The sequence below is a fragment of the Papaver somniferum genome, chromosome 11 (assembly GCF_003573695.1).
Source record: "Papaver somniferum cultivar HN1 chromosome 11, ASM357369v1, whole genome shotgun sequence".
In the NCBI taxonomy this organism is placed as follows: Eukaryota; Viridiplantae; Streptophyta; class Magnoliopsida; order Ranunculales; family Papaveraceae; genus Papaver; species Papaver somniferum.
In genome coordinates, this window is record NC_039368.1 from 78063786 (window position 1) to 78133422 (window position 69637).

The 69637-nt window shown below is 36.2% G+C and overlaps 7 protein-coding genes across 10 annotated transcripts; 4 read left to right on the forward strand and 3 right to left on the reverse strand.

Moving 5' to 3' along the window:
• Positions 1-16208: 16208 nt before the first annotated feature.
• Positions 16209-23669, forward strand: LOC113320958 (B3 domain-containing transcription factor VRN1-like). 2 transcript variants are annotated; one of them, XM_026568859.1, is made up of 7 exons: positions 16209-17909; positions 18861-19690; positions 20096-21163; positions 21460-21880; positions 21988-22127; positions 22281-22970; positions 23254-23669. In XM_026568859.1, the coding sequence occupies exons 3-7, from the start codon at positions 21092-21094 to the stop codon at positions 23515-23517; spliced, it is 1587 nt and encodes a 528-aa protein (XP_026424644.1). In that variant the 5' UTR covers positions 16209-17909; positions 18861-19690; positions 20096-21091; the 3' UTR covers positions 23518-23669. The 2 variants fall into 2 exon arrangements, with proteins under 2 accessions (XP_026424644.1, XP_026424645.1); XM_026568860.1 differs by having other exon boundaries at positions 20096-20127.
• Positions 23670-23810: 141 nt separating this feature from the next.
• On the reverse strand, positions 23811-27926 carry LOC113320959 (probable pectate lyase 8). Its single transcript, XM_026568861.1, has 7 exons — positions 27735-27926; positions 27457-27522; positions 26845-26913; positions 24749-25394; positions 24565-24668; positions 24340-24478; positions 23811-24240 (listed from the first exon to the last, which is right to left on the reverse strand). The coding sequence occupies exons 1-7, from the start codon at positions 27839-27841 to the stop codon at positions 24019-24021; spliced, it is 1353 nt and encodes a 450-aa protein (XP_026424646.1). The 5' UTR covers positions 27842-27926; the 3' UTR covers positions 23811-24018.
• Positions 27927-29796: 1870 nt separating this feature from the next.
• Positions 29797-31800, forward strand: LOC113320248 (B3 domain-containing transcription factor VRN1-like). Its single transcript, XM_026568174.1, has 4 exons — positions 29797-29938; positions 30223-30640; positions 30753-30896; positions 31048-31800. Exons 2-4 carry the CDS (start codon positions 30593-30595, stop codon positions 31207-31209), a joined length of 354 nt encoding a protein of 117 aa, XP_026423959.1. The 5' UTR covers positions 29797-29938; positions 30223-30592; the 3' UTR covers positions 31210-31800.
• Positions 31801-33735: 1935 nt separating this feature from the next.
• On the reverse strand, positions 33736-37387 carry LOC113325377 (probable pectate lyase 8). The gene is made up of 5 exons (XM_026573569.1): positions 37199-37387; positions 36921-36986; positions 36308-36376; positions 34212-34857; positions 33736-34131 (listed from the first exon to the last, which is right to left on the reverse strand). The coding sequence occupies exons 1-5, from the start codon at positions 37300-37302 to the stop codon at positions 34024-34026; spliced, it is 993 nt and encodes a 330-aa protein (XP_026429354.1). The 5' UTR covers positions 37303-37387; the 3' UTR covers positions 33736-34023.
• Positions 37388-39695: 2308 nt separating this feature from the next.
• LOC113320983 (B3 domain-containing transcription factor VRN1-like) lies at positions 39696-40783 on the forward strand. Of its 2 annotated transcripts, XM_026568873.1 has the most exons (3): positions 39903-40089; positions 40202-40345; positions 40497-40783. In XM_026568873.1, exons 1-3 carry the CDS (start codon positions 40042-40044, stop codon positions 40656-40658), a joined length of 354 nt encoding a protein of 117 aa, XP_026424658.1. In that variant the 5' UTR covers positions 39903-40041; the 3' UTR covers positions 40659-40783. The 2 variants fall into 2 exon arrangements, with proteins under 2 accessions (XP_026424657.1, XP_026424658.1); XM_026568872.1 differs by lacking the exon at positions 40497-40783 and having other exon boundaries at positions 39696-40089; positions 40202-40472.
• A 2392-nt stretch (positions 40784-43175) lies between these two features.
• LOC113323849 (probable pectate lyase 8) lies at positions 43176-46830 on the reverse strand. 2 transcript variants are annotated; one of them, XM_026572192.1, is made up of 6 exons: positions 46639-46830; positions 46362-46427; positions 45749-45817; positions 43853-44298; positions 43653-43767; positions 43176-43572 (listed from the first exon to the last, which is right to left on the reverse strand). In XM_026572192.1, the coding sequence occupies exons 1-6, from the start codon at positions 46743-46745 to the stop codon at positions 43569-43571; spliced, it is 807 nt and encodes a 268-aa protein (XP_026427977.1). In that variant the 5' UTR covers positions 46746-46830; the 3' UTR covers positions 43176-43568. The 2 variants fall into 2 exon arrangements, with proteins under 2 accessions (XP_026427977.1, XP_026427975.1); XM_026572190.1 differs by having other exon boundaries at positions 43179-43572; positions 43653-44298.
• A 1873-nt stretch (positions 46831-48703) lies between these two features.
• LOC113320505 (putative B3 domain-containing protein Os03g0621600) lies at positions 48704-50699 on the forward strand. Its single transcript, XM_026568413.1, has 4 exons — positions 48704-48839; positions 49124-49541; positions 49652-49795; positions 49947-50699. Exons 1-3 carry the CDS (start codon positions 48768-48770, stop codon positions 49741-49743), a joined length of 582 nt encoding a protein of 193 aa, XP_026424198.1. The 5' UTR covers positions 48704-48767; the 3' UTR covers positions 49744-49795; positions 49947-50699.
• Positions 50700-69637: the final 18938 nt, after the last annotated feature.

Consider the following 69637-nt stretch of genomic DNA (forward strand, 5'->3'; position numbering starts at 1 on the left):
GAGTCACCAACATTCCTTCAATGCACCACCATTACTCAACCTGCAGTTCCATTCTATTGACTCTTCTCTACCAGCACAATTCATGACAACCCTGCCTCATAATCACTACAAAATTGCAGCTGCGACATGCCTGCAAAGCCATCTCCTCACCTCAGTTGTACCTGCTATATCCTGGCAAAAATTCACTCCATTTCTGCAACCACACATTCACTAACAGTATCACCTTGTAGCAGCTCAACAAACCATGATAACTCATTATAGTGGAAACACTTTGCACATATCATAACCTGTAAAAGCCTAGGCATACATCTAGGCGAATCCAAGTCTTCCCTGAACTGCATTTCAGCTTACCACCAGTTTCATTCTCCGTCTCCAACATCACCTGCACATGGTACATCTCTCAACTTCAGTATCAACTTCTTGTTCACCACAACAGCTGCTCAACTCAATCACGCGCACCTTCAGCTCAGCTGGTCCATCGCAGTAGCATCATAAAGTACAGCTCTAATATCCATTGGAAACAACCACCACAACCACTCCAGTGCCTGCAATCGACTGTCATCATACCAAAAAACATTTATCCTCCAAGCTACATCTAACACCATGACATTCCCTGGAAACTACACACACAAACTGCAGCTGCAACATGCCTTCATCTCTTGTAAGCAGCGTACAATCTCAGCTTCCATCTCAACTGCTTCTACCAGCTCAACTCTGCTGTAATGCAACTTCATAATCCCAGTATCAGGTCTAACCCCATGAACACCATCACCATCTCAGACCCATCTGTATCGATCCATGGCAGCATCATCTTCCTTAAAATTCGAGCTTCATTTCCAGCACAAACCCCACTCCATCTCAGATAATTATCACCAACTGCAACAACTGTTAAAACTAACATTTCTTCCATTTTTTCACTACCTCATATTCATGACCACCAACAACAACCAATTACACCCCTACAGTTCATTATCAACAGCTGCAGTTCATGCCTGCAACTCCACTGAAACCAGCACCACCACCAATTTCTCTTATTCAAGCTACTCAAACACCACCAGCTGAGCACCACTATTAGTCTTGTCACCACCAGATTCTACTTCATTGTAGCCTTGTTCTTCATCTCTTTCTTCCCCTGACCTAACTCACCACCAGGACCAAAAATATCAACCATCTGAATCATTTCAAACCCTAATTCGTAAATCAACAGAAAACCCCTCTCTGAGATCTTAAATTTCACACCTAGACATTCACAAATTCGAGATCTATTTCAAAGTTTCAAACCCATCTTTCTTCCAGTGATTAAACCCTAACTCTGTGTTTCTCCATGTTCTTATCTTCCGACGAAATCACTTAGCAGAAAACCTCCACGATAGCTCTCAATCAATCATATCTTCGATCTGATTCTCTCAGCAGTAACAACTTCTTTTCAATCTCCCTGAGTTTATTATCACCACCAACAACAACATATCTCTCGGTTTCAGACTGAATAATGAGAAGAATTACAACTTCTCTGAATTCTAAATTTGTGTAGGATGTGGAATTGATATTGACATCCGGTACATTAGGATAAGGGACAACCAGTTCATCTATGGACTGTCAGTTTCGCAGAACTGACTGCCTACACTCTTCCTTGCTCAGTTGTCAGTTGCGGAGAACTGACTGTTCGTTCTTCGCCTACTTTGCGCAACCTTAGTCCGCTCCAAGTATAGCTCGCCAGTGAATTGACTTTGTTTCCTTTACGCTCCAAATGTACATTTTCTCCTTCTTTTGCTCCAAACGACTCCAAAATACCTAATAACTCAAATTCAAAATAAGATACATAATTTACAAGAAAAATAGCAAAGAAAGCATAAATACTAGATACAAAATTAGGTGTTTTAGACACCTATCATATTCATGTAGACTTTTATGTGTGATACAAATTTGTTTATTAAAGTCTTCGACTTTGGGTCATAGTAACTCTTAGTTTTGGGTGATATCAGCTAATGGAATCAAGTTCGTAGTATCCTACTGGGATCAAAGACGTAGGGAGCGCAACTGTACCTTGGATCAGTGTGAGATTGATTGGGGTTCAACTAAAGTCCATACGAAAGTTATTTTGTAGTAGGCTAGTGTCTGTAGCGGCTTAATACAGTGTGTGTTCAATCTGGACTAGGTCCCGGAGTTTTTCTGCATTTGCGGTTTCCTCGTTAACAAAACTTCTGGTGTTTGTGTTCTTTCTTTTCTGCATTATATTTTCTTATATAATTGAAATATCACAGGTTGTGCGTTGAATCGATCAATTGGGAAATCCAACCTTTGGTTGTTGATTGTAATTGATTGATTCTTGAACATTGGTCTTTGTTACCGTTTAAGTGATTTCTCTTGTATTCAATTATACTCACAGATTTCTATTTGCTTGAGTAAGTATTGAATCGAGAAATTGAGATATAACTCCTTGATATACTTTTTATTAAGATTGAGTCAGACTGTCTAGTTGACTCTCTTAAAAGTATATCGGAGTAAGTCCATATAGATTGCTAAGAGAAATATTGGGCGTGGTTGTTAGACCCCCCGCTTTTTCAAGATGCATAACCATGTTGTTGATTTCCATACTCGTTCACAGGATGATAGAAATATTCTTTGACTATTTGGTACATCAGTGCGAGAAGATTTTCCAGAACCATGGTCCCCACTACTATGTCTTGAAGTCGACGACGTCTCTTGGAAAAAAAATTCTTCATACAATAAAATATAAAGAACAAATTATGGGAATGATTCGTTAGGATGAAGTTGATATTCCAACTATTTTGTAAAGTCGAGTGATACTCGATTCGTAATATCAAATATGTGTTTTTTTTTGTAGAATCGATCTGCACTGGTTCTTCTATAAATACCAAGATAAATTCATTTCTAATCGTGGAGAAAAAACATATATTATAGAGATTGCATAAATATATAACAAGACACATGATATACTAACATTCATACCCCTAATGGCGATTAATTGGGATTTTTTAAACTTTATTCATATAAACATTTCCAATGTATCTCTTCTATGGTACACCATGCTCGTCGGAAAATGTTATAAAAGGAATTTGTTGCACTAAGAAGTAAGGATGTAATTCATCATGAAGGTTTTGTGTATATGTGGATTGCCTTCATTCGTGTAGGAAACGAACAACAACATAAGATCCTACAAACTACACACATCTTTATTCCCTTAATGTTCGCAACTTGACTAGTACCTTCTAGCAGAGTTTCGATTTCAAAAATATGAGTACTCCATCATATCGTATTTTAAGCTACTATGTTCATTGTTGGTTTATGTGTTTAATTGAATGATGTCTTGTTATGTGAGATGGATCAATCGGTACTACTGTTTCACTAGAAACTTATCTGAAACATCGTTATCCGAACTTCTCACAAAACTATATCTTGATTTATGGTTTATTAAGGTCAGCCTTAGTTAAGAATAAAGCATGGTGGCTAAGTATCAAAATTCCCCAAATAACCTTGAATATTGAAGACTGGAGAACAATATAGCCATTTACGAGGACTTCAGCAACAAAGGTATGTGAAGATTGACTATCCAATTAACTCATATTATCTACCATTCTATCTACAGAGACGGTCTGTATGACTTTAGTATTGTGATGAGTATTGTAAAGAACAAATATCGTGTTCAATCTAAGTATTTAATTAATCTCGAAAAGAAATTAAGCAATGAAGAACTAATCGCATAAAAGAGTGAGAGTAATTTATTATTCAACATATTGCAATACGTAATTAAGTTCATTGTAGTCGTCAAGTTAGTTTTTATGTTGACGAACTGCAATTCACTCAGTGCACAAACTTACAACTTATAAATGATAAGACGTGATAAATTATTCTCTAATTAACTCGCGTACATGAACTGATTCGGTCATCTCGCGAATTGCTTGATTTGGGACTTCTCTGGACACTTTTAAATTCTCTAGTTCACAAACTAATTTAGTCAGCGTACTGTATGATTTTAAGAGAACTCTGTATACTTTTTATAACTTAAGTACACGAACTTATTTGGACAGTTGGTGAACTTATGGACATAAAAGATTTCAAAACTCCGAGACGAAAATTTGTTCACAAATTGTTTTAGAAAGTTTACCAATTGAATTAATCTTTGAGAGTTATTGAATTCCATGAATGCTTGATGGTTTACGAACAACCTAACCATTATTTTTGGGCTAACCACTTGGTGCACAAATCTTATTCCGACAAATATGAGGTTGCACATTCTTCTTTGTAATTCAAGGAAAACTCCTCAAGCTTGCACAATCAATTTTCATAAGTTAAGCATCGTAAACATGAAAACTAGTCCACGAAATTGGCTTTTATTCCAAGCTACCTATCCTTGTTCATGATTATAAATAGAGGACTCTATGCAAATAAGAATCTCAATCCTTTTCTATCATTATAAATAGATGCGTCTAGGCTCGTCCTCTAAAGATCTATGTTTCTTCGTGAAGCTTATTAGGTTACGAATTTTAAAGTCTTCATTAAGGGATTCGTGAATTCCCATCAGACTATATTTTACATGATAGTTCTTGATATTCGGATCAATTTATGAACTATAGACGAAGAACAAGATACATAAAAGAACAAAGTACTCTTCGTATTATACTTTGTGATTCCAAAACATAGATATCTAAGCTCTTCTTTGATTTGTTTAGATTTTTTTTATCATGTGAAGTCAATTAGGCATCTCTATAACCCTTTGAAGAGAGTAAGTTATCCAAATTGTTGAGGTTTGCTTGATATCTTCTTTATCTTGGAGATACCTCATAAGCAAACAGATTTTCATTACCTTGATTATATATCTTTCAAAGGAAGTCAATATGCTATCTGTTATATGCAGATTAGTTGAAAACCTTCACTTGCATTGAAGAAACTCCTAGGGATGTAAATGACGTCATCTAAGGGAACCAAATGCGTATTTGTAAGATCCTAGAGACATATAGAGCATGACTAAAGATGAATTGCTCGGAGGATAGACTCGATATCAACTACATTCCAGTTCGCTGTATGATAGTAGGATAGTGTCTGTATTGGTTTAATGTAATGTGGTATTCAAGTTCTGAACTAGGTGTCATTTTTTTTTGCACATTGGAGTTTTCCCCGTTAACAAATTTCGGTTGTCATGTGTTGTTTATTTTCCGCATTATATTGTTTATCTTTATAATAAAAATATCATATGCAGTGCGTTAAACAACCTAGGCAGTTTTTAAGCTCAAACTATATATCACACACAAGACTTGCTCTTGTTCTTGTCGGAATACGATTTATGTACAGTTCGGGTATATAGTAGGTTGATTCTTGAATATTGATTTTTGAGATCATCCAAGTAAACTTGTTTACAAATCAGGTACAAAGATCTTTAGTGTAGATATATATTACAGATTGTAACAAGTTTTTCCATAAGAGTTTCCGATCAAAAAATTTGGTGGTGTACTTGACACCCTCTTGATGGTGTACTTGACACCCTCTCTTTTTTAATAATCATAAGAGCATGTCCCACAGTGGGTGCTAAAACTCGAGTTTTTATTTAGATCCTTATTTTATGGGGTTTTATATATATGTCAAAAATAACAATGTTTTGCTCATAAACCACCCCAATGGTGTAGGGTCTTATTTTTAGGATTCTTTTTATTGATAAAGAATCAAGGTGATTTATTTTTTCTTATGGGTTTAAAAAAATTTATTTTGATAATATTTAGAAAAAATGTTAAAAAGATGACATGGAGGTCATTCTGAAGGTCTAGATAAGACTTTCTCTAAGATCTTCATACTTATTTTGGCATCCCTCCTAGTTTATAGGACCTACTGTCTGAGATGAATTTAACTTAAATGAGGGTCTTAAATCCTATGTGTCATAAAAAAAATTAGAATTATCACCTTCTGTTGGAGATGCTCTTAAAGACGTTTAATATATACCTTATTTCAAAAATGCAATATCATCTGAACTATCTGACATTCTCAATTTTCACAATATATATGTATTTATTATCACATTTTTACAAATTGACATCACAAAAATCATCGGATAAACCACATTTTAACACACCTTAATCAGCAAATAACAAGTTAAACATGAATTTCTAACTATATATACATTTATATAACATCAATATATATGACTATATATGGCATTTAAGTCGTCAATTAAACATCAACAATTCCATAAATGCATGTCAAACCTAAAAGTTTAAACACGAAGGCACAATTGAGGGATACTCTCACAAATTGGGGATACTAAAAAAAACATTATGAAGTAATTTAAGAAACCCCTAACCAAATAATTTTTTAATGGGTAAATTACCCTTAAGTATCCCCTAAGTGTACAAACAATCGTCGGCATTGGTTCAAATGGAATTGGTAACTAACAATCGGTATTGGAATAATGAAAATCGACCATGCCGACTCCTAACATGCAAAAATACCATATAACATGTTCAATTAATATATTTAAAAACCGAAGAAATCCAAGCATTGACGCAAGAAGTGGATATTGGTATCAATATTTCTTTTGATTACTTTGCCGATAAAGCTGAATCAAATGAAGATAACGCTGGAAAGTCGAACGAAAATATGAAACCATTAATGCCAACTGAAGTTAAATTGGAAACAACGGACTCATTACCAACTGAAGTTCAATGGGAAACGACAGAGCCGTCCAGTTGAGAATGAAACATCAGATGATTCAAATAAAAGTTAGTGGGCTCGAGTACAAAGAAGAGATCAGAAATGTTGCGCGAAGGTGATGCTGTGGTAGGTGACACCATTTATAGTAAACTCACTGACTTTGATTTCTTTAATAAATTTGAAGATGATTTCGATGATAAAAATGTCAATTAATGGTTCGATCCTTTGTGTTTCTGCAACACTAGTAGTACATAAACATTATTTTATGTTCCTTGAACCTGCAATACCAATAGTTCTTTTTGTTCCACATCAGTAATTTTGAGGCTCTTATTCTGAATTAAACTCGTTGAAACGTTTTAGTTTAATTTTTTCAAGCAAGTCACAAGGAAAGCCTTGATTTCTTTTAGTCAAATTCCTAATATTATATATTGTATTTTATCAATTTCGGGGTTAAAAATTCTTAACAAATGTCAATGATCATTGCTTATTTACTGTATTTTCATTGTTTACGATATCATTAACAAAACAATACTGATTATTACAGTCGATGTCGCATTCAACCGACTAGTTTTATTTCTCTGCCTACTTCTCTGTGTATATATATATATATGTAGGGATAAATGATTTAATAATGTAATCATCATTTACATTTTTTTTCATCATTCTGTTATTTACTTGATTTTGTAGTCTTTAGCAACCAATCAGTAGATATAACTCATTAATAACCTACAGTAGATCCCATCTCAAGCAGTTCTACACTAATTTTCTTTTCTTTCCATCTCTCCATCGATCTGTTATTATTGTTTTGCAATTTTCTTGTTTTTTTTTAATGTTTTTAATTTAGAAGACACAATTGGGGAAAATCTCACAAATTGGGGGATACCTAAAGCAAAACTGTTATATGTTTTGCTTCCTTACTAATCATTTACTAGTACCTTGGAACATTACAACCTCTTCCAGATTTTCATAAATCGGAAGGAGGAACAAAAAAAGGAAACTTGATTTAGGGAGAAGCAAAATACATGTTCCCCAAAACATGCATCTTCCGAAAATTGATGCATTTTGCTACTAAACTTTAAACTTTATCAAACAATTACCATGCAATACTTGAACCCGCAACACCTAGAGAGAGAAAAAAAACGGAGATGTGATCAGTATGTCCAACAATAGTATGGGTCATTCGGGGACGACACCTGATAAAACACGTCGCCACCGCCGTTACTGTCACCACCACCACCACTAGTACCACATGGAGCAATAACATCATCTAACAATACTTCTCATCCTTGGCACTCAATTGCCGCCACCACAGGTGAATAACGATTCTCCATGGCTGCATTACATTCTTGACCATACAATTGAGTACATAGATGAACCGTTTAAAGAAGCCAAAATCGAAGCTCATATAACCATGAGTATCGCCAAATTTGTGAGAGTATCCCTCCATTGTGCCTTCAGTACTAAACTTTGATGATTTTGTGGATGAAAATTAAAATTGAAAGATATAATAGAACCACCTTTGATTAGAAAACAAACCCTTTTCATGTTGCAAAAATATTCGACCTATACCATACTCGGAAATCAAAGGGGTTATATTTTGTCTCGTATTTTTGAAGATGAAAAACGATTTAATATAGAAGATAAGTGGGGAAATATGTTGGGAAATGTGATATTTACCTAAATAATAGAGAGATAAGGAAATCATGGACTTCATAGATAACTCTCATCCGATCTCCCGTCCTGGTTCAGTGAAGAATATCTCTCAGCTTATACTACTCTTTATGAAAAATCTAGTTCTCATACCACGTTGAAAGTTCCAAACAGGTAAAGGAGGACTTGAGTGAGTTAAAAACTCCAGTAGAATCGAGGTTAAATTGACTCATACTGAAATTAAGCATGAATTATAATTCGTAGTTATGTCAAAAATTTCGAGGTCCTGTAATGAAAGAGTTTAATGTGTGGGAGGCATTAGGGCCAAGACTGAGAATTCGATTCCCATATATACTATTATTCAAAAAATAAAATACAATACTAGTATATATATATATATATATATATTTATCGTTAAACCATTTCCTAAATGTTCAAGACAAATTAAATTTTAGATTTTCCTTGTGTTCATCTCAAGAGACACTGATTATTCCATTTTTCATTTTGTTAATTTTTAGAGGGAGGGGATAGTTTAAAAAACAAAATTATGCATATTTAATTATTATTTATAATATTAACAAAACTATTCCTTGCACAACGATTTTTTTCCTTTAATAAAATTAACTATAATATATTATTATTAACTTTTTCTGTTACTATTAAAAAATGTATAATATAAGAATATATTTTTTTATTATCGTTAAACCACCTTATTAATGTTCAATACTAATTAACAACTTAGATTTACGTTATGTATATCTCTAGATATACTAGCTATTCTATTTTTTTTCTCTTTAATTTTTGGGGAAAGAATAATTCGAGAAGGAAAAATGTGCTTTCCTACGCATATATATACAAAATTAATTTAATTTAATTTTGTTGTTGTTTACATAGTTAATTATAATAATAATAAGAATTAGAAAAAGTATGCTCCACTTTGGGAGGCAGCTTCCAAAGCTATTACACAAAAGATGCCCATATCTAAGTTGATCTGTATTCAAACCAATAACACTTAATCTTCTCGCCCAGTTTCACCTACACTGGATTATATTTTGTTGACACAAATATCTCACCAAGTAAGACTTGTCGGAGACACTGTGGTAGAAAAAGTGGAAGCAGAAGCAGAAATTCTTGACAGCAAAAGCAGCTGAACTCCAAAGACTGCAGAAATTACAATCCAATAAAATCTGTTACGATCTCTGACCCCAAGAGACAAAGTGACTGAAAGCAAGTAAATGAAACATGTCCATGCATTAACATGTTGAGAGGCTGTTGCTGCATCTTTCCCCACTTGTTCAATAAGAAAAGGTAATATATGCGATGATATCCCAGAACAAAAAGCTTCAAAACAAGTAATTACGACGGATGGGTCCAAATTTCGTCCAAGTCTTACCACGTGCCCTGTAAAATCAAAGAAACAGTTAAATAGAAAACAAAATTTAAAAGAGTTGAAAGAGAGAAGGGAGAAAGCTACCTGTAAGATTGAAACATTTTTAAACTGATAATGACTTGTCGAAGCCAAATAAGTGGAAGAAGAACGAAAACTTAAGAACGAAAAAAAGCATAAAATATTTTTTCCATCGACTGTTAATGATCTGTATCAGTCGATGGAAAAAATATTCACTGTTTACAATATCTAATCACAATGAAAACTTAAGAACGAACAAAAGCATAAAAATATATATTAAAAAAATCTTGAAAGAAAAACATATGTTGCAGTGTTTGTTACAAAGGCTTTCTGGATATTTTTTAGGATCAAATAATGAATAATTCGAATTGATTCAAGACAGTTGTTAAGGCATACTTGTGGCCACAAGATACAGTAATTGAGCTAGTTCAGCATTCATCAAACTTCTTTCTCCAAACTCTTCTTCTTTGTATTGAGAATTAATTGATAAGATACAACATAAATATGTGGACACAATAGGTTTGAAGCTTCACAAAGCCGAAACTGGTAATCAATTGGTGGTTTTTTTTACATGGATTTCTTGAGTACAGAACAATGGGAAAAGATAGTTTTGGCTCAACAGGAATATTGTAGTACTATGGGTTTGGTGGTTGATAAATGGGGGGTTATAAGTATGGTGGATTTCATTCAAAATAATGTAGGAATACAAAATTGTTCCACAAGATTGCTTCTGATAGACGAAGACGAAATCACATCAATAAAATCAAAGTCGATGGTAGAATGACTCAAGAGGATAAATAAATCAAATTTGGAATTGTCAATCAATTTAAGAAGATTGTTCAAGATAAACCTCTTGCCAGACCAGTTATGGGTGATTTACATTTAAACAAGATTGATGAATATATGAAACATTTTTTTTTAGCAATAAATTTTAGAGACTTGAGGCCTATAAGTTTGGTTAACGGTGCATATAAGATTATAGCTAAGGTTCTGGCAGATGTTTAAAACAGGTTTTTCCTAAGATCATATTTCAGCAACATTTTATCAAACAAAGACAAATTATCGATGGGGTTTTGATCGCTAATAACTTAACTGATTCGAGAATAAAGTCTGGAAAACTAGTCTCCTTTTTAAAATTGATTTCGAAAAAGCGTTCGACAATGTAAGCTTATATTTTTTGAGAGAGGCTATGGTTCAAATAGGTTTCGGTCAAAAGTGGATAAAATGGATTATTATTTATGTGCAAAGAATTCGTTTCTCGATTCTTATCAAAGATAGTGCATAGGATTACTTCACAAGAAAAAAGGAATACGTCAAGGTGATCCCCTCTCTCCTTTTTGTTCCTTATAGTTGCTGAAATTCTTTCCTTATTAATGTGAAAGCTAAAGAAGAAGGTCGTATTAACGATATTGACAATAATACTTCTATCACCCATCTACAATTCACCGATGATTCTTTATTTTTTCTAGATGCCAATGTAAATCAGTTGAAACATCTGAGATTGATTTTACTAGGTTTAAGCTTTTGTCTGGTCTTAAATTCAACTTTGCAAAAAGCAAGTTGTATGGCATGACTTTTAATGGTGATATGAGTCAGTTTGCTTCTTTATTAGGTTTCCTTCGTGATTCTCTTCCCACTTCTTACTTGGGTTTACATCGGGTGATAGATCTAAAGGTACAATAAAATGGAATCAAGACACAGAGAAGATCACTCTAAGATTATCGTACTGGAATACATCTAATTTTTCTAGGCATGATAAAAGTACATTAATCAATAATGCGTTAGCTAGTTTACCTATTTACTTCATGTCCTTATTTCAGATCCATGTTTTCGTGGATAATAAGATTGACAAAATCATGAGAGATTTTCTATAAGATGGAAGAATAATAATAAGAAGATTCATTTGGTGAAGTAACCTCGGTCTAAGAAAAAAAGTAATTGCGATCTTCGGGTTAAGAGTTTAAGGCATATGAATAATGCTTTATTAGTGATTTGGTTATGGATATTTATGTTAGAGGAGGACATACTTTGGAGAAAGATCATAAATGAAAATACGATACTAGTCAAGGCATATGACTAGTGATTCTCGCCCCACTTCTTACTAGTGATTCACTAGTCAACAACCTTTCATATCTAAAAAGCCAAAAGGTACTTATGAGGTCTCAATTTGGAAAGGAGTTATGGCTAGACAACCAATTTTCAAAGAGGCTATTACTTTTAAAGTTAATAGAGGGTCCAAGGTTAGATTTTGGGAAGATCGTTCGTTGTTCGAAAGGGATGTGAAGTCTGAATTCCCTATTATCTACAACAAATCTCGTTTAACAGTAAAATATATTAATGCAATTAGTAACGGGTCTACTGTCTCCTCAAATTTGAATTTGGAAATTCCAAAAATGCTTGATGCAGTCTCGAGAGCTTAATTGGAGATTATAAAGGCTAATATTTGTGTGGTGATTTTGTTTGGTCCGATGAAGATGAAGTCATTTAGAAACACAACAAGAACAAGATGTTTTTTTTCCCAATCAAATCTTTTTATAGATATATACATCAGAATATTTCTTTCCCGATAGTCAAAATTTCAAGAATATTTGGGGGTCGAAATATCCTCATAAAAATGCTTTTTTCACATGGTGTGTGTTTCAAAATAAATTTCCAACTAAAGATTTTCTTAGGCGCAGAGGTATGCAAATTGTAGGTGGATGTGTGTTTTGTGGAGATATTGAAACTACAGATCATTTGTTTATTCATTTTGGTTTTGCTCAAGGGTTATGGAGTTATTTTAGAAATCAACTTCACTTTATTATGACATTCCTTCCTCTATGAAGATTCTGTTGGGTACTTGGCGTACCAAGGATTTGCTGAAATCGCAGAGGAAGTTATGGAAAATGATACATGCTATGATAGTTTGGTCAATTTGGTTGGAAAAAAATGCTAGAGTCTTCCCAGACAAGAAAATGGAGCTTCAAGAGGTGATTGCCAAAGCTAAATACTTGTTTCTTTAATGGGATTTATGTTTTGTTGAATTCTAGCAGATTTTTTTTGATTCTGTCATCAATAATTAGAGACTGATGTACTTTCAACCTCCCTAGGTGCAGCTGCTTTTTAGTTTGCTTTCACTTCTTTATTTTTTTCCTTCACTTCTCTTGTATTGTTTCTTTTCTTTTGTTCTCTGGTTCTTTCTTGTATTGTCCTCGGGGGTACAATTCTTTTATACTCCTTTTTTTTTGATCAGTGGAATTTCTCTTTGTTGATTGATTTTTTTTCAAGGAATAACCTTCTCTCACACCGGATATGCCCTTAAAAATATTGTTACTCATCAATTGGGGATGAGTCATTAATATAATTCTTTTTCTTCAGTTTTTCTCTTTATTCGTGTATAGAGAAAAACTTGGTCACTTGTCTTTGTTTTTACCGGTTCTCAAATAAATGTAATAGGAGGAGTGAATAATAAACCTTTATGATTCTTAAGATAATATTTTCAGCCAAACTATCACCTTTGTAAGATTATTAAACTTCTATTTAATATATATATTAGAACTACTTATTTAATATATATATTAGAACTACTTCTGCTCTGCTCTGTTAGAACTTGTGAAATATGATATGTGGGTGACTTGCTTATGTCAATTCTAGTCCATGTTATTATATATATTATGTTTATTTGTGATTATAATTGATTCAATTGGTTGTTTCGAATGAAGCACAAGTCCAAAAATCTAGAATGCTTTACTCGTTTTTAAATATATTGCTGAAAATTTGCTTTCCATTACTATTAAGACTTTCCATTATGATGGATTTTGAGTTACTGAAGGGTAAATTCAGATAATTTCTTGATGAGAGCGGTGTTGTTGTGACATGTTCATGTCGAACACACACTGGCAAAATTAAATTGCTGAACACAAACACATGGCATGTGACATAGACGGGAATACTACGTCCTTTCAAGCCTCCATGCCTAGACGAATCCTTTTTCACATATGGATAAAATATTAATAGAACTTCTTATAAATTGAAAACCTTCTTATCTCCTTATGAACTGTTGTTTCATAAAATTCTAGACGATTTTTTTAAAGGGTTTATAGTTGTGCTTATTATCCAAAAAATGTTGTGCTTTACTAAAAAGATTTACTTAGTCCAAAGTCTGCGATCACATTTTTCTAGGTTATAATTTATTTTCATAAAGGATATAAATGTTACCATCCATTAGATTAGAAAGTCCATATCTCTGGTCATGTCAAGTTTGAAAAAGCTATATTTTCTATGTAAATCATGTGGACGTGCCTTCTAGTATTTTGTATGTGATACCATATTTCATATTTCCTCCTAAGCCCAAAGGGATAATAATAATAGTAGGCGTCAAGCCCAAGTCAAAATCTAAAATTACTCTAGAATATATGCAGCTTAGCTAATACACTCCCTTAAGAAGCACCAGATCATTTAGGAGGTGCCCCCTCAAGCCTATAAATATGTAAGACCCTAGCCTCACCCATCTTGGCCCCTACTTGAAGATTTTATTAATGAAGTGCAACATCTTTATCATATGTCTCTTTATTTGTGTTTTAGCTTAGTAGTGAGTTTATGTCTACTTGGTAGTGGTTGTTAGCTTTTGAGCAACTACATCGTCAGTTTCTTCTTCTCTCGATATTGTGATATTATAATTCATTATTACATATGCTAACCAACTTCTTTCTTACATTCCATCAATTAATAGTTGATACTTATAATGAATTTTGAAAAGACGAGGGTACCCAAATGAAAAAGCGTGGATATAACAACCACATCCAATAATTCGTTCGACAATCTATATGGATTAAACTCCAATATAATTACAAGAGCACCAACTTAAAAGTGAGACTCAATCAAGAAATATATCAAAGAATTTTATCTCTTTCTCAATACAATCAACAAATCGAACAGTTAGAAATCCGTGAACCTAATTGATATGAGAAATAACTTGGACGGTACCAAAGACCAATGCCCAAGTGTCAATCAAGTTATATCCAACAAACAAGGTCGGATATATCAACTGTGATTGAACTACGCACAACCTGTAATATTTCAATTATATAAACAAATATAATACGGAAAAGAAATAACAAAGACACAAGAATTTTTGTTAACGAGGAAACCGCAAATGCAGAAAAACCACAGGACCTAGTCCAGATTTGAACACCACACTGTATTAAGCCACTACAGACTCTAGCCTACTACAAGTTAGCTTCCGACTGGAATGTTGTTGATCCCTAACCAAGTTTCGCACCGACTAAGGTACAGTCACGTTCCTTACGCCTCTAGAACCACGCAGGCATCTGCGAACTTGATTCCCTTAGCTGATCTCACTCACAACTAAGAGTTGTTACGACCCAAAATCGAAGACTTATAAACAGATATGTCTCCCACAGATATTCTATCATTTATTTTGTTTATTCCGTCTTTTGATACAAAGATCAAAGTGAACATGAATCAACTAATAATCCAGTCTTATACTCCCAAAGAGCAGCCTAAAAGTATTAGTCACCTCACAATAACCTAACTGATTAAAAAAAGAAGTTATTGTGGAATCACAAGAGTCTGAGACGAAGATTTGTCGTGATTACTTTTTATATCTTACCTATCGGAAACGAATCTCGAGTACATCTTAGAGAAGATAAACCTGAATACGATAGAACAAGTAAGATCAGAATAATACACAACTACAGAGAAAATAGTTGGATCTGGCTTCACAAATCCCTAATGAAGTCTTCAAGTCATTAACCTAATAATGGTTTTGGAAACCTAGGTTAAAGAAGAATCGACTGTAGTTTGCAATTAGGACACACAGAAGTATGGGGATTAGGTTTCCAGATGCTATTACAAAACAAATCATTTTCCCGACCAAACACGCTATTACGGAACTTGACATCTGTGTTGGTGAGTCGATTAGATTTAGATAATAAATGAGTTCATCGTTCACGCCGAGATAAAATTTGAAAAACCTAACCTGTTTCTTCAATCAGAGCAAGTCTTATGGTGGAATCCAAACTATTTCAAGTGTGGAAAAACCATGGAATGTCAAGTATAGTGGCTTCCAAGTTGGGGTCTTCCACAAAAAATCCAACACAAGGTTCCACGGTTTCGTGGAAGGGTTCGTAGAATTCATCTGAACGCCAATAAGAATAGCGTTAAACGCAATTAAGAATGGAGCTAAAAAAACGCAATTAAGAATTGTGTTTTTTTCCGTAGATTTAAAATGAGTGGTTGAAATCTAACGGCTGAAAAAAAACTCCATTCTTAATTGTCTTTTTTTAGCTCCATTAAGAATAGCGTTTCTACTATTCCACCATTACACTTGCGCTTCCATCCACAGTTCCAAGTGCTGAGGTGGCATGGAAGATGAAAGACGAATGGATTCCACCGCAAGACTTGCTCTCATCTAAAAACCCTAGCAAAACCTCACCACATTCGTCTTCAACAACAATATCCACCATGCTTTTTTCAGCCCCTTCGTCTACTCTCTTTCGCAACCCCAGAAGATGCAGCTGCAGAACGTAGACGCAGAAAACGCTGTCTTCGTAAGGAACCACCATCTAACTCATTAGGCCAACCCCAACGTCGTCCTTTAACACCTATTAAAAACCCTAACCCTAACTCACCAAACCTTAAATTGATTCGTGGAAAATGACCCTGAAGAGGCTTGATTGTACACTCGCCATTCCATTTATTTCAATTGTAGACCTACTGTCTTTACTTGTTATGCAGTTATGGCTGCTCTTTTCGACAATCCAAATATCGATTCAATACTCAAGCTGGAGTTGTTCCGAGTGTGGTAACATATAATTTACTAATTAATGCTTATTGTAATTGTAGAAAAACACTGATACTGCATTGAAACATTATCGACAACTTATTGATAATGCCCCTTTTAGTGTGTCTCCGACTACTTATAGGATTTTAGTAAAAGGATTAGTTGATAATTCAAAAATTGAGCAAGCTTTACCACAGAAAGATGATATGATTGAAAAGGGTTTAAAACCTTACCTGATCCTGCTGTTTATAATTATCTAACGTTAGGGCTTTTGAAAAATGGGGATTCAGATGGTGCTCTGAGTTTGTTTGAGGAGTTAAGGCGAACATTGGGGGGACTGTTTTAGATGGAATTGTTTATGGGAATTTGATGAAAGCTTACTTTTTGGAAGGAATGAAAAAGGAAGCAATGGGATTGTTATAATGAAGCTGTTGGCGAGATTTCTAGTATTAGAATGAATGCTGTTGCTTATAGTCCGATTTTAGATGAATAAAAATGGGAAATTTGGTGAAGCTTAGAATTTGTTTGACAAGGTGTGCGAACATAATCCTCCAATGAAGATAATTGTAAATTTAGGGACTTGTAATGTTATGGTTATTGGTTTTTGTGCATTAAAGAAATTTAAGGATGCAATTGAAGTATTCAGAAATATGGGTGAGAAAGGGATTAATCCTGATGAAGTTAATGGATGTTTTGCTAATGGATGCTTGTTTTTCGGAGAATCGGGTGGATGATGCTAATGGGTATTTTGAGAAAATGTTGGAATCTGGGTTGAGACCTAATTTGGTTGTTTTTAACAAGGTTATTGATGGATTGATTGAAGCAGGATAAATTGATGAAGCCAAGTTGTGTTTTGATCAAATGGTAGAAAGATTGAACCCTGAGGTATCCTGTTTCGAGTGTATGCCGAAGACTTTGAGCGAGACAGGGAAGCTCGAGGAGGTGCTTAAAACAATTGATGGCATGTTGAGTGATGAAAGTGTAGGTTTGAGTTCAGAGATGAAAAAATATGTATCCTACGGACCGAGGAAAGAAGGGAGAGATGATGAATTGGTTCAATTGATTGAGGAGAAAGAGCGAGAGAAGGAGGAGAAAGAACGGCAGAAGGCGGAAGCTCTTGCTAAGGAAGCTGAAGAAAAAGCAGCAGCAGCGGAGGCAGCAAATGCTAGGTCTAAGTTTTCCGTTGGGGATTTTCTGGGTTCTAGTGTTGAGTCTGTAGCAGGGAATAGTGACAAAGAGGGTACAGAAGAAGGCACAGAAGAAGTTCCTGCTGTTGTGGTTGTAGAAGAAGTTCCTGCTGCTGAGGCCGTAGAAGAAATTCCTGCTGCTGAGGTCATAGAACACTCCATCAATGGTGATAACTTGAGCAACAAAGTTAAAACAGGAGATAAAGGATCATTCGAGCAGGTAGTTGCATGAATAATCTATTTTCTGTTGATTCCTTGCAAATAATTATGAGTATATGTTGTCACTTTAGTGCTCCGTTACTTTATGGAAACTGCATCCTACATATGTCACAATTTCAGGGTTCTGTTACTTATGGAAATTGCTCCCATATATTGCACTAAAACGTATGAATTGCAGATATTCAAGTTATGCAGGTTTTAACTGTTTTGTTTCTGTAATCTGTATTAGAGTTTAACTTGCCTAATGCATAATTAGTACCTCCAATATGTTTCCGCATGTTTTAGATCCCCAGATTCTAACTGAACCCCCTTAGCAGCCTTGAAAACTTATGTGGAAAAAGTTTGCAAAATAGTTATACCACGTCTGCTAAACTCTGTTACAGTATCCATTCTTTTAAATGATAATCCTAATTGTCGTATTCTATTATAACCCAAATTATCAAAAATTTAACCCAAATTGTACTATAATAGTAGTATACTGTTATAGGATACTATTATAACCCAAATTATAACCCAGGTGTCAATAGATAGTGATAGTACTGATATCTTAGGTTGATGAAAGTGTTTTTTAGCATAATGGTATTACTTATTAGCACGTTGACCGGATATCAGCAGGTTGCCGTTGAAAACGAATAGTAAATTCTAAGCCAGGGACCACCTTGGCACGTTCTTCCACTATGCTGCCGATTCATTGGCCGCCGAGATAGTGTCGAATTAACAACATATATTATGATTATGAGAAACAGAAACATTTTAATGCATGCCGACTACTTACATCGTCAAGTGTGTAGGCCCGAGTATAATTGTTATTCTCTAATTGCATATTCGAGTTGCTAAGCGGAAATATATGGGAGGTACTAATTTGGGGATATAGATTGTGGCTGACATACCAAATCTGTTACGAATGCCTTTATATATCTTGTTTTTGTTTCTCACGTGAAAAGTCTTGCAGGTATTGCCCTGAAGGGCATCTAAAACATGCCATGGCTACAGTCGTCATTTTAAGAACCGGGTTCGCCACTGGGTTGATGGCGCCCTTAATGATCTGAACAAGTTCCCAGATATAATTAAGCATATGATCAGAGATTCCATTTTGATCGCATCCCTGCAGTACTTGAGCTGTGTTCCCAGGCTGGTGCCGACATCTTTGATCAAATTTTACTCTCTATTGGTAAAGATGGTTTTGCTTCTGATGCGTCTATTTCGCCCCTACAGCTTACTTGTTTGACAGTTCGAACTTTAAAAGGCATGGGAGGATATGAGAGAAAGGGTGCAAAAGCTGTTGTTGTTTATGCTGCTTAAGTTTGCAAGTTTTATGACGAATTTCATGTTGGATCATCTGGGCACATGGCTGCGCTTTGTGGGGTGTTCAGATATGAAACTTGGAGAGGAACCCATTTTGGAAGACAGCAGGGGTCGACGTTTTGCTTCTTCAGAAGATCATATGGCGGAGGCAAAATCAAGATCCAACCGTGTTATAAGATAAGGGGTGTTGAGCTATGCATTCACGCTGGAGCACATGCCCTGAGCAAGTATTATGTGTATAGCGAGAGCAAATGGTTCGTCTCCAGCTCTTCATTTATTCTGAGATTGGCTCTCTGATAGCACCAAAAATTCTGTCCTCCAAACAGAATCACAGATTACTTGATTAGGAACTTCTTGAAGTCAGAGGTTTCTTATGTCTATGGTCTTCAACTTCTTGGAGCTGACTTATTCAGGTGTGGATTAGAGACTGCTGACTGAGTTTATCTCAGGAGGGTTCGGTGCCAGGAGGGTTCCCTGGTATGTGTTACTATCTTAACTGTCATATCAATCACAAGCCATTAAATCATTCTTCCACTTCACTTGCTAGTTTTTGGAATAAAGTTGGTTTTCTGACTAGAAGTTCCACCAAGTTTTGGTTTCAAACTTTCATTTATTTTCTGAGATTAAACTTCGTAATTTTTATGAAATCTATCTAGTTCATGGGCCAGGAAACACTTCAACTATAGCAATAGCCATAATACACTGATATATTGTAAATGTCTTCCATTTCTTATGACGGTAGTAGAGTTTCATGCTAGCAATAGCCATGCTCATACCACAGAACCATGAACTTCAATTGAGCAACAGTAATTTTGTCGCTTATAGCACAAGAAGCATAAATTATGGTCTAAATTTTGATTTTCTGTCCTGGTTTATGTACAGGTGCAACACTGAGGCTTGCAGATTTTCCACTTGTAAGTTCAAAAAATTTGACATTGCAGTCGTTTCTCAACTCTAATCCTGTAATCCATTCAGCCAGAAACTGTCTACCAACCTTCATACCTATTAACTTCTTCACTTGAAGATATGTGTGAGTAGACATTACTTCCAGTAAATAGTTATGAAACTCGTCTGTTTCGTTAGTGATTCTAACCTTCACAGCAGAACTCTTCTTGTTGATTGCAACTTCAGAATCCCAGATCCTTCAATTTATATAAATAACTTGATTGGCGTGAATTGAAATGAAAGGGTATTCACATATGACAAGAGTGTCATCCAAAAAGGGATTATGGTTCGACTAATTTTCTGATGATGCAGTAGTCAATACTCGGATTTGATTATTCTGTTAGATATTGCTGAAAAGTATTCTTAACCTTATCAGTCATTTGGTTTTTTCACAAGCATTTGCAAGATGTATGGCATCAATATTTGTTGCTGCTCCAATAGAATCATTAATAGAGAAATAGAAAGAATTAAGTGAATATTCATCTCCACTACTAGTAAAATTTGTACTCATTTTGGTAGTATCTACACCGTTAAATTTCAACGGTTGAAGTAGAATCTAACCAAACTAAATACCCACTGAATTTTTAATGGCTTCAATAGATTGTATTGGAAAATTAGGAAAAATATCAGTCGTTTTGTACGAGGTACAGATAAGACAATACAAGGATGACCAACCATAACAGTGGCTAACAGTGCTCTGTATACTGCAAAAAGAGTACAGCCACTCTTACATTTGTCTCTGTTTTAACTTTTAACCACTTACAAAGCTCCACTTAGGTGATGTAAACAAGTAGTTGTGGTTAAAGGCACTGACATTGTTACCACTAAGAAGTCAAGTGGCACTGACATTGTTACCACTCTTGGTAGTTTCACTTTTTCTTCTTCTTCTTCTTCATTTTCTTGTGAAATTTGACTGGAGACATAAACAAGAAAATGGGTTCTCTGCAAAATTACAGTAGACCCTCTTTTTTCAAGGTGATGATGGGAGATTTCAGAAAAAAGCTTGTAAGTTGCTCACATTTCTTCTGTTCTAACATGTTCATTCTCCCACTGATTTTTGAAAATGGGTTTGATTTGTTTTTGGGTTGTTGTTAACTATATCATAACCCACTGTGGTTTAACCCAAAAAGAAGAAGAACAAGTGAAACCTTGTTCTGATCTCTCAGTATTGATTGAGGGAAAATTGGTGAGGCTTAGAGGAAGAAGAATAATGCTATCATTACTTTCTTGATTAACTAGTAGTTGCATTAATTGCTGATTAAATACCTGAATTTGTGTATGTTTATGACTCAATTATGCAGAAACTGCCAGTAAATTTCATCAAGAACTTTAAGGGGATGGTACCCTACGATTCGATCCTTCAAAGTCCATCAGGATGTTGGAATGTGGAGATTAGAGAAGAAGAAGATGGTGGTTTATCTTTCTGGGAAGGGTGGCCTGATTTTGTCCAAGCACATTGTTTAGGCCAGGGGGATTTTGTGACTATGAAGTATATTGGTAACTCGCAGTTTGCTGTTATGCTGTATGGTAAAAATGGATGTGAAAAGGTATTGCCGTCTTCTACAGGTAACAACGGTGTAAAATCGATTCCCTCAAGGAAGAGGAAAGAATATGGAGAAACAAGTAAGAGGCAATTCACTAATTCTGGTTCCGGGTTTGATCAGCATAAGTATCATGCAGGCGATACTGGAGGAGATTCGCTTAGTTCTGGCAAAAAGAAATGTAAGTTATTCTTGCGATATTTATGCATATCGTCTCTTTATGAATGTTTATAGGCTCATGCAATTAGCATAATCCTAGCTAACAGAGTTTCCTATGTGTATTTGTAGGTGCATTGTTTAAATGCGGTGCACTGAAGAGAAAATCAACCCTCATAGAGGGAAGGATAAGGGTTGATCAAGAAGAGTGTTCGGGCAAAGGAAAGCCGTGTTTTCGCTTCTTTTGGACAGAGAATAAGAAATATCGAATGGTGAGATTTCTTACATCATTTTTCTCATGTCGCAACTATCTGAATGTACCATGTTGTTCATCATGGTGTTAATGTAATTTCTTATAGATAGCGATCTATGAATTCTACTGCAATTGAGTTTAATTATATATTGATGGTTTATGTCTCTTGCAGGAGATTCCCCAAAAGGTATTAAGAAAAATAGGAAGGACATTATCTGATATCGTCGCTCTGAAAAGCGCCAATGGTAAACTTTGGAATGTGGAATTGAAGAGATCTGGAGGCAAGGTTTGGTTTTACAAAGGTTGGAAGGAATTCACAGAACATCTCTCTTTAAGGGATGGTTATGTTTTGGGAATCAGTTACAATGGGAATTCACATTTCGATGTGCGTATTACCAACTACATGGATGATTCGGTAAACCAAGGAGATTCTAATCCTAAGAAAAGGTGCCGGTTGAGCAAAAGGGAAGAAGATGATGACGTGATACGGTTGGACTCACCTCCATCCCGTCCTCATGTTGAAAGTAAGACATATGAGGAAAGAGCGCAGTTGTCAGTTCCTCCTGGTTTTAATACCCCCATGCAACTCAACAAAAATAAGGGTGCCAAGTCTTTGGTTTCAGATGAAACCAGGTGTGTAGGAAATGAAAGAACTCCATCAGGTTACCGTCTACCGGTTGTTAAAGAAGTAAAGAGTGAAGACACGTCTGATTCACCTGAGGCCTCAAGACATTTGCAGAAATTATCATGGAGAGCCGGCAAGGAAAGAGTGGCTGAAGTAACCAAGTTATTCAAGCCTCAGACTCATTCTCCTTTCTTTGCAGTTTGTATGCGAGATACCTATCTAACTTACCCATATCTGGTGAGAGATCTTGACCTAAAAAGTGTACTCTTTTACATTATTATCACTATTATTTTGTCTGGAAAAGGAATTTATATGCTAAGCTAACAATTATGCATAAGTTTCAGACAAAACATCAGGTGGATGATGTACCCAAGTTTTAGGATATCTACAATGCACATCATAGATAGAGTTCCCGGTTTGTTATAGTAGTAAGAACAAATTTACAATACAAGACGGGGTAACTAATTTGCCATCTGTTTATGTGGTCTACCTGTAATGAAATTTTTTCCTACTTGTGCAGCATATTCCCTACAACTTCGCCAATAAACATCTAAGGAAGACCATAAAGAATGTCGTGGTTCGAAATTCAGAGGACAGAGTCTGGACGCTTGGATACTGGATGGGAGATTCTTCAGCACAGCTATGTTCCGGTTGGACTTCTCTTAGACGAGATTTACGTCTGACAGAAGGCGACGTTTGTGTTTTTGAGCTGCTTAAGGGAAAAGATACAGAAATGAGAGTTTCTGTATTCAGGAAGATCGACAATGTGCTCACCAGGATATGATCGGGGCACAAAAAGGTGTCATGCTTATGTTTTAGTTTATTCTATGGAAGTACTAATGTATGGTAGTTTCAATTGCTGTCATGATTTAGCTATTAATCCCGGCACTGTTTTGCATCTCACCAAATTCAGCTGAAAGTTTAACTCCCAGTAACTTGTGCGGGCGTGCTGCCTGGATCTATATGCTACAATTGATCGGCGTCATGTTTATATGTTTTTAATAGCTCTTTGTTTCTGACCCTCTTTTGAAGCTTCTATCAGAAGAGATAGATGATATCATAATAGGAATTACAAAATAAAATGAACAACGCTTCTGCACTTGCTCCAAAAATGGCGTTTTTTTTTCAGACGAAGCAGGCCGAGGTTGAGCCATAGAATAGACAAATGAAGATGTATAGTATAAAGAAGAATGAAGGATGAAATTTAAGATGAAAAGGAGAGCTGTTTTTTTTGTTTTTCTTTGGTGTTGTGGTGTTTTTTGTGTTTGTACTTTGGAATTTTGTGCTAACACTGAGTACTCTTACGGCAATTAAGAGCACCAGCACCTGAAGTAATGGAACCAACCATGGATGAAGATTTGGCCCCAAGACTTGAAGCTCTGGCATAGCTGGCGGAGACTCCTTTTCCTGATGGTGTAAAAAAGGCTCCATTCAGTAGCAAATCTCCTTCAGATCTCCAGTTCCAGTGCTTCCATCTACCAGAATCTGTTTCGACTCTCTTTGTCACCTGCAACACCCATCCATGAAAATTGATCAGTTGGAGTTAAATCACCCCAAAGGGTGAAAAGATGGTGACTAGAGAGTCAGAGAGAGCGAGTTTTGTAACCTCTTTGGCAAAAGGGTTGGCTGGGGCAAGGAATCGGTTGCCTTGGCTGTTGATGGTGGGATCTGCACTTCCACCAATAGCATACATTTCCCAGTGAGTATAGTCATTGTTCACTACATGGAAGTATCCATGTCTGCACCTGAAAATATAAATCCATGAACCACATTGACCAAAACTGTATATATAGATTATAAAGCAAAAAGATAAGTCTTTTCATTTTCTTACCTTGGCATCCTTTGCCTGAGACCCTCACCAAAATGATTGAATGCAATGGTTACTTGCATTACCTTGTCTCTGGTATACGAGTCGTCATGACCCAGCAGCATCACCTATTGACATTTGAAATATTGGTTGGTTAACTAACAGAATGGATGATATAAAACAAATTCCGTTTAGTTGTGTTATTTACCTCATTGTGGTGAGTGAAGTAATTGTTAGAGATAGTGATGGCAGTGGAAGCCATGATAGCATCAATAAGACCATCAGCACAGTTGGAGAGTGAGTTGTGATCAACCCAGATATGGCTAGATCCAGAAATGGAGATACCATCACCATCAGACAATGATCTATATTCGTAGTGAGACGGGGAGTCTAGAACCAAAGCATTACCAGTGGGTTTACAGTCGTGGATGTGGATTCCATGAATGATAACATTGGTTATGTACTGAATAGTGATGCAAGCTCCATTTGCGATATGAACATTGACACCACGGCCATCAATGGTCTTGAAACTATTCATGATAAGCTCTTGTTTGAGAGTGATGACCATGTCACGCTTGAACACAATCCAAAGTGGTTTGTCCTGAATGACTGCATGACGCAGGGTTCCTGGTTTGGGATTCACAGCGTCGTGATCACTTGGGTCAGTGACGACATAGTAATCTCCATCTCGACCACCAAGAGCTTTACGCCCAAAACCGATACCACAGTCTGCAAGACGCTTCCTGTTTTTGTGCCAGTCTTTGTCACAGCGCCAGCAATCATCAATTGGATTGCCACTTCCACATGAGAAATACCCGCCCAGGTTCCTCCTTTCAGTACTATTACGTATAGTCCTGTTCATTCAGAATCAATTAATTCAGGTTATCATCCAAATGGCTTAAATTTTAAGTCAAAGGCTACAAAGTAGTCAAAATTCGCTCTCTAAATTTTAAGTCAAAATTTTAGTTGGGTCAACTCGAGTAACTGCAGAGGTCAAGTTTTTCTTACTGTTCTTCAACCTTCACATAATCAAAGTTCACTTTTCATGTCACGTTGATCGCAGTAAATGTAGAGGCGGTGTGGGGTGAAATTAAGTGTCGGTGAGGTACTACCCCTATCTATCTACCTAAGAAGTTGGCAAGAAGTGTTTAATTTGAAGGGAGGAAACAAAATAAATGCTAGGGGTAAAAGAAAGAAAAAGTACATTAAATGAAATAGGTTAGATATAAATGCTAGGGATTGCTTTTTTTTTTTTAAGCAGTAGAGGGCTTAATGGCTGGTCAATATTTTGTCGGTATGGTCAACTTACATAATAGAATAATTTATCTTTAAAGTTCCGAATCAGAGAAAGATAATATAAAAAATTAATCGATTCTAAAACGTTTTAGAGCTAACACTCCCTCGATTTGTTGCAATTTAAGATTAACTTAGAAAAGTAACAATGTGATCATTTAAGTGGACGACTTTACGAAGAAGAGCAGCAACCTGTTTATACACAATCTGAGTGAGAAAAGACAAAGGAATTGAGTTGATATCCGATTATGGAATGGAACCCATGTCAAACGTAATTACTACTAAGCTGGGAATCACGGACATTGACACAGGACACGGACACGACATGGACACAGATACTGGCAAAAATCCAAAATCATCATGATACGGACACGTCTATAAATATATCAATAAAATGGTTCTTATATATTGCAAATACATGGAAAAAACTTAATTTTATGCTGTTAGTTTAGCTCACACGTAGAAAAATTAATTATTATAGTGATTTTTTGACATAATAGGTTACCAAACTACTAAAATGGAGAATACATTTCTGGACGTGTGTCGACACTGGGGACATGGGGAACCACGTGCTCTTGTGTTCAGAGTCTGGAGTCTATCACATGCACTCTCACTATTACGTACAAGACAATAAACGAGCAACCCCTGTTTCTATGAAAGCCACCACCTTTTCAGAATAATGCATCCTAAGTTCCTAACCATTAACTTGCTGCAGTGCAGAACTCCAGTCCTACTCCCAAAAGTACTTTATCTTTTTTCTGGTGACTATTAGTTTCATAAACCATGTTTCTTATTCTTCAGATGATTTGTAACTAAACAGTCAAGTTGATGACCATTAGGCACTATAAAGTACTACAAAAGTGTGGTGCCTCCATTGTTTAGTTTGTTTCTTTTACGTTTTAAACGATTGTCAAGCAGGGATCATCATTAAAAGTAAAGGTAACAATCCACCATGTGATCATATTAGCCAAATTTGGTTTTTGTGATTTTTTAGAAAAGGGATACACTTACGTAGCTACTTGGGAAGCAACTTCATCAGGATCAGCTACTGCATGTTCATGGGTCCACTCCTCCTCTGGCCTGAAAAAATTTAATAAAATTCGCAAGATAAGAACACGGTTTAACTTTTAATTGTTTATAGATTTTTTTATGAAAACAAAAGATGAATCAAACCCATGTTCTTTTCCTGATGGATTGTTTCAGGTGAGCGTTTGGCATTTTCTATACCTGACAAATTTTCCTAGTATATGGATCAAAAACAAAAACAGGGTTTTGGTTTTTGTTACAGAAACAATCAAGACTCGACGGAGATTCGTACACTGCACAAGACTGTACAAAACGGAGTAAATTAAGTGAATGAACGTCTAAAAAGAATTTGTTTGCAGAGACAAAAATGATAAAGAAAACCTTAAACTGTTTAAATCCCCGCATTAATAAGATTTTGGAGGTACAAACATCTATTCTCTACGGCCATAAGGAAGGTGAGATTTCGGAAGGACGATTTTGTGAGCGAAAAGTTAATGCTGTTCTTCTAGGAATTTTTTCGGATCAAGCCGTAACATCAATGGACGTTTTGGATCTGTCGATTCTTATTAGAAGAACAGTTTAATCTAGTAACTCTACCTTAAATCCGCCATTGTTGTTGTGTTTATTGTGGAGCTCTGTAATTGCTTTGTTTGTTGTTGAATCCTTAACAGAAACAAAAACGTAGAAATAAATCAGTACAAAAACATGAGCAAATAACCAAAATCTCACAAAAACAGAGCTTCCATTTTCACACTCTGAGCAAAAACCTCTGCTATTGGAGTAAATTAAAGTTACATGTAGAGAGGAAAAGCAGTTGTTCTTCTTCTGCATTTACTCACTCTTTTTTGTGTAGAAAAAGAAAAACAGAATTATACCTCAAATCAGAGTTCTCCTTTTTCTCTACTTGATCAGCCATTATCAGTATAACAAACAGTAATAGAGTAACCAGACATAAGCTTAAACACCTCAAAGAAACCGCCATTGTTTATAATCTTAGGGGAGGGTTTCAATTCGGTTTCTTTGGATGTTGAAGAAGAAAGAGAGTGGGGAGTAAGAGAAAAACTTGTTTGGAACTTATATCTTTGTCGATTCCGAATTTATCAACCCTTTTTCTCCTTTTCTTTTTTAACCTTGGTTAGTTGGGTTAACTTTACTGGATACAAAGGATTTTACTTGTTACTTTTTTACTTTTGTTGACAATTCTACTGCATCCGGAGAGAGTGACAGAGAAGGTAATTTTGTTTGGTTTTGTTTTTCCGAAATGGGTCATTTGTTTAAATATTTTTAAAACATAGTTCAAATGGAAGAGTAAAAATTAGTACGGGTGAAATGGACAAATTTTTTTTTAGCAAAGATGAAACTGGATTCATCTTGGCTTAAACTTAAAATATAGCGAGGATGAAACTGGATGCATCCTGTGTAAATTAAAAAATAAGAAAAGTATTTGAAAATTGGCAGGATGAAATTGTTTACATCCTGGCTATTTTTATATTTTTGTCCATTTAAACAGTATCAAAATCTAAGTGTCTTTTTCACCCAAGAATTATTGATTTTGGTCTTTTTAACCAATTTTGTGTTGTTTTTCTGTATAGCAGAATGTTAATTACATTTTACTTACACATTCAGTCACCAGAGAATCATTCCCGCCGGATGATTGTGCTTGATCTATATTGTGCAAGTTAAAAATTTGATGAAAAGCTTTATAAAAAAATTGCAAACACATACAGAAAATGATAACTGGACACTGAGTGTTTGATGAAAGGCTTCAAAGAAACATGTTTCTGTTCATCATCATGTGTTTATTCACATAATTTTACTTGTTTTCTTGTATCATTATTATCATTTTCTTGCTTATATTCTTATTAAACTTCACTGATACCGACACTGGTTTGGATGATTTCTTGCAGTTGTTATTGTTATTCATGATTTTGAGGCAAGTTACTTCGGAAGATATCAGCGGTTACATCAAGGGTTATCAATGTTATAGCTCAAAGTTGGATTGGAACAAGCTTAGGCCAGTGATACTTAGAAGAATAGAAAGAGGGCTAAAGACTATCCAGTCAAGAGTATGATTCATGTTAACAGAGCACGCCACATTACCCTATCAAGGCCTGTAAGTAAGTCATAAACTAGTTGACGAATAAATTCTGGTTAATATGCTTTTTATTTTACATTATTTATCAGAAGATTAATGTACCCTAATACTTTGAGGCACTAGAAATAGGTTTATAGTGTTGGTTTGTGTTCTTTCATGTTGAATATTTAAGATAAAAGTAGCCGAAAAACAACTAAACCCAGACGTTATCTTGAATAAACTTGGGGGTTCGCTCTAGCAGCGCAGTTCTGAATTCATCATTTTATTTATACCATCAACACCTGATTACACCATAGTCTGGACTAGGGATGAACTTGCCGGATGCAGATTTGCTTATCCTATTGTTTTTGCTCTTCATTTGATCAAAACAAAAGTGTGCTGGAAAAGTATTCTGAACCTTATTTGTTTTTTTCACTAGCATTTGCAAGTTGTTTAACGAAAGTGTATTTGTTGCCATTGCTCCGACATATAGAATCTTCGATTAAAGACTGCTGCCAATTGATTGAAAAATAAATAAATGAAGTGAATATAACATGTTCTGCTGAGCACAATACTGGCATCATCTCCTACTACTTGTACAATTTGTTCATCATTTTGGTAGAATCTACAGCGTCAAATTTCAACAGCTGAAGTAGAATTTTCAACGGCTTCAATTGATTGCGTTGGATACTATCATACTAGGAAAATTGATACTCGTTGTACGATAATACAAGGATGGTGTTGCAAAGTACACAAGTAGTTGTACCCATTAAATTTATGGTAGGTTGGTAGCATTTACTGAACATAGCTTATTAAGTGGCACTGACACTGTTAGCGCTACTCTCAGTAGTTTCACTTTTTCTTCTTTATCTTCTTCTTCTTCTTCCTCCTCATTCTCCTTTGAAATTTGACTGGAGACCGATAAACAAGAATATGGGTGCCCCGCAAAATTACAGTAGACCCTCATTTTTCAAGGTGATGATAGGAGATTTTGGAAAAAGGCTTGTAAGTTGCTCATCTATTTTCATTTTTTTTTACTGATTATTAATTTTTTTTTAAATGTGTTTGTTTCATTTTTATTTATTTACTATTTAATGAAATATAAACCTAAAAGAAAAAAAAAAGTAAAAGAAGTGAAACACTGTTCTGATCTCTCATTATTTATTAAGGAAAATTTATTTCTTTGAAGATGGTGAGGGTTAGACGAAGAATAATGATTTACTTGAACAGTTGTGTTAATTGTTGATTAAATACCTGAATTCGTGTATGTTTATGACTCAACTATGCAGAAGGTGCCAGTAAATTTCATCAGGAACTTTAACGGGATGATACCCTATGATTCGATACTTCGAAGTCCATCAGGATGTTGGAATGTGAAGGTTAGAGAAGAAAAAGATGGTGGTTTGTCTTTCTGGAAAGGGTGGCCTGATTTTGCTGAAGCACATTGTTTACAGGCGGGGGATTTTGTTACTATGAAGTATATTGGCAATTCACAGTTTGTTGTTACGTTGTATGGTAATAATGGATGCGAAAAGGTATCGTCTCCTACGGGCAGCAATGGCGTAAAATCGATTCCCTCAAGGAAGAGGAAAGAATGTGGAGAAACAAGTAAGAGGCAATTCACTAATTCTGGTTCCGGGTTTGATCAGCATAAGTATCATGCAGGCGATACTGGAGGAGATTCGCTTAGTTCTGGCAAAAAGAAATGTGAGTTATTATTGCAATATAGTATATGCATATTCGTCTCGCTGTAACTGTTTATAGGCTCAGGTGATTAGCATAATCCTATCTAACTATGTTTCCTATGTGTATTGTGTAGGTGAGTTGTTTAAATGCGATGCACGAAAGAGAAAAGCAACTGTCATTGAGGGAAGGACAGGGGCTAATCAAACAGAGTGTTCGCTCGCGTAAAGGGAAACCGTGTTTTATTTTTTTTTGGACAGAGAATAAGAAATATCAAATGGTGAGATTTCTTGTATCATTTTTCTGATGCTGCAACTAACTGAATGACAATGTTGTTCATCATGGTGTTAATGTAATTTCTTATAGTTAGTAATCTATGAATTCTACTGCAATCGAGTTTTATTGTATATATGATGGTTTGTCTCCTGCAGGAGATTCCTAAAAAGGTAGTAAGAAAAATAGGAAGGACACTGTCAGATATTGTTGCTCTGAAAAGCGCTAATGGTAGACTTTGGAATGTGGAATTGAAGAGATCTGGAGGCAAGGTTTGGTTTTACAAAGGTTGGAAGGAATTCAGGAATATCACTCTTTAAAGGATGGTTATGTTTTGGGAATCATTTACAATGGGAATTCACAATTCTGTGTGCGTATTACCAATTTTATATATGGTTCTGAAAAGCAAGGAGATCCTAATCCTAAGAAAAGGTGCCGGTTGAGCAAAAGGGTATAAGATGATGACGTTATATGGTTGGACTCACCTCCATCTCGAACTCATGTTGAAAGTACGACAAATGAGGAAATAGCGCAGTTGTCAGTTCCTCCTGGTCTCGATACACCCATGCAACTCAACAAAAATAAGGGTATAACGTCTTTGGTTACGGATGAAACCAGGGAAACGTGTTTAGGAAATGAAAGAACTCAACGTCTACCAGTCGTTACAGAAGAAGAGAGTAAAGACAAGTCCAATTCACCCGAGGCCTCAAAACTTTTCTATAAATTATCAAGGAGAACCGCCAATGAAGAAGTGGCTCAAGTAACCAAGTTATTTAAGCGTCAGACTCGATCTCCTTTCTTTGCAGTTTGTGTTCGAGATACCTGTCTAACTGGTGGATATCTGGTGACAGATCTTGACCTAAAAACTTCACTCTTTAATATAATCATTTTTCTCTTTTTGGTCTGGAAAAGGAATTTTATATGCTAAGCTAACAAGTATGCATAAGTTTCATACAAACATCAGGTGAATGATCCCAAGTTTTGGGATATCTACAATGCACAACATAGATAGAGTCCCAGGTTTGTTATAGTATTGAGAACAAGTTTACGATACAAGATGGGGTTCTAAAATTCCCATTTTACACTAGTAAGATCTGCTGTGCTGGTGGCCTTGATAGTTGCTGCATTAGGTCCACAAGAAATGACATTATCTAGATATAACTCTGCTGCCATCTGCTAAAATCCCTAATTAGTAACACAAGTTGCAGTTCTATCTTGTTGCGCTTCGACTTTGGCTTGAGATTTATGTACCAATGAATATTCTGCACTGCAAAAACAAGATTTACTTTTTTGGATTTTAGAACTTGCTTTCCTGAATACATTGTTGCACCTACTCTTTTGAATATCCCAGAGTTGTAGCAGCCTTTTAAATATTGTTTATTCTCTGCTTCCTTTGTTTTTGTTTTTGTTTTGATAGGGTTACTTGAATGAAACCATGAGAATATCCAACCTCGAACAATAACAAACTGTTGTGTCGTGGTCTTATCTGTAAATCAGTAGCAAACTCAATAGCTCGAGCCTACACTTAACCAACTAATAGGGTTTGATTCTCGAACTCTGTAAGACACATAGGACATAGTTTGGTCTCTGTTTAGATTTGTTTTGCAAAGTTTCCTCTTACCGGAAGAACATCATCTATACACAAAGATTCCCCATTTTGTGTTGGTCTCTACCGGATTTTTCTTCACACTTCACAGTATATTCCAGTAATCATTAGATTAGTTGATGAGGTCTACCACAGTTCTGTATTGATATCAACGTATTCTGAGGTTCGGGTCTATCTGAAATTCAAATATTTTTCCATATGTCAGCTTTCTTTTCATTTGTTTTTCTCGCTATACTGTTGCTTCACTACCCGAAGCCCTATTGTTCAAACAAAAACTAGCTTAACCACGTACCACCGCATACTTTTTGCATGATTCGTTCAATTAATTTGCCATGTGTTTTCTGGTGTACCCTATAAATAAAAAAAAATTCCTTCTTGTGCAGCATGTTCCTTGCGGCTTTGCCAAGGAACATCCACGGAAGAAGGCCAAAGCTATCATGGTTCGAAATTCAGAGGATAAAGTGTGGACCTTTGGCTACTTTATAAGAGGTAATGTAACACATATCCTCTGGTTGGACTTCTCTTAGACGAGATTTAGGTCGGACAGAAGGCGATATTTGTGTTTTTGAGCTGCTTAAAGAAAAGGATATAGAAATGAGAGTTTCTGTTTTAAGGGAGATAGACAATCTGCTCACCAGGATTTGATCGGGGTTCAAAAGTGCATCTGACTGCATATGAGTGCATTTGATCAAAACTATCTAAACTCTTAGTGATGGCTGTAACTTCTGACTATACTCATAGCTTTGTCATATTTTTACTGCCTTTACTTAAGGTGAATTTACTTCTACTTTGCTCTAGTTCTCTATGGTCTTTCATCTCAATCACCTCGTGTCTGGACTAATTCCTAAATCTAGTAACCTGTTTGATTTAGTCCTATCCTTGATTTAATTCATTTTATCCTTTCCCTTGCAGTGTGTTTTTATATTCTGTCCTGAATTTAGTTCTCCTGAATATTTTGTGTGATTTTTCTCAAGTCTGTTCTTTCTTTGTGCTAATTTCTCTGTTTCTCTAGGCCCATCACACTGGTTTCTATTTGGGCCCTGGTCACGGTTTAGGTCTTTCTTCCGTTGGACATTCCAAATATGAAAATATTAGTTTTGAATGTCCAGGTCATTGGACCCCTGTTACTCGTGATCCCTTAAATTACCTGCGACAATACCACAAACTAGATATTGTAATCTTGTACGACATCTGGTAGCCCAAATTCACAAGAGGTTCTCACATATATATATGCCAACCAACAGAAAATTTGCCTCCACTAAAATGGTCAATCTGTACATAAGTACCAATGAGAACCTAACACCAGCAAAAAAATCTAGGAACTCCTCTCTTCTATATAAAAACAGGAAGGAGAATTTCGAACCACTTCTCCAAAAATATTATAATACTTTACAAGGTTGGAAATCAAAGTTGTTATGTTAGGGAGGCATTCTTCGAGCTTATCCAACATATCAGATGCAAATGTTGGATAAATTAGATAAAATTCAGAAAAAAAATTGGTGGAAAAAAGATAAGTCTTTTCATTTTCTTACCTTGGCATCCTTTGCCTGAGACCCTCACCAAAATGATTGAATGCAATGGTTACTTGCATTACCTTGTCTCTGGTATACGAGTCGTCATGACCCAGCAGCATCACCTATTGACATTTGAAATATTGGTTGGTTAACTAACAGAATGGATGATATAAAACAAATTCCGTTTAGTTGTGTTATTTACCTCATTGTGGTGAGTGAAGTAATTGTTAGAGATAGTGATGGCAGTGGAAGCCATGATAGCATCAATAAGACCATCAGCACAGTTGGAGAGTGAGTTGTGATCAACCCAGATATGGCTAGATCCAGAAATGGAGATACCATCACCATCAGACAATGATCTATATTCGTAGTGAGACGGGGAGTCTAGAACCAAAGCATTACCAGTGGGTTTACAGTCGTGGATGTGGATTCCATGAATGATAACATTGGTTATGTACTGAATAGTGATGCAAGCTCCATTTGCGATATGAACATTGACACCACGGCCATCAATGGTCTTGAAACTATTCATGATAAGCTCTTGTTTGAGAGTGATGACCATGTCACGCTTGAACACAATCCAAAGTGGTTTGTCCTGAATGACTGCATGACGCAGGGTTCCTGGTTTGGGATTCACAGCGTCGTGATCACTTGGGTCAGTGACGACATAGTAATCTCCATCTCGACCACCAAGAGCTTTACGCCCAAAACCGATACCACAGTCTGCAAGACGCTTCCTGTTTTTGTGCCAGTCTTTGTCACAGCGCCAGCAATCATCAATTGGATTGCCACTTCCACATGAGAAATACCCGCCCAGGTTCCTCCTTTCAGTACTATTACGTATAGTCCTGTTCATTCAGAATCAATTAATTCAGGTTATCATCCAAATGGCTTAAATTTTAAGTCAAAGGCTACAAAGTAGTCAAAATTCGCTCTCTAAATTTTAAGTCAAAATTTTAGTTGGGTCAACTCGAGTAACTGCAGAGGTCAAGTTTTTCTTACTGTTCTTCAACCTTCACATAATCAAAGTTCACTTTTCATGTCACGTTGATCGCAGTAAATGTAGAGGCGGTGTGGGGTGAAATTAAGTGTCGGTGAGGTACTACCCCTATCTATCTACCTAAGAAGTTGGCAAGAAGTGTTTAATTTGAAGGGAGGAAACAAAATAAATGCTAGGGGTAAAAGAAAGAAAAAGTACATTAAATGAAATAGGTTAGATATAAATGCTAGGGATTGCTTTTTTTTTTTTAAGCAGTAGAGGGCTTAATGGCTGGTCAATATTTTGTCGGTATGGTCAACTTACATAATAGAATAATTTATCTTTAAAGTTCCGAATCAGAGAAAGATAATATAAAAAATTAATCGATTCTAAAACGTTTTAGAGCTAACACTCCCTCGATTTGTTGCAATTTAAGATTAACTTAGAAAAGTAACAATGTGATCATTTAAGTGGACGACTTTACGAAGAAGAGCAGCAACCTGTTTATACACAATCTGAGTGAGAAAAGACAAAGGAATTGAGTTGATATCCGATTATGGAATGGAACCCATGTCAAACGTAATTACTACTAAGCTGGGAATCACGGACATTGACACAGGACACGGACACGACATGGACACAGATACTGGCAAAAATCCAAAATCATCATGATACGGACACGTCTATAAATATATCAATAAAATGGTTCTTATATATTGCAAATACATGGAAAAAACTTAATTTTATGCTGTTAGTTTAGCTCACACGTAGAAAAATTAATTATTATAGTGATTTTTTGACATAATAGGTTACCAAACTACTAAAATGGAGAATACATTTCTGGACGTGTGTCGACACTGGGGACATGGGGAACCACGTGCTCTTGTGTTCAGAGTCTGGAGTCTATCACATGCACTCTCACTATTACGTACAAGACAATAAACGAGCAACCCCTGTTTCTATGAAAGCCACCACCTTTTCAGAATAATGCATCCTAAGTTCCTAACCATTAACTTGCTGCAGTGCAGAACTCCAGTCCTACTCCCAAAAGTACTTTATCTTTTTTCTGGTGACTATTAGTTTCATAAACCATGTTTCTTATTCTTCAGATGATTTGTAACTAAACAGTCAAGTTGATGACCATTAGGCACTATAAAGTACTACAAAAGTGTGGTGCCTCCATTGTTTAGTTTGTTTCTTTTACGTTTTAAACGATTGTCAAGCAGGGATCATCATTAAAAGTAAAGGTAACAATCCACCATGTGATCATATTAGCCAAATTTGGTTTTTGTGATTTTTTAGAAAAGGGATACACTTACGTAGCTACTTGGGAAGCAACTTCATCAGGATCAGCTACTGCATGTTCATGGGTCCACTCCTCCTCTGGCCTGAAAAAATTTAATAAAATTCGCAAGATAAGAACACGGTTTAACTTTTAATTGTTTATAGATTTTTTTATGAAAACAAAAGATGAATCAAACCCATGTTTCTTTTCCTGATGGATTGTTTCAGGTGAGCGTTTGGCATTTTCTATACCTGACAAATTTTCCTAGTATATGGATCAAAAACAAAAACAGGGTTTTGGTTTTTGTTACAGAAACAATCAAGACTCGACGGAGATTCGTACACTGCACAAGACTGTACAAAACGGAGTAAATTAAGTGAATGAACGTCTAAAAAGAATTTGTTTGCAGAGACAAAAATGATAAAGAAAACCTTAAACTGTTTAAATCCCCGCATTAATAAGATTTTGGAGGTACAAACATCTATTCTCTACGGCCATAAGGAAGGTGAGATTTCGGAAGGACGATTTTGTGAGCGAAAAGTTAATGCTGTTCTTCTAGGAATTTTTTCGGATCAAGCCGTAACATCAATGGACGTTTTGGATCTGTCGATTCTTATTAGAAGAACAGTTTAATCTAGTAACTCTACCTTAAATCCGCCATTGTTGTTGTGTTTATTGTGGAGCTCTGTAATTGCTTTGTTTGTTGTTGAATCCTTAACAGAAACAAAAACGTAGAAATAAATCAGTACAAAAACATGAGCAAATAACCAAAATCTCACAAAAACAGAGCTTCCATTTTCACACTCTGAGCAAAAACCTCTGCTATTGGAGTAAATTAAAGTTACATGTAGAGAGGAAAAGCAGTTGTTCTTCTTCTGCATTTACTCACTCTTTTTTGTGTAGAAAAAGAAAAACAGAATTATACCTCAAATCAGAGTTCTCCTTTTTCTCTTGATCAGCCATTATCAGTATAACAAACAGTAATAGAGTAACCAGACATAAGCTTAAACACCTCAAAGAAACCGCCATTGTTTATAATCTTAGGGGAGGGTTTCAATTCGGTTTCTTTGGATGTTGAAGAAGAAAGAGAGTGGGGAGTAAGAGAAAAACTTGTTTGGAACTTATATCTTTGTCGATTCCGAATTTATCAACCCTTTTTCTCCTTTTCTTTTTTAACCTTGGTTAGTTGGGTTAACTTTACTGGATACAAAGGATTTTACTTGTTACTTTTTTACTTTTGTTGACAATTCTACTGCATCCGGAGAGAGTGACAGAGAAGGTAATTTTGTTTGGTTTTGTTTTTCCGAAATGGGTCATTTGTTTAAATATTTTTAAAACATAGTTCAAATGGAAGAGTAAAAATTAGTACGGGTGAAATGGACAAATTTTTTTTTAGCAAAGATGAAACTGGATTCATCTTGGCTTAAACTTAAAATATAGCGAGGATGAAACTGGATGCATCCTGTGTAAATTAAAAAATAAGAAAGTATTTGAAAATTGGCAGGATGAAATTGTTTACATCCTGGCTATTTTTATATTTTTCCATTTAAACAGTATCAAAATCTAAGTGTCTTTTTCACCCAAGAATTATTGATTTTGGTCTTTTTAACCAATTTTGTGTTGTTTTTCTGTATAGCAGAATGTTAATTACATTTTACTTACACATTCAGTCACCAGAGAATCATTCCCGCCGGATGATTGTGCTTGATCTATATTGTGCAAGTTAAAAATTTGATGAAAAGCTTTATAAAAAAATTGCAAACACATACAGAAAATGATAACTGGACACTGAGTGTTTGATGAAAGGCTTCAAAGAAACATGTTTCTGTTCATCATCATGTGTTTATTCACATAATTTTACTTGTTTTCTTGTATCATTATTATCATTTTCTTGCTTATATTCTTATTAAACTTCACTGATACCGACACTGGTTTGGATGATTTCTTGCAGTTGTTATTGTTATTCATGATTTTGAGGCAAGTTACTTCGGAAGATATCAGCGGTTACATCAAGGGTTATCAATGTTATAGCTCAAAGTTGGATTGGAACAAGCTTAGGCCAGTGATACTTAGAAGAATAGAAAGAGGGCTAAAGACTATCCAGTCAAGAGTATGATTCATGTTAACAGAGCACGCCACATTACCCTATCAAGGCCTGTAAGTAAGTCATAAACTAGTTGACGAATAAATTCTGGTTAATATGCTTTTTATTTTACATTATTTATCAGAAGATTAATGTACCCTAATACTTTGAGGCACTAGAAATAGGTTTATAGTGTTGTTGTGTTCTTTCATGTTGAATATTTAAGATAAAAGTAGCCGAAAAACAACTAAACCCAGACGTTATCTTGAATAAACTTGGGGGTTCGCTCTAGCAGCGCAGTTCTGAATTCATCATTTTATTTATACCATCAACACCTGATTACACCATAGTCTGGACTAGGGATGAACTTGCCGGATGCAGATTTGCTTATCCTATTGTTTTTGCTCTTCATTTGATCAAAACAAAAGTGTGCTGGAAAAGTATTCTGAACCTTATTTGTTTTTTTCACTAGCATTTGCAAGTTGTTTAACGAAAGTGTATTTGTTGCCATTGCTCCGACATATAGAATCTTCGATTAAAGACTGCTGCCAATTGATTGAAAAATAAATAAATGAAGTGAATATAACATGTTCTGCTGAGCACAATACTGGCATCATCTCCTACTACTTGTACAATTTGTTCATCATTTTGGTAGAATCTACAGCGTCAAATTTCAACAGCTGAAGTAGAATTTTCAACGGCTTCAATTGATTGCGTTGGATACTATCATACTAGGAAAATTGATACTCGTTGTACGATAATACAAGGATGGTGTTGCAAAGTACACAAGTAGTTGTACCCATTAAATTTATGGTAGGTTGGTAGCATTTACTGAACATAGCTTATTAAGTGGCACTGACACTGTTAGCGCTACTCTCAGTAGTTTCACTTTTTCTTCTTTATCTTCTTCTTCTTCTCCTCTCATTCTCCTTTGAAATTTGACTGGAGACCGATAAACAAGAATATGGGTGCCCCGCAAAATTACAGTAGACCCTCATTTTTCAAGGTGATGATAGGAGATTTTGGAAAAAGGCTTGTAAGTTGCTCATCTATTTTCATTTTTTTTTTCTGATTATTAATTTTTTTTTAAATGTGTTTGTTTCATTTTTATTTATTTACTATTTAATGAAATATAAACCTAAAAGAAAAAAAAAAGTAAAAGAAGTGAAACACTGTTCTGATCTCTCATTATTTATTAAGGAAAATTTATTTCTTTGAAGATGGTGAGGGTTAGACGAAGAATGATTTACTTGAACAGTTGTGTTAATTGTTGATTAAATACCTGAATTCGTGTATGTTTATGACTCAACTATGCAGAAGGTGCCTAAATTTCATCAGGAACTTTAACGGGATGATACCCTATGATTCGATACTTCGAAGTCCATCAGGATGTTGGAATGTGAAGGTTAGAGAAGAAAAAGATGGTGGTTTGTCTTTCTGGAAAGGGTGGCCTGATTTTGCTGAAGCACATTGTTTACAGGCGGGGGATTTTGTTACTATGAAGTATATTGGCAATTCACAGTTTGTTGTTACGTTGTATGGTAATAATGGATGCGAAAAGGTATCGTCTCCTACGGGCAGCAATGGCGTAAAATCGATTCCCTCAAGGAAGAGGAAAGAATGTGGAGAAACAAGTAAGAGGCAATTCACTAATTCTGGTTCCGGGTTTGATCAGCATAAGTATCATGCAGGCGATACTGGAGGAGATTCGCTTAGTTCTGGCAAAAAGAAATGTGAGTTATTATTGCAATATAGTATATGCATATTCGTCTCGCTGTAACTGTTTATAGGCTCAGGTGATTAGCATAATCCTATCTAACTATGTTTCCTATGTGTATTGTGTAGGTGAGTTGTTTAAATGCGATGCACGAAAGAGAAAAGCAACTGTCATTGAGGGAAGGACAGGGGCTAATCAAACAGAGTGTTCGCTCGCGTAAAGGGAAACCGTGTTTTATTTTTTTTTGGACAGAGAATAAGAAATATCAAATGGTGAGATTTCTTGTATCATTTTTCTGATGCTGCAACTAACTGAATGACAATGTTGTTCATCATGGTGTTAATGTAATTTCTTATAGTTAGTAATCTATGAATTCTACTGCAATCGAGTTTTATTGTATATATGATGGTTTGTCTCCTGCAGGAGATTCCTAAAAAGGTAGTAAGAAAAATAGGAAGGACACTGTCAGATATTGTTGCTCTGAAAAGCGCTAATGGTAGACTTTGGAATGTGGAATTGAAGAGATCTGGAGGCAAGGTTTGGTTTTACAAAGGTTGGAAGGAATTCAGGAATATCACTCTTTAAAGGATGGTTATGTTTTGGGAATCATTTACAATGGGAATTCACAATTCTGTGTGCGTATTACCAATTTTATATATGGTTCTGAAAAGCAAGGAGATCCTAATCCTAAGAAAAGGTGCCGGTTGAGCAAAAGGGTATAAGATGACGTATATGGTTGGACTCACCTCCATCTCGAACTCATGTTGAAAGTACGACAAATGAGGAAATAGCGCAGTTGTCAGTTCCTCCTGGTCTCGATACACCCATGCAACTCAACAAAAATAAGGGTATAACGTCTTTGGTTACGGATGAAACCAGGGAAACGTGTTTAGGAAATGAAAGAACTCAACGTCTACCAGTCGTTACAGAAGAAGAGAGTAAAGACAAGTCCAATTCACCCGAGGCCTCAAAACTTTTCTATAAATTATCAAGGAGAACCGCCAATGAAGAAGTGGCTCAAGTAACCAAGTTATTTAAGCGTCAGACTCGATCTCCTTTCTTTGCAGTTTGTGTTCGAGATACCTGTCTAACTGGTGGATATCTGGTGACAGATCTTGACCTAAAAACTTCACTCTTTAATATAATCATTTTTCTCTTTTTGGTCTGGAAAAGGAATTTTATATGCTAAGCTAACAAGTATGCATAAGTTTCATACAAACATCAGGTGAATGATCCCAAGTTTTGGGATATCTACAATGCACAACATAGATAGAGTCCCAGGTTTGTTATAGTATTGAGAACAAGTTTACGATACAAGATGGGGTTCTAAAATTCCCATTTTACACTAGTAAGATCTGCTGTGCTGGTGGCCTTGATAGTTGCTGCATTAGGTCCACAAGAAATGACATTATCTAGATATAACTCTGCTGCCATCTGCTAAAATCCCTAATTAGTAACACAAGTTGCAGTTCTATCTTGTTGCGCTTCGACTTTGGCTTGAGATTTATGTACCAATGAATATTCTGCACTGCAAAAACAAGATTTACTTTTTTGGATTTTAGAACTTGCTTTCCTGAATACATTGTTGCACCTACTCTTTTGAATATCCCAGAGTTGTAGCAGCCTTTTAAATATTGTTTATTCTCTGCTTCCTTTGTTTTGTTTTTGTTTTGATAGGGTTACTTGAATGAAACCATGAGAATATCCAACCTCGAACAATAACAAACTGTTGTGTGGTCTTATCTGTAAATCAGTAGCAAACTCAATAGCTCGAGCCTACACTTAACCAACTAATAGGGTTTGATTCTCGAACTCTGTAAGACACATAGGACATAGTTTGGTCTCTGTTTAGATTTGTTTTGCAAAGTTTCCTCTTACCGGAAGAACATCATCTATACACAAAGATTCCCCATTTTGTGTTGGTCTCTACCGGATTTTTCTTCACACTTCACAGTATATTCCAGTAATCATTAGATTAGTTGATGAGGTCTACCACAGTTCTGTATTGATATCAACGTATTCTGAGGTTCGGGTCTATCTGAAATTCAAATATTTTTCCATATGTCAGCTTTCTTTTCATTTGTTTTTCTCGCTATACTGTTGCTTCACTACCCGAAGCCCTATTGTTCAAACAAAAACTAGCTTAACCACGTACCACCGCATACTTTTTGCATGATTCGTTCAATTAATTTGCCATGTGTTTTCTGGTGTACCCTATAAATAAAAAAAAATTCCTTCTTGTGCAGCATGTTCCTTGCGGCTTTGCCAAGGAACATCCACGGAAGAAGGCCAAAGCTATCATGGTTCGAAATTCAGAGGATAAAGTGTGGACCTTTGGCTACTTTATAAGAGGTAATGTAACACATATCCTCTGGTTGGACTTCTCTTAGACGAGATTTAGGTCGGACAGAAGGCGATATTTGTGTTTTTGAGCTGCTTAAAGAAAAGGATATAGAAATGAGAGTTTCTGTTTTAAGGGAGATAGACAATCTGCTCACCAGGATTTGATCGGGGTTCAAAAGTGCATCTGACTGCATATGAGTGCATTTGATCAAAACTATCTAAACTCTTAGTGATGGCTGTAACTTCTGACTATACTCATAGCTTTGTCATATTTTTACTGCCTTTACTTAAGGTGAATTTACTTCTACTTTGCTCTAGTTCTCTATGGTCTTTCATCTCAATCACCTCGTGTCTGGACTAATTCCTAAATCTAGTAACCTGTTTGATTTAGTCCTATCCTTGATTTAATTCATTTTATCCTTTCCCTTGCAGTGTGTTTTTATATTCTGTCCTGAATTTAGTTCTCCTGAATATTTTGTGTGATTTTTCTCAAGTCTGTTCTTTCTTTGTGCTAATTTCTCTGTTTCTCTAGGCCCATCACACTGGTTTCTATTTGGGCCCTGGTCACGGTTTAGGTCTTTCTTCCGTTGGACATTCCAAATATGAAAATATTAGTTTTGAATGTCCAGGTCATTGGACCCCTGTTACTCGTGATCCCTTAAATTACCTGCGACAATACCACAAACTAGATATTGTAATCTTGTACGACATCTGGTAGCCCAAATTCACAAGAGGTTCTCACATATATATATGCCAACCAACAGAAAATTTGCCTCCACTAAAATGGTCAATCTGTACATAAGTACCAATGAGAACCTAACACCAGCAAAAAAATCTAGGAACTCCTCTCTTCTATATAAAAACAGGAAGGAGAATTTCGAACCACTTCTCCAAAAATATTATAATACTTTACAAGGTTGGAAATCAAAGTTGTTATGTTAGGGAGGCATTCTTCGAGCTTATCCAACATATCAGATGCAAATGTTGGATAAATTAGATAAAATTCAGAAAAAAAATTGGTGGAAAAAAGATAAGTCTTTTCATTTTCTTACCTTGGCATCCTTTGCCTGAGACCCTCACCAAAATGATTGAATGCAATGGTTACTTGCATTACCTTGTCTCTGGTATACGAGTCGTCATGACCCAGCAGCATCACCTATTGACATTTGAAATATTGGTTGGTTAACTAACAGAATGGATGATATAAAACAAATTCCGTTTAGTTGTGTTATTTACCTCATTGTGGTGAGTGAAGTAATTGTTAGAGATAGTGATGGCAGTGGAAGCCATGATAGCATCAATAAGACCATCAGCACAGTTGGAGAGTGAGTTGTGATCAACCCAGATATGGCTAGATCCAGAAATGGAGATACCATCACCATCAGACAATGATCTATATTCGTAGTGAGACGGGGAGTCTAGAACCAAAGCATTACCAGTGGGTTTACAGTCGTGGATGTGGATTCCATGAATGATAACATTGGTTATGTACTGAATAGTGATGCAAGCTCCATTTGCGATATGAACATTGACACCACGGCCATCAATGGTCTTGAAACTATTCATGATAAGCTCTTGTTTGAGAGTGATGACCATGTCACGCTTGAACACAATCCAAAGTGGTTTGTCCTGAATGACTGCATGACGCAGGGTTCCTGGTTTGGGATTCACAGCGTCGTGATCACTTGGGTCAGTGACGACATAGTAATCTCCATCTCGACCACCAAGAGCTTTACGCCCAAAACCGATACCACAGTCTGCAAGACGCTTCCTGTTTTTGTGCCAGTCTTTGTCACAGCGCCAGCAATCATCAATTGGATTGCCACTTCCACATGAGAAATACCCGCCCAGGTTCCTCCTTTCAGTACTATTACGTATAGTCCTGTTCATTCAGAATCAATTAATTCAGGTTATCATCCAAATGGCTTAAATTTTAAGTCAAAGGCTACAAAGTAGTCAAAATTCGCTCTCTAAATTTTAAGTCAAAATTTTAGTTGGGTCAACTCGAGTAACTGCAGAGGTCAAGTTTTTCTTACTGTTCTTCAACCTTCACATAATCAAAGTTCACTTTTCATGTCACGTTGATCGCAGTAAATGTAGAGGCGGTGTGGGGTGAAATTAAGTGTCGGTGAGGTACTACCCCTATCTATCTACCTAAGAAGTTGGCAAGAAGTGTTTAATTTGAAGGGAGGAAACAAAATAAATGCTAGGGGTAAAAGAAAGAAAAAGTACATTAAATGAAATAGGTTAGATATAAATGCTAGGGATTGCTTTTTTTTTTTTAAGCAGTAGAGGGCTTAATGGCTGGTCAATATTTTGTCGGTATGGTCAACTTACATAATAGAATAATTTATCTTTAAAGTTCCGAATCAGAGAAAGATAATATAAAAAATTAATCGATTCTAAAACGTTTTAGAGCTAACACTCCCTCGATTTGTTGCAATTTAAGATTAACTTAGAAAAGTAACAATGTGATCATTTAAGTGGACGACTTTACGAAGAAGAGCAGCAACCTGTTTATACACAATCTGAGTGAGAAAAGACAAAGGAATTGAGTTGATATCCGATTATGGAATGGAACCCATGTCAAACGTAATTACTACTAAGCTGGGAATCACGGACATTGACACAGGACACGGACACGACATGGACACAGATACTGGCAAAAATCCAAAATCATCATGATACGGACACGTCTATAAATATATCAATAAAATGGTTCTTATATATTGCAAATACATGGAAAAAACTTAATTTTATGCTGTTAGTTTAGCTCACACGTAGAAAAATTAATTATTATAGTGATTTTTTGACATAATAGGTTACCAAACTACTAAAATGGAGAATACATTTCTGGACGTGTGTCGACACTGGGGACATGGGGAACCACGTGCTCTTGTGTTCAGAGTCTGGAGTCTATCACATGCACTCTCACTATTACGTACAAGACAATAAACGAGCAACCCCTGTTTCTATGAAAGCCACCACCTTTTCAGAATAATGCATCCTAAGTTCCTAACCATTAACTTGCTGCAGTGCAGAACTCCAGTCCTACTCCCAAAAGTACTTTATCTTTTTTCTGGTGACTATTAGTTTCATAAACCATGTTTCTTATTCTTCAGATGATTTGTAACTAAACAGTCAAGTTGATGACCATTAGGCACTATAAAGTACTACAAAAGTGTGGTGCCTCCATTGTTTAGTTTGTTTCTTTTACGTTTTAAACGATTGTCAAGCAGGGATCATCATTAAAAGTAAAGGTAACAATCCACCATGTGATCATATTAGCCAAATTTGGTTTTTGTGATTTTTTAGAAAAGGGATACACTTACGTAGCTACTTGGGAAGCAACTTCATCAGGATCAGCTACTGCATGTTCATGGGTCCACTCCTCCTCTGGCCTGAAAAAATTTAATAAAATTCGCAAGATAAGAACACGGTTTAACTTTTAATTGTTTATAGATTTTTTTATGAAAACAAAAGATGAATCAAACCCATGTTTCTTTTCCTGATGGATTGTTTCAGGTGAGCGTTTGGCATTTTCTATACCTGACAAATTTTCCTAGTATATGGATCAAAAACAAAAACAGGGTTTTGGTTTTTGTTACAGAAACAATCAAGACTCGACGGAGATTCGTACACTGCACAAGACTGTACAAAACGGAGTAAATTAAGTGAATGAACGTCTAAAAAGAATTTGTTTGCAGAGACAAAAATGATAAAGAAAACCTTAAACTGTTTAAATCCCCGCATTAATAAGATTTTGGAGGTACAAACATCTATTCTCTACGGCCATAAGGAAGGTGAGATTTCGGAAGGACGATTTTGTGAGCGAAAAGTTAATGCTGTTCTTCTAGGAATTTTTTCGGATCAAGCCGTAACATCAATGGACGTTTTGGATCTGTCGATTCTTATTAGAAGAACAGTTTAATCTAGTAACTCTACCTTAAATCCGCCATTGTTGTTGTGTTTATTGTGGAGCTCTGTAATTGCTTTGTTTGTTGTTGAATCCTTAACAGAAACAAAAACGTAGAAATAAATCAGTACAAAAACATGAGCAAATAACCAAAATCTCACAAAAACAGAGCTTCCATTTTCACACTCTGAGCAAAAACCTCTGCTATTGGAGTAAATTAAAGTTACATGTAGAGAGGAAAAGCAGTTGTTTTCTTCTGCATTTACTCACTCTTTTTTGTGTAGAAAAAGAAAAACAGAATTATACCTCAAATCAGAGTTCTCCTTTTTCTCTACTTGATCAGCCATTATCAGTATAACAAACAGTAATAGAGTAACCAGACATAAGCTTAAACACCTCAAAGAAACCGCCATTGTTTATAATCTTAGGGGAGGGTTTCAATTCGGTTTCTTTGGATGTTGAAGAAGAAAGAGAGTGGGGAGTAAGAGAAAAACTTGTTTGGAACTTATATCTTTGTCGATTCCGAATTTATCAACCCTTTTTCTCCTTTTCTTTTTTAACCTTGGTTAGTTGGGTTAACTTTACTGGATACAAAGGATTTTACTTGTTACTTTTTTACTTTTGTTGACAATTCTACTGCATCCGGAGAGAGTGACAGAGAAGGTAATTTTGTTTGGTTTTGTTTTTCCGAAATGGGTCATTTGTTTAAATATTTTTAAAACATAGTTCAAATGGAAGAGTAAAAATTAGTACGGGTGAAATGGACAAATTTTTTTTTAGCAAAGATGAAACTGGATTCATCTTGGCTTAAACTTAAAATATAGCGAGGATGAAACTGGATGCATCCTGTGTAAATTAAAAAATAAGAAAAGTATTTGAAAATTGGCAGGATGAAATTGTTTACATCCTGGCTATTTTTATATTTTTGTCCATTTAAACAGTATCAAAATCTAAGTGTCTTTTTCACCCAAGAATTATTGATTTTGGTCTTTTTAACCAATTTTGTGTTGTTTTTCTGTATAGCAGAATGTTAATTACATTTTACTTACACATTCAGTCACCAGAGAATCATTCCCGCCGGATGATTGTGCTTGATCTATATTGTGCAAGTTAAAAATTTGATGAAAAGCTTTATAAAAAAATTGCAAACACATACAGAAAATGATAACTGGACACTGAGTGTTTGATGAAAGGCTTCAAAGAAACATGTTTCTGTTCATCATCATGTGTTTATTCACATAATTTTACTTGTTTTCTTGTATCATTATTATCATTTTCTTGCTTATATTCTTATTAAACTTCACTGATACCGACACTGGTTTGGATGATTTCTTGCAGTTGTTATTGTTATTCATGATTTTGAGGCAAGTTACTTCGGAAGATATCAGCGGTTACATCAAGGGTTATCAATGTTATAGCTCAAAGTTGGATTGGAACAAGCTTAGGCCAGTGATACTTAGAAGAATAGAAAGAGGGCTAAAGACTATCCAGTCAAGAGTATGATTCATGTTAACAGAGCACGCCACATTACCCTATCAAGGCCTGTAAGTAAGTCATAAACTAGTTGACGAATAAATTCTGGTTAATATGCTTTTTTTTTACATTATTTATCAGAAGATTAATGTACCCTAATACTTTGAGGCACTAGAAATAGGTTTATAGTGTTGGTTTGTGTTCTTTCATGTTGAATATTTAAGATAAAAGTAGCCGAAAAACAACTAAACCCAGACGTTATCTTGAATAAACTTGGGGGTTCGCTCTAGCAGCGCAGTTCTGAATTCATCATTTTATTTATACCATCAACACCTGATTACACCATAGTCTGGACTAGGGATGAACTTGCCGGATGCAGATTTGCTTATCCTATTGTTTTTGCTCTTCATTTGATCAAAACAAAAGTGTGCTGGAAAAGTATTCTGAACCTTATTTGTTTTTTTCACTAGCATTTGCAAGTTGTTTAACGAAAGTGTATTTGTTGCCATTGCTCCGACATATAGAATCTTCGATTAAAGACTGCTGCCAATTGATTGAAAAATAATAAATGAAGTGAATATAACATGTTTGCTGAGCACAATACTGGCATCATCTCCTACTACTTGTACAATTTGTTCATCATTTTGGTAGAATCTACAGCGTCAAATTTCAACAGCTGAAGTAGAATTTTCAACGGCTTCAATTGATTGCGTTGGATACTATCATACTAGGAAAATTGATACTCGTTGTACGATAATACAAGGATGGTGTTGCAAAGTACACAAGTAGTTGTACCCATTAAATTTATGGTAGGTTGGTAGCATTTACTGAACATAGCTTATTAAGTGGCACTGACACTGTTAGCGCTACTCTCAGTAGTTTCACTTTTTCTTCTTTATCTTCTTCTTCTTCTTCCTCCTCATTCTCCTTTGAAATTTGACTGGAGACCGATAAACAAGAATATGGGTGCCCCGCAAAATTACAGTAGACCCTCATTTTTCAAGGTGATGATAGGAGATTTTGGAAAAAGGCTTGTAAGTTGCTCATCTATTTTCATTTTTTTTTACTGATTATTAATTTTTTTTTAAATGTGTTTGTTTCATTTTTATTTATTTACTATTTAATGAAATATAAACCTAAAAGAAAAAAAAAAGTAAAAGAAGTGAAACACTGTTCTGATCTCTCATTATTTATTAAGGAAAATTTATTTCTTTGAAGATGGTGAGGGTTAGACGAAGAATAATGATTTACTTGAACAGTTGTGTTAATTGTTGATTAAATACCTGAATTCGTGTATGTTTATGACTCAACTATGCAGAAGGTGCCAGTAAATTTCATCAGGAACTTTAACGGGATGATACCCTATGATTCGATACTTCGAAGTCCATCAGGATGTTGGAATGTGAAGGTTAGAGAAGAAAAAGATGGTGGTTTGTCTTTCTGGAAAGGGTGGCCTGATTTTGCTGAAGCACATTGTTTACAGGCGGGGGATTTTGTTACTATGAAGTATATTGGCAATTCACAGTTTGTTGTTACGTTGTATGGTAATAATGGATGCGAAAAGGTATCGTCTCCTACGGGCAGCAATGGCGTAAAATCGATTCCCTCAAGGAAGAGGAAAGAATGTGGAGAAACAAGTAAGAGGCAATTCACTAATTCTGGTTCCGGGTTTGATCAGCATAAGTATCATGCAGGCGATACTGGAGGAGATTCGCTTAGTTCTGGCAAAAAGAAATGTGAGTTATTATTGCAATAGTATATGCATATTCGTCTCGCTGTAACTGTTTATAGGCTCAGGTGATTAGCATAATCCTATCTAACTATGTTTCCTATGTGTATTGTGTAGGTGAGTTGTTTAAATGCGATGCACGAAAGAGAAAAGCAACTGTCATTGAGGGAAGGACAGGGGCTAATCAAACAGAGTGTTCGCTCGCGTAAAGGGAAACCGTGTTTTTATTTTTTTTGGACAGAGAATAAGAAATATCAAATGGTGAGATTTCTTGTATCATTTTTCTGATGCTGCAACTAACTGAATGACAATGTTGTTCATCATGGTGTTAATGTAATTTCTTATAGTTAGTAATCTATGAATTCTACTGCAATCGAGTTTTATTGTATATATGATGGTTTGTCTCCTGCAGGAGATTCCTAAAAAGGTAGTAAGAAAAATAGGAAGGACACTGTCAGATATTGTTGCTCTGAAAAGCGCTAATGGTAGACTTTGGAATGTGGAATTGAAGAGATCTGGAGGCAAGGTTTGGTTTTACAAAGGTTGGAAGGAATTCAGGAATATCACTCTTTAAAGGATGGTTATGTTTTGGGAATCATTTACAATGGGAATTCACAATTCTGTGTGCGTATTACCAATTTTATATATGGTTCTGAAAAGCAAGGAGATCCTAATCCTAAGAAAAGGTGCCGGTTGAGCAAAAGGGTATAAGATGATGACGTTATATGGTTGGACTCACCTCCATCTCGAACTCATGTTGAAAGTACGACAAATGAGGAAATAGCGCAGTTGTCAGTTCCTCCTGGTCTCGATACACCCATGCAACTCAACAAAAATAAGGGTATAACGTCTTTGGTTACGGATGAAACCAGGGAAACGTGTTTAGGAAATGAAAGAACTCAACGTCTACCAGTCGTTACAGAAGAAGAGAGTAAAGACAAGTCCAATTCACCCGAGGCCTCAAAACTTTTCTATAAATTATCAAGGAGAACCGCCAATGAAGAAGTGGCTCAAGTAACCAAGTTATTTAAGCGTCAGACTCGATCTCCTTTCTTTGCAGTTTGTGTTCGAGATACCTGTCTAACTGGTGGATATCTGGTGACAGATCTTGACCTAAAAACTTCACTCTTTAATATAATCATTTTTCTCTTTTTGGTCTGGAAAAGGAATTTTATATGCTAAGCTAACAAGTATGCATAAGTTTCATACAAACATCAGGTGAATGATCCCAAGTTTTGGGATATCTACAATGCACAACATAGATAGAGTCCCAGGTTTGTTATAGTATTGAGAACAAGTTTACGATACAAGATGGGGTTCTAAAATTCCCATTTTACACTAGTAAGATCTGCTGTGCTGGTGGCCTTGATAGTTGCTGCATTAGGTCCACAAGAAATGACATTATCTAGATATAACTCTGCTGCCATCTGCTAAAATCCCTAATTAGTAACACAAGTTGCAGTTCTATCTTGTTGCGCTTCGACTTTGGCTTGAGATTTATGTACCAATGAATATTCTGCACTGCAAAAACAATTTACTTTTTTGGATTTTAGAACTTGCTTTCCTGAATACATTGTTGCACCTACTCTTTTGAATATCCCAGAGTTGTAGCAGCCTTTTAAATATTGTTTATTCTCTGCTTCCTTTGTTTTTGTTTTTGTTTTGATAGGGTTACTTGAATGAAACCATGAGAATATCCAACCTCGAACAATAACAAACTGTTGTGTCGTGGTCTTATCTGTAAATCAGTAGCAAACTCAATAGCTCGAGCCTACACTTAACCAACTAATAGGGTTTGATTCTCGAACTCTGTAAGACACATAGGACATAGTTTGGTCTCTGTTTAGATTTGTTTTGCAAAGTTTCCTCTTACCGGAAGAACATCATCTATACACAAAGATTCCCCATTTTGTGTTGGTCTCTACCGGATTTTTCTTCACACTTCACAGTATTTCCAGTAATCATTAGATTAGTTGATGAGGTCTACCACAGTTCTGTATTGATATCAACGTATTCTGAGGTTCGGGTCTATCTGAAATTCAAATATTTTTCCATATGTCAGCTTTCTTTTCATTTGTTTTTCTCGCTATACTGTTGCTTCACTACCCGAAGCCCTATTGTTCAAACAAAAACTAGCTTAACCACGTACCACCGCATACTTTTTGCATGATTCGTTCAATTAATTTGCCATGTGTTTTCTGGTGTACCCTATAAATAAAAAAAATTCCTTCTTGTGCAGCATGTTCCTTGCGGCTTTGCCAAGGAACATCCACGGAAGAAGGCCAAAGCTATCATGGTTCGAAATTCAGAGGATAAAGTGTGGACCTTTGGCTACTTTATAAAGGTAATGTAACACATATCCTCTGGTTGGACTTCTCTTAGACGAGATTTAGGTCGGACAGAAGGCGATATTTGTGTTTTTGAGCTGCTTAAAGAAAAGGATATAGAAATGAGAGTTTCTGTTTTAAGGGAGATAGACAATCTGCTCACCAGGATTTGATCGGGGTTCAAAAGTGCATCTGACTGCATATGAGTGCATTTGATCAAAACTATCTAAACTCTTAGTGATGGCTGTAACTTCTGACTATACTCATAGCTTTGTCATATTTTTACTGCCTTTACTTAAGGTGAATTTACTTCTACTTTGCTCTAGTTCTCTATGGTCTTTCATCTCACACCTCGTGTCTGGACTAATTCCTAAATCTAGTAACCTGTTTGATTTAGTCCTATCCTTGATTTAATTCATTTTATCCTTTCCCTTGCAGTGTGTTTTTATATTCTGTCCTGAATTTAGTTCTCCTGAATATTTTGTGTGATTTTTCTCAAGTCTGTTCTTTCTTTGTGCTAATTTCTCTGTTTCTCTAGGCCCATCACACTGGTTTCTATTTGGGCCCTGGTCACGGTTTAGGTCTTTCTTCCGTTGGACATTCCAAATATGAAAATATTAGTTTTGAATGTCCAGGTCATTGGACCCCTGTTACTCGTGATCCCTTAAATTACCTGCGACAATACCACAAACTAGATATTGTAATCTTGTACGACATCTGGTAGCCCAAATTCACAAGAGGTTCTCACATATATATATGCCAACCAACAGAAAATTTGCCTCCACTAAAATGGTCAATCTGTACATAAGTACCAATGAGAACCTAACACCAGCAAAAAAATCTAGGAACTCCTCTCTTCTATATAAAAACAGGAAGGAGAATTTCGAACCACTTCTCCAAAAATATTATAATACTTTACAAGGTTGGAAATCAAAGTTGTTATGTTAGGGAGGCATTCTTCGAGCTTATCCAACATATCAGATGCAAATGTTGGATAAATTAGATAAAATTCAGAAAAAAAATTGGTGGAAAAAAGATGAGTCAAAAGTAAGGGTGCACACGGTACGGTTCGGCTACCTGTACCTTCCTAGTCTCGGTTCCAAAATTTTGGACCGGTACATGTACCATGTACCTCGGTTCCGGTACCATTCGGTACACGTACGGTACCAGACACGGTTCCGGTACCAGTCGGTACCTGTTCCACAAACTAAATTTTTTTCTGTTAGAATCAGCCATCAATGTCAACATAGCAGACACCATAGCAATGAAACCCGAAAAGGGAAATTCCCCCATGGGTTTTCTTTCAAACAAGGAGAAGACAAATCTTCAAAAGCATCGGGTAAGATATGAATGAAACCCGTAGCTAAGATGACACCAGCAGCAAACGATGTAACATAGAAAAATAAATTACTATCTGGATGTAAAGTTGGAATGCTTCGTCCTAAAATTGGAAGACATACACAAATTGCACTAGCAGTAAGAATGGCGGCAATAGATATGAATTTGAGTTGAAGTGCTTGGTTTTTGTTAACACCTTCTTCATCTTCTGGTTCGCATGTGCACTCAGCAAAGACAGGAACTGGGTAATGGAGAAACTGAACTAGAACTACTAGCCATATTAGTAGAACTCAATTATATGAATTCTTCTTCATATTGATTAGAAAAATAAAAGAACGAGAAGTATATTGAAAAGAGAAGAGGCTGCTGATTGATTCTACTGAGAAACAACATAGGGGGAAACACTTCTGATTCTAAACCCTAACCTAATTTCTATATATACTAAAAATCTTCCACCGTCAGGTTATATCTAAATCTAATAATCAATATTAATGGGTACAATCGGTACGGGACAGCACGGGATATTGTTAGGACCGAGTACTTGTACCTCCCTATCCTCGGTTCCTCTTTTTCCGACCGGTACCTGTACCCCGTTCCTCGGTTCGGTACAAAACCAGGTACAGTTCCACCTTTTCCGGCACGGTCCGATAATTCGGCTCGGTTCCTGTGCACCCTTAGTCAAAAGGTAAAGGTGGTTATATAAAGGCGTGGAGAAGGCATGTGCAAGCCAAAAACACAAGGGGGATCGGGAATTAAAAATCCTCATTATTTCAATATAGCCCTTTTAACAAAACTAGCTAGCACATTAATGATGGAAAAAGTTCAGCTATGGGTTAAACTCCTTGAAGCGAAATACTTTTATAATTCCAATCTTTTCGTTCCTAAGAAATTATGAGCTATCATGGATTTGGACAAGCATTCAGAAAAGTTTAAATATTATTAAAGGCAATTATATTTGGCAAGTGAAAAATGGAGCTAATACGAAGACATGGGAGGACAACTGGATTCCCAACATGGACATGATAAATAAACCAAGAGGCAGAGATGATAATTTTCCACAAAAAGTTCAAGAGTTATTAAATAATGAAGGATATTGGGACACGGAAAAGCTAGATGATTTGTTCTCTTAAGAAATAAAAGAAAAAATTCTAGTTATTACCCCAAATAAAGAAGATGGAGACAGGATAAGATGGGCTCACCACCAATCGGGAGATTTCTCAGCAAAAAATATTTATAACTTTCTCATTGATCGCAATTCTAATAATGAGAATGATATAGATTTCTCGTGGAAAAACTATGGAAGATGCAGACTCTACCTCAGATCAGACTGTTTATTTGGAAATTAATTCAGAAAGCTTTACCGACCTTGAATAGATTAGCGGCTCATAACCCAGAGGCCAGAGGTTTCCCCAGAGTGTCAATGGTGCAATAACCAAGCTATGGAAACGGAAAATCATCTATTTATAACTTGCCTTTTTGCCAGAGTAGTTTGGTTCGGTTGCTCCTTAGACACAGTCAATTCTCGGATTCACACAAATACAATTAGCAAGTGGGTTAAATTATTGATATCTGATCAAAACTTCTCGTAATTTAGGGAACAAATTGCAATCATTATTTGGTTCATATGGAAATATAGATGCGAGGTAGTCTTCAGAAAAACCGTTCCGGATCCCTCCTCATTAATTCAACAGATAAAATATTTCATCCAGTCTTTAATTATCAAGGAAGCGACCAAATCTCATGGCATCCAATAAACGAAGATTCTCAAACACGGGTGGAACAACATCGGGTCGGATTGGATAATATTCATTGATGCGTCCTATAGAAAATAAAATCTATCCACGGGATATGCCTTCATTCTGTACACGGTAGACCAAGAAGCTTTCCTACATATTTCAACTGGCTCTGATTGGGCTTCCTCGGAGTTACATGTAGAAGCAAAAGCTCTTTTATATGCTTTAAATTTGCTAGAAAATAATATTCTTTCTAGCGTCTGTATAGTCAAAGACTGTAAACCCATACTGTATTCTATCACCAAAAAAGTTAAAGATGCTTCATGGATTGCAGAGAATACTATTAAAGAAGCAATTTCTTTGTTGGATAAACTTCCTCAACCGCAGGTAAAATTTATAAACAGAGATTACAATGCTGCAACAGACTCAATTACAAAAGAAGCAAAGATCAAAAGACTTCATCATATGTTAACACACTTGTGTCAACGAGTGCGAACATAAAGTATTACTTCTAATATTTTCGATGAAAATGAAATTGTAAATCTTCTGTATTACATTGCTTGATTTAATATATTAACCTTTTGCATAAAAAAAAAGAACACCGGAAAAAAAGCATACAACTACAGATTAAAATAAACATGATAGGAAATCATGCGACGCATTGTTAGAAAGGCTTTTTGGATTTTTTTAGGATCAAATAATGAGTGTGTTAGAGCATTGCTCGGTCGAACTCGCATGAGTTTCTATCTCAAGCATGTTTGTCAATGTTAGTGAAAATATAAGTCTTGATTTCTAGTCTATTATAGCTAAGTCTCGGACTAGGATAGAAAGTGGAGTTGAGCTCAAGGAATTCATGACGATTCATCATACAAGTAGAAGAACTACTCAAGGAACCGGTGGAACTTCTCTACAAAAAGGTATGTGAAGACTTGAAATTATCTATCACTCAAAACTCTATCTACTATATCTCCTACTCTTTGAGACAAGAAGTCGTATGCTATATATATAGACTTGGATTATACACATTCGGTATTTCGATCTGAGTATACCTCGCCTATCTATATCTCGAAATATGTGTTGGTAAGCTTTTCACTTCGATCAAGTTTATCTTTACCATGTGACGAAAGTCATGATATGTTTCAATCATCTTGAAAATTTCTTTGACGAGAAATGGTGTAACAACTATATAACGTCCTCTAAGAATGTTTCAATGATTGAAATGAGAGTTTAGATTACATAACCAATGGTGGACATAAGCATTGTTGTGGAAACACATTTATCTATAAGTCCTATTCATTGAACCAAAGTTTGCGAACTTTGTTGATCAAGAGAACCGGAAGAATGGTGTGAGCCAAGTCCGCGAACTTAGTCCGCGAAACCGGCGAAGTTCTCATACCCGAGAATTTCTACTGGAGTTTGTAAACTCTGCCTGGTAACTTAAGTCCGTGAACCTAGTCTGCGAACTTGAGAAGGTTATATATCTGAAGATGATTTTTGAACTTAAACTTAAAAAGACTAAGGAATGCAGTTTGCAAACCGTGGCTATAAAAGTTCATGAACCGATTCAAGTGAATCAAATCATCTTTTCTTCAATTGTGTCTTGTGTAGTACATAAGATTTCCTTGCAATTGAACAACTCTCTAACTAGTTCATTTGAAGTCATTTGAACTAGTTATGGTGAAGAAGAACATGGTTGATATGAAATACTCATATGGCCAACTTTTTGGTTAACTATTGTTTAACCAATAAGTACATACGTTTGGGTACGGTTAACAAACCTAGAATCATGCATTACCAAGTGTGTGTAACAAGCTAAGTTTTCGATCTAACGGTTGAGAAATATTAGCTTGAATCTAAATCAGCTTTTCATCTAACGGTGAATATTGAATGCTTTGTTGCTAAGCTAACATTGATTGCAACCCCTGATTTGAAAGACTATATAAAGGAGACATCTAGTATTGTGCAAAACTAATCCCCGCACCTTACGTGTAATACTAGTTTGCGTGCTAGAGTCGATTCTACTTTAACCTTTGGTTTTCTTCTTCTAAAACCAGGTTAACGACTTAAAGACTTCATTGGGATTGTGAAGTCAGACCGATACTACTTTTATCATAGTTTTGTGATCTGATCTTGCATCTTCTATCGTACGAGTACAATCAAATTGATTGGCTTGAGATTGATATCTCCGATAGGCAAGATATAAAAAGTAATCACAAACATATTCGTCTCATTGTTTGTGATTCCGCAACATCTTGTTTCGCTACCATGTGATTAAGATTGTTGTGAGGTGATTGATAACTCTAGGCTGTTCTTTGGGAATATAAGACCGGATTATCAATTGGTTCCTATTCACCTTGATTATTATCAAAAGACGGAACAAAACCTTTAGCGTTTATCTGTGGGAGACATATTGATCCTTTGATAGGATTTTCTGTGTGAGACAGATTTGTTTATTGTCAAATCCTGCGATTTTGGGTCGTAGAAACTCTTAGTTGTGGGTGAGATCAACTAAGGGAATCAAGTGCGCAGTATCCTGCTGGGATCAGAGGCGTAGGAGCATAACTGTACCTTGGATCAGTGGGAGATTGATTGGGGTTCAACTACAGTCCAGTCCGAAGTTAGCTTGGAGTAGGCTAGTGTCCGTAGCGGCTTAATACAGTGTGTGTTCAATCTGGACTAGGTCCCGGGGTTTTTCTGCATTTGCGGTTTCCTCGTTAACAAAATTTCTGGTGTATGTGTTATTTAAATTTCCGAATTATATTATTTTATCTTTATAATTGAAATAATACAGGTTGTGCGTTTAGATCATCAATTAGAATAATCCAACCTTTTGTTGTTGATTGTCATTGATTGATCCTTGGATATTGGTCTTTGGTACCATCCAAGTTATTCCTTGTATTTGATTAGAACTCGCAGTTCTTGCTTGAGTAAATCAAATCAAGAAGAGAGATATAAACTCGTTGATATACTTTTAATTGATTGAGTCTTGTTGATTCTCTTACAAGTATATTTGAGTTTGTCCATACAGATTGCTAAGCAAAATATTGGGGGATGTTGTTAGACCCCCGCTTTTTTAGAGTGGTTTGAAAGGATCAACATCTTCTTTTTTTTTCTTATGAGTAGGTTTCACTATAATTTTGTACAATTTGTGGTTTTTATATATGATTCTGAAAATCAAGGAGATCCTAATCCTAAGAAAATGTGTCGGTTGAGCAAATGGGTAGAAGATGATGATGTATTGACGTGATATAGTTGGACTCACCTCCATCTCTAAATCATGTTCAGTTCCTCCTGGTCTCGATACACGCATGCAACTCAACCAAAATAAGCGTACGACGTCTTTGGTTCCGAATGAAACCAGGTCACCGTGTTTAGGAAAAAAAAGAATCACGTCAGGTGAACGTCTCCCGGTTGTTAAAGAAGAAAAGAGTGAAGACTGTTGGAAGTTAAACCAAGATATGGTGATTTGGTTCGTGGATCAATATATGATGTTGATCCAGTCCAAGTGGATCAACTGCTGCAGTCGACGCAGTCAAGTTGGATCAACATACGATGTTGACACACTGTGCGATATTTGAAAGTTGGAGATAACTTGAGAAACAAGTTGTGTCGTTTGTTGTATTTAGAGTTTTACTATATTTAGAGTTTCTAGAAGTGTGCTTTATTTAGAGTTTGATTTTATTAGGAAAGTACTTTGAGTGATCATCAAGTTTGTGAGACTATAAGTAGGTTATTGAGCCATAATAATTGTACACCAAATTTGATTATAAATGTAGTCGTTTATGCTTTCGTGTTGTGGTCTCCTCTCTCTTGCTCGACCCTACATTTGGTATCAGAGCAAGGTGAGACGAAGGGAGAGGAGAAGGAGAAAGTGTTAGAGAAGTTTTTGCATCGTTTTTTCGTTTTAGGGTTTGAGAGGAAGTTCTTTAAAAACTGTGAGAAGTTTGAAGGTGTTGGCAGTGGTGACGAGAAGAAGGTGTAGTTTGAAGTCTTGTGCTGCTTTTGAAGAGTTTTTTGGCTGGGAAAGTGTGTTTTTGATCAAGGATTGAGAGTTATTATAATACAAGCAAAAGAAAAAGAGGTTATGGCCGTGAAAAATAGCTAACAGGGAGACTCAAGTATTGGCTTGCTGTTATGTTGCTGCCATTGATGTTGCTGAGAAGAGTAGGAAGCAAAGGTGGTCATAAAGGACAAGATGGAGTTGATTAGGTTTTGTTCGTGAGGGTTTGGAGAAAAGATGGACATGAAACAAGGTCGAGATTATAAAGGTCTATTTCTGCTGTGAAGAAGATTATAAGCTCGTTCTTGAGCTGAGATAGAGGAAAAATTAGTGTTTGAAATAAAATCAGCGATGCAACAAGGTGATGCTGATTTGTTTCTTGCGAGAGTCTGAGAAAGAAGGAAAAGAGCATCATCTGAGATGATCCTCAGAAGACGAAACTGAGTTGAATTGTGGGTGAGTTGGACAGAAGTTACGGCTTCGGTTTAAGGAAACTGAGATAAACTCTTTGGTTTTATCTCGAGAAATTTAGTTGCAAAAAGAACTGAACGAGATGTTGCTGCCATCAGTTATTGATTACAAGCAGAGATGTAGCTAATATTCATGGGTTGATCATTGTGATGTTAATTTGGCATATTGTGGAACTTGGTGGAGTTGAAGCTCGAAAATCCTGTGGCAGAGTTGAATGGAAAGAGTGGTTCCTGCTCGTGAGATCAAAGAGTTACGAGTAATGATGAATAGATATTGCCAGAGAATAATGCAGTCAAGCTTTAATTGTCATACTGACTGACGACGATGATTGACGATGGAACTGAGCTGCTGTTTTTGATTTTTAATGGGTGAAGTTGTGATACGAACGTGTTCTGTGGATAGTTCACAGTGGTAACGAGTTTTGTTAACTGGTAATTGGTTCTCGGTGATGGAAGATCAAGCTGTGATGGGTCAGAAGAGGTTTCAAAGTGGTTGCTTATCTACACCAGAACTAGAATCCTGATGCCGTGAAGATCTGAAGAGTCATGTGCGAATATATAAAAGATCGGGATTAAAAAGAGAAGAAGTTTTAAGAGTTTTGTGAAGCTCGTTTTGAAGAAATCAAAGTTTGGAGACAGTGTTTATGGTTTTTCAACAGTGAATATTTTGTTTATTCTCATTGATATATATAGTGAAGTTTACAACAAAATAGGTTACAACAAATAGAGATATTCTAGGAAAGAACTATATTTACGTAAGACTAAATTTAGGAAAGACCTAGTAAATTGGGAAACCTAGTAGACTAAGGAAATATAAGTAACAAGAATATATTTTCTCCAACACCCCCCCTCAAGTTGGAGGAGTCGATCCAGAACGAATACCCAACTTGCTAACCAAATGCTGAAACTGCTTGACACCTAAAGGTTTTGTGAATAAATCTGCAAGCTGTTCAGAAGACGGTAGATGTTGTGGTTTGATTAAGCCGTTGAGTAGTTTCTCCCGTACGAAATAACAATCAATTTCGATATGCTTCGTCCTCTCGTGAAATACTGGATTTTGAGCAATGTGAATAGCTGCCTGACTGTCACAGGAAACAACTATTGGAAGAATACAAGGAATTCGGAAATCCTGAAACAAATAACGAAGCCATTGTAGTTCTGCAGTTAAATGTGCAAGAGCACGATATTCAGCCTCAGCCGAAGAGCGAGCAACTGTGGGTTGCTTTTTTAGATTTCCAGGAAACTGGGCTAGAACCTATAGTAACAAGGTATCCAGTAGTGGATCGGCGGGTCATCGGGCAGCCTGCCCAATCAGAGTCGGTATATCCTTTGAGTATCAAAGGAGTGGAAGAGGCCAGAAAAATTCCATGACCAATAGTACCTTTAAGGTAACGTAAAACATGATTAGCAGCATCCAGATGTGAAGAATGAGGACGTTGCATAAATTGGCTTAAATAATTCACTGCATAAGTGATATCTGGTCGTGTGACTGTAAGGTATAAAAGTCGACCAATTAAGCGCCGATAAATACTAGGATCTGGTAAAGGCGTACCATCCTCGTATGTCAGTTTTAGATGAAGTGCGCGTTCCAGTGAGTCCAGAATCCTTTAGGATATCCAGAATGTACTTCCTTTGACAAAGAAAAATACCTTTGGAAGAACGAGAAACTTCGATGCCCGAGAAGTATTGTAATTTTCCCAAATCTTTGATTGAGAAATAAGACGCGAGTCTGGATTTGAGAGAGGTGATGAAAATATTATCAGTACCGGTGATAATGATATCATCAACATAAATAAGGACAAAAATGGAAGTATTCCCTTTATGATAAGTGAAGAGAGAATTATCGCATAACGACTTTTGGAAACCTTCAGCTAGTAATACCGAAGAAAATTTGGCAAACCATTTCCTAGAAGCTTGTTTCAGCCCATATAAAGATTTTTTTAATCTTAGAACTTTGGAGGGACCCGCAGAACCTAAACCAGGGGGTAATTTCATGTATATTTCTTCATCAAGATCGCCTTGAAGGAATGCATTGTTGACATCAAGTTGATGAAGGGACCATCCTCGAATGGCAGCAATGGATAATAACACACGCATAGTGACGAGTTTAGCAACTGGAGCAAAAGTGTCATAAAAATCAATGCCCTCTTGTTGAGTGTATCCTTTTGCCACCAGGCGAGCTTTATATCGTTCCACTGTACCATCGACATGAAATTTAATTTTAAACACCCATTTACAGCCTATTGCCACTTTACCGGGTGGAAGATCAACCTGAATCCAAGTGTCGTTGGCCTGCAGAGCAAGAATTTCTTTGGCCATAGCTGTTCTCCATTTAGGGCATAGTTTGGCCTGTGAGTATGTTTTGGGTTCCTCCGTAAGGAGAACCTGAGCTAGGAAAGCTTTATGAGCTGGAGAAAATATATCAAACGATAGATATTTAGTCATTGGATAAACCGAAGTGGAATTGCATTTCGGAAGATTGCAGTGATAATCCTTCAAGTACGAAGGTGCGGACTTTGTACGATTTGGCCGTGAGGATGATATATCCGGCACAAGAGAAGCTGGTGATGAGGATGGAGGAGGAGAATGATTGGCAGTTTGCGAAGTAGAGGAATTGGTCTGCATCACAGAATTATCTTGCGATGGCATTTCGGCGGTAGATAAGGGATGTCGAGAATTTAAAAGGGAGTCCTGTGCCACTGGGGCCGGGGATGGTTGTGAAATAGTAGAGGGTTGAGTAGAGTTATCTCCATTGGGAGTTAGAATGGAGTCATAGAACGCAAGATCAGAGTCGCGTGCATGATGGGTGATAGTTGAATGCGGAAGAGAACCAATATCATGAAAAGGAAAAAGTGTTTCATGAAACACAACATCTCTGGATATGTAAATTGTCTTGGAATCAAGGTCATATATTTTGTAGCCTTTCTGGTTGTAAGGGTAGCCAACAAAAATGCCCGGTTTAGCACGAGCATCGAATTTGTGAGACGGACGTGGATTGCGACCAAAACAAAGGCAACCAAAAACCCGTAAATGAGAATAAGACGGTAATGTGGACAATAGCATTTCATGAGGGGATTTGTGTGATAAGACGGGGGTCGGCATTTTGTTGATTAAATATGCCGCAGTCAATATGCATTCACCCCAAAATTGTAAAGGGACATTAGACTGAAAACGTAATGCACGAGCGACATTAAGAAGATGTCTATGTTTACGTTCGACAATTCCATTTTGTTGAGGTGTGTATACACAACTTGTTTGATGTAAAATACCATTCTGATGAAACCAAGACTGAAGTTCTTTAGATTTGAATTCAGAACCATTATCAGAACGAAAAGTTTGAAGTTGTGGAATAAATGTAGTATGAGTACCAGAAGTTATGGTAGCAATTTTGTGACCATATTGCCGAATCCCAAATTGGAAAAATTTCTGTAAACATACTAGAGTTTCTGATTTGGCAACCATGAGATAAACCCAAGTGCATCGAGTATAATCATCAACCAAAGTGAGAAAATATCTGGCACCCGTAGAGGATGCCACGGAAAATGGTCCCCAAAGATCAGCATGAATTAACTGGAAAGCATAAGAAGAAGAAGAAGTACTTTTATTAAAGGGTAACCTTGTTTGTTTAGCCAAGGGACACACAATACAAGAGTGAATATTCTTGGAGTCAATGAAATTAAAAGTGCGAGATAAGAAACGAAAACAATCCTCACTGGGATGGCCTAAACGGCAATGCCACATATCCATTGGCCTCTTTTGCAATAAAAGAAAAAAGAAGGACGGAAGCTAAAATGATATAGGCCGGCAATGCGCCTACTCCATCCAATCTCCTGGTTCGTTTGAAGGTCCTGGAAGACACACGAATCATGAGAAAATTTAATACAACAATTGGTTGTTTTCGTTAATTGACTAACCGATATGAGATTGAACTTAAAACTGGGAACATGAAGGACGTTTAGTAATTTGATTTTAGGTGATAAATCAATATTACCAACATGAGTCACAGAGGTAAACGATCCATCTGGCAATTGGACTTCAATTGGTTTGTCAACCAACGCATAAGTATTGAAATATGATAAAGAAGAACATAATGGTGCGTAGCACCACTATCGACAATCCAAGTAGATAGAGAACAAGCCAATATTTTTGGCAAAGAGGGAAAAGACGGCAATATTGAGACAGAATTGCAAATTGGAGTTGTATGCATAAGGGAAAAATCAGCGTTGCACAAATGAGCAGAGGGGCACAAACAGTCGGTACCAGAGGTGCACAAACAGGCGTGAGCAGCAAATAATGAGGGACGGTTGATAGGAGACTTACCAGCGAAGTTGGCTGCTGGAGAAGGGACATCAGCGCTGTGTGGTGGAGCCAGCAGGTTGAGCAGTTGCTGGTACTGTTCGGCAGTGATTGCAGGGGCTGCTGGGAACGTGACAGGCGCAGCTGGGAGCATGGCAGACGCGTTGCAGTGCTGGCCAGGAGAAGCGACAGCAGCTAAGGCGTGATTGGCAGCAACAGCAGCGGCTTTGGAGGGCTCGTTTCCGCCGTTGGTAGGGTAACCATGAAGCTTCCAGCACACCGGACGTGTATGGCCATGCCGATTACAATGATCGCAAAAGGGTCGTGGACGTTTGTTTCCGTTGGATTGGCTGTGGACAGGGCGAAACTGGGACGGATTGCGGTAGCTTCTATTGTCTGTGCGAGCAGCAGACAAAGCCGCAGAGTCAAGAAGAGGAACAGCAGCAGAGTTGAGGCCTTGTTGCTCTTCCTCTTGCCTGACGAGATTGTAAAGTTTCGCTGCTGACGGCAATGGTTCGATGACCAGAAGTTGACTGCGCAAGGCAGAGAAGCGCTCCTGAAGACCCTGTAAAAACTCCATAGCACGATCTTGGTTATGGTGTTCAAGGATGGACTTACCAGCATTACAGATGCAAGCAGTGGGAGGCCGAAAAGAATCCAATTGATCCCAAAGAGTTTTGAGTTGTGTGTAATATTGAGCAACAGTCTGGTGTTCTTGTTTCAAGGTTGAAATGGACTGTTTGATTGCATATAACTTTGTTGCATTGGATTGAGCAAAACGGCTCTTCAAATCCATCCACATCTCATGAGCAGTTTCGAAAGACATCACACTACGGCCAATTGCGGGTTCACAAGAATTGCAAACCCAACTGCCGACAAGATCATCGCAGCGTTGCCAGTACGGTATATCGGCTGAAATTTCTGGCTTAACAACTGTGCCATCGATGTAGCCAAGTTTGGCCTTGGCACTTAAGGCCTTACGAAAACCACGAACCCAAGTGGCATAGTTTTCACTTGTGAGAACGGGTTGATAAAGAATAGTGGTAGGATTGTCTGCTGGATGAACATAATAAGGACTAGAAGGATGAAGGTGAGGATTAGTATCAGAAGAACCTTTGTTATTGTTGCTGGTGTCAACAGAGTGATCAGGAATGTCTCCCATGGATGCTGTCAACTGATGTAGGAAACGTCGTTGATGCCTGACAATAGAGAAGCGTCACTGATGCTTGACTGGTGAAGAGGCGTCGCTGGTGCTGGACTGAGAGAGCAACGACCCTATTGCTTGACGATGGAGGAAATCGTTGCTGTTGCTTTTTTTTTTTTTTTTTGTGTTTGTTTGGTTTATAAACTGGTTGGAGCGATTTAGAAGATGGATTGGTTTGCTGTTGACGATGAAAGAAACTTCGATTTGCAAGGATATTTAGGCGAAGAAGAGGACCTAAAGAGAAACCTAGCACGAAGATACCATGAAGAAATCAAAGTTTGGAGACAGTGTTTATGGTTTTTCAACAGTGAATATTTTGTTTATTCTCATTGATATATAGTGAAGTTTACAACAAAATAGGTTACAACAAATAGAGATATTCTAGGAAAGAACTATATTTACGTAAGACTAAGTTTAGGAAAGACCTAGTAAATTGGGAAACCTAGTAGACTAAGGAAATATAAGTAACAAGAATATATTTTCTCCAACACGTTTCTTCAAAAAAAAAAAAAAAAAAAAAAAAAAAAAAAAAAAGTGTTGGTGGTTGCCATTGTGAGGTAAAAACAAGAGTTTTGAAGACGTGCTGATGAGTAGTTGTTATTCGAGAGTCTGGTAGTTGGTGTTGTCAACGGGAAAGCTCGAATTTGTGCTGGGCAGTGATGATAAATATGAAGTGGGTTGCTGCTAGTATCGGCAGTAGAAGACGAAGACTATTAATGAAGTCCGTGAATGGTTGGCTGGTGATGATTAGCGTGAGAACAGAGATGATTTGGTCTTGAGTAAACTAAAGAAGATGGTGTTGTGGTCGAGCATTGGAGGATTTTAAAAGGTGAAGAAGCTTTGGGTAAGTGGTTGGTTCGAAGGGTTAGGTCATGGATTCAAAATCAAAAAAAAAAAGAGAAGAAGATCAAAGTTGGTATTGCATTCGAGAGACGAACTGGTATAGTTTGATGGTGTTAAGTTCGGATTCAAAGACTTAGAATGATAAAGAAAGTTGGGTGGTTATGTTTGAGCTTAAAAAAGGATGGTATCATGTTAAGCTCAAATACGGTGATTGAAGAGTTTGTGGCAGAAACTTGGAAATCTTATAAAGTGTGGCAGACTTTGTGATAGTTATTGCTTGTGGCAGAAGCATAACAAAAGAAAGATTGTGAGAGAATCTTGAAAAGAAAAGAAGTGTGAAGGTTTCGTAACAATAGCGTGACTGGAACAAAGAAGAAGAAAAGAAAAGAAGAAACAACAACAAGGTTGTGAAGAAAAAGAAGTAATCACCAGGTGGTGATGAGAGATTGAAGAGAAGAGACGTCACAAGGGTGTGATCGTGAGAAGTGAAGCAATCCTAGTGTGGGGATTTGGCTAGAGAAGTGAAGAAATTCCAGTGTGGAATTTGAAGAGTTGAGTGGAAATCCTGCGAGTGAAGTGGGTAAACAAGAGATGAGTTTGAGCTACAATGCTTAGTGAAAAAGGTTGAAGGTGAGCTACAATGCTCGATGATGAGTTAAAGTATTTGGTTTTGTGTTTGGTTAGCAAGTTGTATAGAGCACAACAAGGTGTTTCTAGCTTGTTAAGGATTTGATAAAGAATGGTATTCCGCTGCGATGAAGAAGAACGTGAAAGAAGTTTGTGATTATTGCTATGGTATGATAGCAGTACGAAGTGAGTGTTTGATGATTGTTGTTAAGCAAATGAAGAAGATTGGTTTTTTAGCCGAGTTACAGTTTGAGCTGCGGTTTGTGAATTGAGTTTGATAATGATGACGGAATTCTGGTATGAGAAAAAACAAGAATGTAATAACGTTTATCAATGGAAGAAGAGGAATAGAAAATGATAAAAGACAAGGACGTTCAAATGTTTATCAGTGGAAGAAGAGGTTTATGGAATTTATGTTTAAGGATATCTTGGTTTAAGGGAGGATGTTTGGAAGTTAAAACAAGATATGGTGATTTGGTTCGTGGATCAACATATGATGTTGATCCAGTCCAAGTGGACCAACTGCTGCAGTTGACGCAGTCAAGTTGGATCAACATACGTTGTTGACGCACTGTGCGATATTTGGAAGTTGGAGCTAACTTGAGAAGAAAGTTGTGTCGGTTGTTGTATTTAGAGTTTTACTATGTTTAGAGTTTCTTTGTGTTTCTAGAAGTGTGCTTTATTTAGAGTTTGATTTTATTAGGAAAGTACATTGAGTGATCATAAAGTTTGTGAGACTATAAGTAGGCTATTGAGCCATAAGAATTGTACACTAAATTTGATTATCAATGTAGTCGTTAATGCTTCCGTGTTGTGCTCTCCTATATCTTGCTCGATCCTACAAAGACACGTACAATTCACCTAAGGCCTCAAAACCTTTTCAATAAATTATCATAGAGAGCCGGCAAGGAAAGAGTGTCTGAAGTAACCAAGTTTTTTAAGCCTCAGACTCGATTTTGTTTCTTTGCAGTCTGTATGCGACATACCTATATCTAACTTACCCATATCTGGTGAGAGATCTTGACCTAAAAAGTTAACTATTTTACATTATTATTACTATATATTATTTTGTCTGGAAAAGGAATTTATATGCTAAGCTAACAATTATTCCTAAGCATAAGTATCACACAATTATTCCCAAGTTTTAGGATATCTACAATGCACATCATAGATAGAGTTCCAGGTTCGTCATAGTAGTGAGAACAAATTTACAATACAAGATGGGGTTTTTTTAATTCCCATTTAACAATAGTAAGATCTGCAATGTTGATGGCATTGATAGCTGCTCCACTAGCTCCCCAAGAACTGGCAGTATCTAAATATAACTCTGTTGCACCAGAAGAACTTTGGGTCTTGCCATCTGTTTATGTGGTGTACCTGTAAATGAAATTTTTTCCTACTTGTGCATCATATTCCCTACAACTTCGCCAATAAACATTTAAGGAAGACCATAAATAATGTAACGGTTCGAAACTCAGAGGATAAAGTGTGGACCCTTGGATATTGGAACGGAGGTTCTTCAGCACAGCTATGTTCCGGTTGGACTTCTCTTAGACGAGATTTAGGTCTGACAGAAGGTGATGTTTGTGTTTTTGAGCTGCTTAAAGAAAAAGATACAGAAATGAGAGTTTCTGTTTTCAGGAAGATTGACAATGTGCTCACTAGGATATGATCGGGGTACAAAAAGGTGTCATGCTTATGTTTTAGTTTATTCTATGGAAGTACTAATGTATGGTAGTTTCAATTGCTGTCATGATTTAGCTATTAATCCCAACATTGTATTGTATCTTCAGCTAAAAGTTTTTAACTTCCAGTAACTTGTGCAGGCGTTATGCCTATTGCTGCTTGGATCTATTTGCTACATTAGATTCGACGTCATGTTTCTGTGTTTTAATAGCTCTTTGTTTATGCTTTTCACCCAAATTCAGCAAAGGTTCACATACACCAACCTATAAGTAGGTTGAGAATATCACTTCCAGTAAATTTTACTTGGTTAACATGAATGTCATTATAACTACAAATTAAAACAAGCATGAGAGGAAATCATGTGAATCAATAATTGGTACAAATGATTTTTTGGATTCTTTTGCATAATTTTTTACATAAGTTTGTAATTTGCTTTCAATAGTATTATTATTTAGTTTTAATAGTATAAAATCATCAAATAAAATTACGGAAAAATGCTTAAATATTCGGCCGACCTACGACTGCCATTTTGTGCGTCGATATTACCTTTCACCATTTATATTTGTCCCCCAAGCCAAAAGACCTGGCTCTATCACCGAAGACTATCTACATAATGTTTTCTTTATTATTCACTAGTCAAACCACATTCCGATGCACATATATGAATTTTACTATTTTTAACAATAAAATTGATACAATGATATTTTTTTCGTAAAATAAGATTTAATATTCTTATTTATACTCATTATATTAGGTAACTCAAAAAGCTTTACAAATATATTAATTTTACTAAAATCCGATGTGTATTTTGAAAAATATCGAATTTAAAAAAAAAACTGATGTATTCTTAAAACAATGACATTTCTGTTAATATGATGTTATTCTTACTGGCGCTCGGATTTATATGCTACAATTGGTTTGATATGATGTATGTGCGTTATGAGTGTATTTGGGAAACAATATTAAATCTAATTGATTAGCAAAATAAATAAATAATACACCCAACTTTCCATGGATGCAAATAGGGATACCACGCATCAGTTTATTGGGGAGGTTATCATGTTGAGAATTTTTTTGATGGGGGCATGGGGGACTAATAAGAAGCTGACATTTGTCCTTTTGATTTTAACGGTTTCTACCAAATTTAAGTTCTGATTATCTTATTAACTGCTTAAATCCTATTCATTCTCCTATATTAGTGGCACAAATATGTAAAAAAATCGATAAAAAGGAAAAATTTAGTTAAATCGTAGGTAAAATCACGGAACACTTTGAAAACAGAACAAACAACCCAAGTTCTTTCCTGAGTTAATAGTTTTCACTTTGAATGTAACGTAACGTTTTCTCTTTACAATTGAAAGTAATGCAATACTTTTATTTGATTCTGAATTTTGTAATTTTATCTTTATCAAGTGTTGCAGTTCTATCTGGTTGACTGCAAGAATATTTAACTGATACAATAGAATTTTTTGTTCGTACGAAAATTTAATATAGACTAATCCATTCATCATCAGTGGGAACAAATCAATGAATTTAACAATTGTAAGAAACCATCAATTCACGAGTGCACCATTATTGA

What these genes read in the sequence shown, in the direction of transcription:
- LOC113320958 (XM_026568859.1), top strand. Translation starts at nt 21,092, where the DNA reads ATGGGTTCTCTGCAAAATTACAGTAGACCCTCTTTTTTCAAGGTGATG. An exon ending in GAGATTTCAGAAAAAAGCTT is followed by an intron (nt 21,164 to 21,459) that starts GTAAGTTGCTCA and finishes TCAATTATGCAG; the next exon opens with AAACTGCCAGTAAATTTCAT. An exon ending in TAGTTCTGGCAAAAAGAAAT is followed by an intron (nt 21,881 to 21,987) that starts GTAAGTTATTCT and finishes GTGTATTTGTAG; the next exon opens with GTGCATTGTTTAAATGCGGT.
- LOC113320959 (XM_026568861.1), bottom strand. Translation starts at nt 27,841, where the DNA reads ATGGCGGTTTCTTTGAGGTGTTTAAGCTTATGTCTGGTTACTCTATTA. An exon ending in ACTTCACTCACCACAATGAG is followed by an intron (nt 24,669 to 24,748) that starts GTAAATAACACA and finishes AAATGTCAATAG; the next exon opens with GTGATGCTGCTGGGTCATGA. An exon ending in CTCAGGCAAAGGATGCCAAG is followed by an intron (nt 24,479 to 24,564) that starts GTAAGAAAATGA and finishes TTATATTTTCAG; the next exon opens with GTGCAGACATGGATACTTCC.
- LOC113320248 (XM_026568174.1), top strand. Translation starts at nt 30,593, where the DNA reads ATGCAGGCGATACTGGAGGAGATTCGCTTAGTTCTGGCAAAAAGAAAT. An exon ending in TAGTTCTGGCAAAAAGAAAT is followed by an intron (nt 30,641 to 30,752) that starts GTGAGTTATTAT and finishes TGTATTGTGTAG; the next exon opens with GTGAGTTGTTTAAATGCGAT. An exon ending in AGAATAAGAAATATCAAATG is followed by an intron (nt 30,897 to 31,047) that starts GTGAGATTTCTT and finishes TGTCTCCTGCAG; the next exon opens with GAGATTCCTAAAAAGGTAGT.
- LOC113325377 (XM_026573569.1), bottom strand. Translation starts at nt 37,302, where the DNA reads ATGGCGGTTTCTTTGAGGTGTTTAAGCTTATGTCTGGTTACTCTATTA. An exon ending in ACAACAATGGCGGATTTAAG is followed by an intron (nt 36,377 to 36,920) that starts GTAGAGTTACTA and finishes AAATTTTTTCAG; the next exon opens with GCCAGAGGAGGAGTGGACCC. An exon ending in ACTTCACTCACCACAATGAG is followed by an intron (nt 34,132 to 34,211) that starts GTAAATAACACA and finishes AAATGTCAATAG; the next exon opens with GTGATGCTGCTGGGTCATGA.
- LOC113320983 (XM_026568872.1), top strand. Translation starts at nt 39,708, where the DNA reads ATGATACCCTATGATTCGATACTTCGAAGTCCATCAGGATGTTGGAAT. An exon ending in TAGTTCTGGCAAAAAGAAAT is followed by an intron (nt 40,090 to 40,201) that starts GTGAGTTATTAT and finishes TGTATTGTGTAG; the next exon opens with GTGAGTTGTTTAAATGCGAT.
- LOC113323849 (XM_026572190.1), bottom strand. Translation starts at nt 46,745, where the DNA reads ATGGCGGTTTCTTTGAGGTGTTTAAGCTTATGTCTGGTTACTCTATTA. An exon ending in ACAACAATGGCGGATTTAAG is followed by an intron (nt 45,818 to 46,361) that starts GTAGAGTTACTA and finishes AAATTTTTTCAG; the next exon opens with GCCAGAGGAGGAGTGGACCC. An exon ending in ACTTCACTCACCACAATGAG is followed by an intron (nt 43,573 to 43,652) that starts GTAAATAACACA and finishes AAATGTCAATAG; the next exon opens with GTGATGCTGCTGGGTCATGA.
- LOC113320505 (XM_026568413.1), top strand. Translation starts at nt 48,768, where the DNA reads ATGGGTGCCCCGCAAAATTACAGTAGACCCTCATTTTTCAAGGTGATG. An exon ending in GAGATTTTGGAAAAAGGCTT is followed by an intron (nt 48,840 to 49,123) that starts GTAAGTTGCTCA and finishes TCAACTATGCAG; the next exon opens with AAGGTGCCAGTAAATTTCAT. An exon ending in TAGTTCTGGCAAAAAGAAAT is followed by an intron (nt 49,542 to 49,651) that starts GTGAGTTATTAT and finishes TGTATTGTGTAG; the next exon opens with GTGAGTTGTTTAAATGCGAT.